A 72,089-nucleotide genomic window follows, 5' to 3' on the forward strand; every position below is an offset into this window, starting at 1 on the left:
AATTTACAAATCAATAAAAATAAATAGGGCTCAAGCCCTGAGAAAATAATAACTCATTGTAAGAAATCTTCCAGGAGAGAATTGTATAATAGTATAACGCTGCAGAGGATGACTGGGGCTCATTCCCTTATAGTGTTACTTCACTCCCTGGTTCCTGTGTGAGTCTTGATACTTGCCTCCAGTAGCTCGTGTCTCTAATTTCAACAAACATAAATTGCCACTTCTCATCTGTTGCCTTCCTCTAAGGGGCCATAACATCTTTCCTCTGCCCCCAGAAAATGATGATTTTCTCGCCTCCAGCACTGTTCTCTATGGACTCTCTTGGTTCTCACGCCTTACTAGTCTCCAGCTGTAGTTTTGCTCTCCTCCAACAGCTAATGCTAGTCACACATCAACTGTGTGCCACTGGTCTTTCCCTTAGTTAACGACTCTCTGCAATACAACTCTTCTCTTGCAACTGACCCTTTTTCCTAGAGTATCAATGCTTTAATTGTGCACTATAAGACAAATTCCCAAGAATGTTTTGCAACTCAAAACTAAATCACAACCACCCTCTTAAGCCTTTACTTGTTCCCCACACTTTATGTAGTAGGGGTCTTGAAATGAGTTAGGTACTACGGTAACCTCTCTTTATTTCACTACCAAAGTCAAACCTTACCTTCAAACCTATGGGTATTTAGACAGAGTCAATACAATTTGCCTCCTGGTTCCTCCAACTTCTGGCTGTTATGTCTCTATTTATGTCAACCCTTTCTGAAGTGACTTTAGTCTAGGGATGCCTCCCCACCCTGCTTTCTTCCCAGTTTTACCTCACCTCTCTGCCTTCTCCACAGGAAGCTGGGTGAGGTTTTCCAAACTCTTTGTGGCTTGTTGGGAAAAATCCAGAAAAAAGAGATGACACATTGCCATCTTCTCCAAGTATGGATACTTATGTATGAGACAGAGAAAGGAAGATTGATAGTATCCCCTATGTTTAGATCAGTGAAGTTCTGAAGATATAGTATAGAGAGGATGCCTCAATAAGGCATCTTACAAATCGTGATATTCCTGTGGACAAAAAAAGAATAATGTTTTTACGATAATCTAGTAAGGTACATTTGTAGCTGTTGAAAGAAAAAATCAAAAGGGTAGTGATAAACAGATCTATATGTACATGAAGGGGCATCTCTACTGGTGTTCCAAGCTTGATTCTGTTCAACATTTTTATCAACATTTTGAATGAAATTTTGCTTAACCTGCTTGTGGGTATCACCAACTGGGGAGTATTTTGAATGCCAAAATCAGGACTGAAAAAAAGAAATCTCAAAAGACTGGAATAATGGGCAGGATTAACAAGATGTTTAATAGAAATACAAGTAAAATCCTATACTTAAGTATTTTCAATCTTTTTTAATCATCTCTACAAATAAAGCATGAGAGAGGCAAGACCAGATTTTTACAACATTTTGTAATGATATAATGCTGGACCCAGGTCAAATCCTACATCTTACACTTTGTTGTTGTGTGACCATGAGCAAATCACAACCTCTGTGAAAAGAAGATAAATACCTATAGGATATATCTCAAAAGAGTAATCATTAGGACTATGTGAGAAAAGGAAAGCAAAATGCCTAGTAAATGTGCAATAAATGCCTAATGATAATGATGATATGAATATTAAGTTAATTCGCAAAATTTTGGTAGCACCTTTTAAAAATAGCTGTTGACATTAAATAATCTTTCAACTACAAGGAATACAGTTATTTTTCAAAATATTGAGATCTAGGAGAAGAAATAAAAGTATATGGGAACAGGATGAACTAGAAATCACCTTTTGCTACTAAAACTTTCCTGAAGATGTTTTCAGTGAGCCTCCAAAGGCAAAGAGGGTTACACCTAAATACTTTAATTCAATTTTATTTTTAGAAATAAGTTGTTTTGTCACTCTCTGCAATAGTTTTCACAACATTAAATAGTGATATGGACTAGACCTCTGATTTCATTTTTATTAAATGTGAATGTTAAATATAAAACAGTAATAGCAAAATGATGATTTGTCCAAGGGTTCTTTCAATCTGGAGTCAAAAAAACATGAATAAGGTGATGACAGTAACATTGGTGTTTCATGTGAAAGACAGGAGTTTGAGCTGACTTCAAACTCATTGAAAAAATATGAATTGATTAATTAACCTCACTCCAATCAGTAATCTTTCAGTTTATGTCTATTTTGAACTTACTTTATATTGCAAACCTATTTTATTTTGTAAATGTGAATCAATTTCTTCATACATGCAATGACAACAAATTGATATGATGTAGGTAAAGCATTTTGCTTTTGAACTTTAATTTCAACCCCACCTAGCTATTCTGTTCTTGACTTCCCATCATGCCTCAGGAACCTCTTCATTCTACAAGATCACTGCTGCAGGAATTCTTGTTATAAATTCTGGCTTCTGTTCAGGAAATTTCTGTTTGCCTCTGTCCTGTAGTCATATCAACCACTCTCACCAAGGACAAATTCAGAGTACTCATGACTAGTTTGAAGGTTCAGGTACCTCTCTAAGTAGGAAAATTCCTGTTGAAGTTTGTCCTCAATTACACTCCTGATGTCCTTCCAGTTTCACCGTGGTAAGCCCATATCATGAATCTACCTCAGAGGGAAGACAGAGAAAATAATTCACACAAAGCCATGTTGGGAAGAGCGGCAGGCATCAAACATATTTGGCTCCCATAATATAGCTTAATTCAGACCTTTATCCACAAAACTAAAAAAAAACCTGTGGATTTATTCAAATCCAAAGTGAAATATGTTTATGTTCTTAATATATAAGTAATATACAACACAGCTAACCTAGAATAATGGAATGGTAAGAAATTATCAGACCTGCAAGGGATCATAGCCATTAATTAGTCTAACTTTGTCACTTAAAATCAGATGCATTTTATTAGACTCCTGGTCAGGGTAACAAATATGTATATATTCACATATACATATATGTGAAACTTCAATCAGAAAGGCTACCACAAATCAAAACAGATTGATACCATCATGTTATACAGTTGCCATAACAGCCTCCAAGCAGCAGGTCAGGAAAATAACTTCCAGAGGTCCAGGTTGCCTTTCATACACAGTAGGGAACACCAGTCCCTATCATTACCCATCAGGTAATGAGATTAACATTCTGAAATTCTCCTTCAGAAGTTTGTATGATCACCATATTTCTCCCTGCAGGAATATGTAGTCATCAGTATCTCTCCAAAGGCCTCCTTTTGCTGAAGTTGTAAGGCAATATAAGGTATCTGTTCATGTCCTACTGGTAGCAACTCTGCCTCATCCTTTTGTTATCATCACAGGTAACCAGGTGTTTGTGTACACCTATCACTTCAATATCAGGAAAGTATGAAAAGGTTCACATTGAAGGCCATGTTACCATATGATTATAAAAGTCTCAGAAGTGGTAAATTGCTAGATGGCAGGACATTTGTTATCTATGCAATTTTCCAACAACTCCACTTCTGTTCATCTTAGTCCTCTATTTCTTCTTTATACAATTCTCCACTCTTGTGGTCTGGTCACTGATACAGCCCATGAACCATTAAAGGGTTGTGTGGACAGATATCAAGTGCTCTATTATCTTCCCAATAACACATCTACAATGCCTGAAAATTACATAGTGGGGGAAGGGGAATAATTACGGTAACAACAGATATAGTTACAGGTAATCAATTCTACTGCCTAATATAAAGCCTAAGCAAGGCATTTACAGTAGAACCTCATATAAGTGACAATACATGCACAAAACACCCACAAAATTGCATTATCAGTGGTGTATAAAGCAACATTACATATTTTAGATGACAAAAGTGTCATGTCAAAGAAGGCTATGTCAAGGTCATTGTCATAGCACATGCACAGCCCAAGTGTGTTCCTGGGGATATGTGGGCAAAGCCCAAGTACTACAAACAATAACAGACATTGAAATGGCTCATTAATGTTTTCAAAGCACCATATATACATTATCTCAGTTGATTTGAGAAAAACATGTACTAGGGAACATGCATTTATTATAGAAACATTTCCTCTCCTCTGTGGTCTATGTGTTTGCAGATGCTGATCATTTCAGTAGCCAAAGATCCATAACAGATTAATTAAATTTGCAATGTAAATTTATTGCTCCTGAAGCATTGATACCACCTGGGTGGCAACATTAAAATACATGTCATTTGAAATTTGTCACTCATCTGAGTACAAATCCCTCAGCATTTAAGATTCAGCAAAATCTCTCTGCTTATCTAATTGCAAGTCTAAATTCACTGCATTATTAAATTCTCCCCAAAGTGCCTTGGTTGGAAATATTATATAATCATAACTTACCTTAAAAAGAATAACCATTATGGTCCTCAGAAACTGATGAAAAACTTGCCACAGATAATTGGCAAAACATTTTCCCTATACAAAATTGATTCCGCATTTGCTCATGTATTTCTATTCATTGAGCTTTTCTCCCTCTCAGCTCTAATGAGAACTTGAGAAATAAATCGATAAAATGCTTCCTTTGTATACTTCTGCATATACATACTTTTTAAAAATCCTTCTTTCACAGTAGCAGACACAAAATCCAGTAGAAAAGGTCCTTGGGGGCTTTAAGATCATAAGTCAGGTCCACAACTGAAGACAACACTTTTTAAGGGGAACAATTCTCATATAAAATGAAAGAAACTTTGGCCTCCTCAGGTCAGATGAATGATTTTCTTTAAAAAGTGATAATGGATATAGGGCAGTTTCAACATGAATTGGGTTGGGGTGATGGGAGCAAAACTGCAGCCATTCCTCTAGCCCTCAGACAACTTTCTCAGTCAAGAGTTATCTCTCTTCTTATTTCCTTGTCTGTCTCCCTCTGATTTTTTCTATGATGAAGGCAAGTGTTAAATTTCCTTGTTTGAAAGCTCTGATAATTAATACTGAGCTGCCTTAGGCAAACAACAAGGCTCCTACAGATTTGCTAGGAAACACTAGAGTAGAAAACCAGGCTGCAATAGCTGTCCTGTTCTCCCTTTTGAGCAAAGGGTTGGAGCAGAGGGTTGACAAACAGCAGCATGGAGGAGAGCATCACTGTCAATACCGTTAGGTTGGAAAACATGTGGTTCATCCCCCATAGAATGTAGTCCTTGTCCCATTGGGAAAAATGGGAGGGGATATCCCTCCAGTGCAGAGGCTCACAAAACTGATAATGAAAATTTAGGACAAGAAGACTTTGTTCCTGAAAGGGGGAATCATGTCTCACCCCACTCCCATTCTCTGTCTGTCTCTACGGTCCCTGTCTGTCTGTCTCTGTCTGTCTCTGTCTCTCTCTCTGTCTTTCCCTCTCTCTCTCTCTCTCAATCTCTCCCTCTCTCTCTCTCTCTCTCAACCTCTCTCTCTCTCTTTGTCTCTCTCCCTGTCTTTCTCTGTCTGTCTGTCTCTCTGTCTGTCTGTCTGTCTCTGTCTGTCTGTCTCTGTCTCTCTGTCTCTGTCTCTCTCTGTCTCTCTGTCTCTCTGTCTCTCTCTCTCTCTCTTTCACACACACACACACACACACACACACACACACACACACACACACACAAATATACCAACCCAAACTGATTTATTTAATGATACTTCACTATTCTTATTCCATTTTAAATCCTTTTGCACTATGGGAATTATATCGGGTGTTTACATAACACACATCCTTTCTTGTTGTTGACGTTATACACACTCTTATGTGTCATACCCTTCCTTCAATATGAAAAAACATGTAAAGACATTTCTTTCCATAAAGGTGATATAATACTTTTGTTTTACATGATTAGCCTGTCCCCACCTTGCTAGGCAACCTGTGTTTATGTACACTGAACTCTATGTAGTTCATATTTACAACATTGTGTGATGAGTTTAATTACCCAGGGAGCCTGGGATTCCAACAAGAGAGGTTGAACCACGAGTAATAGAACGACCACATCATGTGAACTTGTCTCTTACTTCATGAAGAAAACCAAAGGCGTCTTGAGTGAGCTATTGCCATTAACTTCAACCCAATGTTACATTTTTTTTGGTCTCCTTGCTTGTTATTTCATTTTAGTATCAAAAGAAGAGATATCTTTTTCCTCTCTAAGACCACTTCCTTTGGCTGTACTTTTGATGCCTTCTCTGAGGACTATATTCCCATAGACCCCTTCCTTTTCTTGCATTCTACATTTTTTTCTTCTCTTAATAGAATGATTTTTTTTTAATTTCAGAACTCACCCTATCTTGAAAAATTGAACAGACACAATCATGACACCTTTTCTTTTGCCTCTGCTGCCACCTTTAGGGGCAATTCTATTTCCTCCTGTTTATGACCAAACTTCTCAAATGTTGAGTCAGAGTTTGGAAGTTTCTTTCTTTCTCTGTAGTCTTTTGAATTGCTCCCTTCCACCATGTCCCCGTTTCCACTTCCTCATCATCCTGTGTCTGAATCACTCACTAGGAAAGTCCCCATAGCTGACTGTCCTGAATCCATGATTTGTTATGTCTCCCTTTAACCCTGTAGATGGCCGACAGAGCTAGATTAATTTCATTTAAACACTACTGTTACTATTGTGCTCCACTGCTCCAATAGTTTCAGTTATTTTGAAAGGAAGCCTGCTTAATCAACCAATCATCAATGAAAATTGAAATGCTTACTATGTTCCAGACACTGTACTAAGTGTTGAAAATTGAGGCAGCTGGGTGGTACAGTCCTGGAGTCAGGAAGACTTGAGTTCAAATCCAGCCTCAGATAATTGCTAGGTGTGTGGCCCTGGGCAAATTAAATCTGTTTGCCTCAGTTTATCCATCTATAAAATGGGAATAAGAGTAGTATCTACATTCCAGAATTGTTGTCAGGCTCAAATGAAATAATAATTGTAAAGATCTTAGCATAAGGCCCGGCATATTTTAATCACTAAATAAATCTTAACTATTATCATAGAAATAAAAGTGAAAAATTCTCTTCTCTCAAGAAGTTTACAATTTAATTGAAGAAGTAACATGCACATAAATATAGGTAAACAAAAGATATATACAAACTGTGCCCTGAAATATGTGCTGTCTAGTAATGAACCATGAAATCAAGGATTTCATATCTAAAAGGAATCTCTTATCATCTACATTGGTAGGGGTAGTTTCCTTAACTGGGAATTCCCTATAGCAATTAAATACCAGGTGTCTCTTACCTTATTATTATTGTGATTTATAATTTCATTCCTTCTTTCTTCTATTTCTTTTCTCTTTCTCTTTTTTCTTCCTTCTCCACCCCTTCCCCTTCCTCTCTTCTTCCCTCCCTCTCCTTTTTGTTATTTCTCTTTTCTCTTTCCTCCTTTCTTCCTTCTTTCCTTCCTTCCTTCCTTCCTTCCTTCCTTCCTTCCTTCCTTCTCTTTCTTTCTGGAGTGCTTGAAAGAGGAAGGAAAGCAAGCTATATACAACTGAAGAGGAAAAGCAACAAAGGGCCTCTGCTCAAAAGTATCCCACCCAAACATTCCACCAAATGGAAATGCATGTGTGATAATAAACTACTCTTACAGGATACCACCAACTCGTCTACCAGTTCAGCCCATGGCATTCACATCTTAATGTTGACTACTGTAATCAAAATAACAGTGAAATCTTTTAGTGGAAAGTTGGTTCCTTAGTGGAATGAGAAAAAGCAGAGATAAGAAACAGCATAAGAACAAGCCTGCTTATGATGCAGCTTTCCTTAGTTAACTCAATTTCTTCTGCTTCAATTTTATTTTGATACTTAAGATACCACATTCTTGACTGCTAGACTCTGCCCCCCTAGAATAAGGAGATTTTCTGAGTTAGAAGTTGAACATTTTATAAAGTTTATAGATACTGCTCAAATACAAAAGGGAGAAAAACACGTAGACGTTATGAAGCACTTCAGGGAATTGCCCTTTTAGAAGGGTGGCTGGCCATCCTCTCAACCATGGCAAAAGTGCTTATAATTGATAGGTCTGGGAAGAAATAACTATTTTCTAAATGCATTTCTCTGTCCTGAAATATCTAAACATGATGCTTTGAAATTCATGGTTTGCAAAACCTTTTGAAATACAGGTTGAAAGTCCATTAGAACAATATAATTTATTACTTCCAGTCTGTGGTGAATGGTCTATCATTATGTTCATTTTAATGCTCCAATTCCATTTTATAAGACGATGATGTATCTTTCATAGTTCAACACATCATTTTTATGAAAATGAAATTTACTTCTTTCCTGTACAAATCTCTGAGCTCTGTGTTCCTTATCTGTAAAATGGGAATAATATTTCCATTTCCCACTCTATAGGAAAATTATGAAGGAAGTACTTTGGGAAATACATGCCATATAAAAAGGTCGTTGTTGTTATTGTTGTTGCTGCTATGGTTCTTATAAATTAATATTTATTCTTTGGTTTAAACATAAATTATTTCCCTTTATTATCTCTCTACCCAGGTAAAATTGTGAAGTTTTCTCTTTGCACTTCAATTTCCCATTTCTCAAACCTCCTCCTAGCTTTGTGTGCTTTCTTCTCTGTCTCTAAAGGCCTAATGCTGTCATGCCACCATCAACACTCTTTTGTCTAGGGTTCATCACTATAGCCCCTTACCCATTACCCATTACCCATTACTCTCCCCAACTGGTGCTGGTGTTTTGGAATCTTTTCCCTACCGCAGTAGATACCTTTCCTTCACCCACCCATTTCTTCAGGTCTTTACTAGTAATTTGGGGGAGAAATGAAGAATTAATGAATGATGGCTAAAGAATTAGTATTACTGATAAATTAATTTATTGCCCCTTCTATAAGCACAGATTAAATACAGTAGATCCAGTGATACACCAAGGTAGAGAGAGTTTTGAGGAGGCTGTGAATGTCTATGAAAATACCTTTCCTACTGAGACTATCTTGGCAAATTGATTTTCTGAAACTACAAGAAAAAATTAACTTCTTGTCTACTTCTCTTCTCCTTGCAAATGTGAGCTTGACTGAAGATATTCCCTAGCTGCAGTACCCTGAGCAGCCAGGGGCAAAGGAGTTTTTCTGTATACCTTCCAAAAAGATGGAGCAAAGTCTCTGCCAAAAATGCCTAAAGGAGCTGATGATCAGAACCAGGAGAAACCTGGGAAAAAAAGTCACTGTTAGGAGCTCCTTCAGCAACTTGCCCAAGGCCATGCTTCTTTATTAGGATTGAGTGCCTAGGGCTCCACACAGGTGCTGTGACTACCCAAGATGCCACCAGATTTTGTGGGAGTGACAGCATGTCTGGCTGTATCACACATGCTGGTTTTTGGCTATATAAAGCTTCTTGAGCTATCCTGGGACAAACTAACTTTTGAAAGATTAGAGCATCAAAATACATTTTACAATACCAAAGTTGTTGTGAACCCAAGAAAGAGGGGTTCTATTCTTCTGATTATCATTATACCCAGAGCCTACCAACATGCCTGGCGTATAGTAACCACATAAATATTTGCTGAAACAAAGGCAAATTATGAAGTTTATCTGGATACTTAAAATAAAATAATCTTTGCTTTGAATAATCTATTTTGTCAAAATATATTACTTGTGTTTAGCCTGAAATATCCAAAGTAATCCTTTAATTCTATTACCTTTTTAGAGTAGATTTTCTCTTTCCCTTTAGTACTCTAGTATTTGAATGTATCTTTTGTTTTTCCCGCCTTGATCATGTGTGTGCATGTGTGTGTGCATTGTTTGTTTCCTTGTTTGTGTTTGTCTTGTTTTGTTTTAAATGATATCGTTTACATTACTTTCCTTGGTTAGTTTCTCATTTGTATCATATGGGATCCTATAAAGCATAGAATCCTCCAAACTTCTACAAATGTATCCATTAACATTTGCATCCCTGAAAAGAGAGAAAGTGTGAGCTACATTGGCCCAAAGCCAATCTGATTGTAATAAACTTCCCTCTCTCTTTTTTTAATTCTATTTCTTTATTTTCTGATTTTAAAAGTATTTTGTGTTGAAAACTAAGGAGTCATTCATTGCCTAAGAATTAGCAAGCCATGTCCCCAATTCCCTGAGTCAATCTTTCTCGTATGATTACAGAATTTAGAGCTGGAAGAGACCACGGAAATTCTCTAGTTTCTAGTTCAACCTGTGCATTTTACACATAAGAAAGCTGAAAACCAGAGTAATGAAGTGACTTGCCACTGATCACATAGATTGTGAGTGGCAGTTGCAGGACTCTGAACTCCAACTCGGATGTTCTTTTAACTATACCACAAAGTGCCTTTCATAGGAAGAGGATATACTTCTTAAAAGGGCCCTCAAGTGAGAATAATACAAACACTCATTGTGAAATTAAAGACATTATTAGGAGAAAAAAGGTTCACCTCCAAAAAAACAAAGCAAAACAAACATGCAAACAAAAAACCCTCTACCAATAATTCCTAAAAGTCTACCAGTAACATTCATGCCTTCATATCGAGCATTGTTAAGAAAACTTCTATGAACGTCTACTAAATGGTATTTTGCTTTATTTAGAAATACTATAGAGTGAGAGAGAGTGATATTGTTGCTTAAACCATCTTTTAAACAAAAACCCAACAACATTAGCTCCTCCTTCTGTCAGAAAGAACTTCTAGGGGATTTGAAATTGCATTAATAATATGATTATAATCTCCACAGGTGGGAAAAAAGAAAAACATTCTTACATAATTTTGCATTTCCACATGATAGTTGATTAAACATATTTTTTTTTTGCTTTTTGGAGAGGGAGGGAGGTCTGTTAGGTTTTGAATAAATTCCTTTCATACCTCCATGAATCTGTGATCTCATCAATATGCAGCCATAACTACAGACTATAACCCATCTATGCTTGCTCAGCCTATGCCATTTCCCATATCCTGATTATATAGATTCAATGAGTGTCTAATATGCAATGAAAAAGTAGCCCTAACCTTTTAGATTTCAGCTGGCATTTTTCATCAAGTGTATGAGGATCATCAGCATGAACTGCAGGTTTTCCATTTACCTGGATACACGTAAGTTCTAGGGCATTAGTTTCTAAGGAAGTGGAGCTACTGTGCCATAGTGACCATTTTTGTATGTTAAGAAAACCTGAACCAAACTAATCCAAGAAGCATTCACTAAGTATCTTCTATATGCCAGGAACTGTACCAAGCAAAATAAATACAAAAAAAATCAAAAGGTACATTCTCTTAAAGAATTTCTATTCTACTGAAGGGATGCAACATATAATCAAATATGTGATGATCTGAGTAAAGAGACAGTGCTGACAACTAGGAAGTTTAGCAAAGGATCTCTCTTGGAGGCAGTAGATGAATTAAGCTTTGAAGGACAGAAAAGATTCTAAGAGATGCAAGAGACATTATTTCCAGGAGCCAAGATGGTAGAATGCACAATAAATCACTGTAACTTTCTCATATTCACCTCCAAACAACCATAAAATAGCACCCCAGCAGAACCAGCAAAAAGACACAAAAGAAAAATCTTTTGGTGTCAGAAACTTGGACTATTGTCAAGAAAGGTCCATCTCACTCAGGTAAAAGGGGCACATTCCTGGACTGGAAGCATCCTAGAAAGCCAGAAGCAAGCTGCACCTCAGCAGAGCAGCAGTAAATCTTGAGCCCCAATGTGGTGGAGCATGCAAACACCAATACCAGGATCCCCTCTAATGCCTTAGCATAGCCAGGGGAACTAGCAGACTCCAGATCTCAGAACCAGCATGTGTTTCAGCATAGCCTTGGACAAATAGGAATCCTTCAGCAGCCAGACCTCCATATGCTTCAGTGTAGCCCCAGGGAAATGCAGAAACACCTCACTAGGACTAAGCACACACCAGAAACCAGCACTAGGACTCCTGCTCAGTACCAAGTAAACTGACAGACCTCTTTGGCCTTCAGCAGTGACAGTCACCTGTCCCACCCTCTCAGCAAAATACCAGGCTTGAGGGTCCCCCAGGGGACTCAGGGCAAAATCAAAGCAGTACCAGGTAAACAGTCAGGGCCTGCAGGCACTAACAAAAGAAGCTTGAGACAGTGCCCCTTCCATCCCAGGTGCAGCGCTCAAATTTAAAAGAAAGGAAACACCCCCTCCCAAACATACACACACAAAAGATGAGCAATAAACAACCAAAAAGAATCTGACTAAAGAAAGTTGTTATGGTAACAGGGAAGATCAAGACACAGACTCAGAAGAGAACAACAATGCCAAAACACCTATGGGCAAAACCCCAAAGAAAATTGGGAAGTAGTCCCAAGCCCAGAACTCATGGAAGAACTCAAAAAGAAGCTTAAAAAACATATAAGAGAGGTAGAAGAAAAAATGGGAAAAGAAATGAAAGTGATGCAAGAGAATTCCGAAAAAAAGAGTCAACAACTTGGAAAGCTGTCTAAAAAGTAGAATTGGCCAAATGGAAAAGGAGATACAGAAATACACTGAATAAACAACTCCTTAAAGAGTATAATTGCCCAAATGGAAAAGAAAGTACAAAAGCTAATTGAGGGAAAACAACACCTCAAAAAATAGAATTGGACAAATGAAACCTAATGACTCCATGAGACATCAAGAATCAATCAAACAAATTCAAAAGAATGAAAAAATAGAAGAAAACGTAATGTACCTGATGGGAAAAACAACTTACCTGGAAAATAGATCTAGAAAAGTTAATAACAGAATCATTGGTCTACCTGAAAACCATAATCAAAGGGAAGTCCTGGACAGCATCTTTCAAGAAATTATCAAGGAAAATTACCTTGATTTCCTGGAACGAGAGGGCAAAACAGACATTTAAAGGATCCACTGATCACCTCATGAAAGAATTTCCAAAATAGAAAACCCAAGGAACATTTTATTTTTTTATAACTCTCTCATAAAACAGAAGTGGATAGCAGAATGGATTAAACACCATAATCCTACAATATGCTGTTTACAAGAAACACATTTGAAACAGGGGGATACACACAGGGCAAAGGTAAAAGGCTGGAGTAAAATATATTGTGCCTCAGCTAAAGTAAAAAAACCTGGTGTAGCAATCCTAATCTCAGACAAAGCAAAAGTAAAGATAGATTTAATTAAAAGAGATAAGGAAGGACATTATATCCTGCTAAAAAGCACCATAAACAATGAAGCAATATCATTGTTTAACATATATGAACCAAGTGGTAAGGCATACAAATTCTTAGAGGAGAGGTTAAGGGAGTTACAGGAAGAAATAGACAGCAAAACTATAATATGGGGAGACCTCAACCGCCCCCTTTCTGAACTTGATAAATCTAACCTCAAGATAAATAAGAAAGAAATTAAGAAGGTAAACAGAATTTTAGAAAAGGCAGATATGATAGACCTCTGGAGAAAACTGAATGGGGATAAAAAGGAATATACTTTCTTCTCAGTGGTACATGGCACATACTCAAAAATTGACCATGTACTAGGGCATAAAAACCTCACAATCCAGCGCAGAAAGGCAGAAGTAGTCACAGCACACTTTCAGATCATGATGCAATAAGAATTATTTGTAACAAAGAACCATGGAAAAATAAGCTAAAAATTAATTGGAAACTAAATAATCTAATTCTAAAGAATGAGTGGGTCAAAGAACAAATCAGAGAAACAATTAATAACTTCATTCAAGAGAATGACAATAATGAAATAACATACCAAAACTTATGGGATGCAGCAAAAGGAGTTCTTAGGGGAAGCTTTATATCCCTAAATGCTTACATGAATAAATTAGGGAAAAAGGAGATCAATGATCTGGGCATACAGCTAAAAAAGCTAGAAAAAGAGCAAATTCAAAATCTCCAATTAAATACCAAATTAGAAATACTGAAAATCAAAGGAGAGATTAATAAAATTGAAACCAAGAAAACTATTGAATTAATAAATAAAACAAAGAGCTGGTTTTTTTTTTGAAAAAAAAAAACAATAAAATTGATAAACCTTTGGCCAATTTGATTTAAAAAAAAAAAAGAAAGAAGAAAATCAAATTACCAGTATCAAAAATGAAAAGGGTGAGGTCACCTCTAATGAAGAGGAAATCAAAACAATAATTAGGAATTTTTTTGCCCAATTGTATGCTCATAAATTTGACAACCTTAGAGATATGGAGGAATATCTACAAAAACATAAACTGCCCAGGTTAACAGAAAAGGAAGTAAAATTTCTAAATAACCCCATCTCGGAAAAAGAAATTGAGCAGGCCATCAATGAACTCCCTAGGAAAAAATCTCCAGGGCAAGATGGTTTTACATGTGAATTCTATCAAACATTTAAAGAACAACTAATTCCAATACTTTGCAGACTATTTGGGAAAATAGGTGAAGAAGGAGTCCTACCAAATTCTTTTTATGACACAAATATGGTAATAATACCCAAACCAGGCAGAGTCAAAACAGAGAAAGAAAATTATAGACCAATTTCCCTAATGAATAGTGATGCAAAAATTTTAAATAAAATATTAGCAAAAAGATTGCAGCAACTTATCATGAGAACAATACACTATGACCAGGTAGGATTTATTCCAGGAATGCAAGGATGGCTCAATATTAGGAAAACTATTAGCATAATTGACCATATTGACAACAAAACTAACAGAAACCATATGGTCATCTCAATAGATGCAGAAAAAGCCTTTGACAAAATACAACACCCATTCCTATAAAAACACTAGAAAGCATAGGAATAAAAGGAACCCTCCTTAAAATTATAAATAGCATCTACCTAAAACCATCAACAAGCATTATTTTTAATGGGGATAAGCTAGATACATTCCCAATAAGATCAGGGGTGAAACAAGGATGTCCATTATCACCCCTACTATTCAATTTGGTACTAGAAACGTTAGCTGTAGCAATAAGAGAAGAAAAAGAATTGAAGGAATTAGAACAGGAAAAGAAGAAACTAAATTATCACTTTTTGCAGATGATATGATGATTTATTTAGAGAATCCTGGAGTATCAAGTAAAAAACTACTTGAAATAATAAACAACTCCCAAGGAAAATTTTAGCCAAATTTCAGAACTATCAGGTCAAGGAAAAAATACTGCAATTGGCCAGGAAAAAAAAAGAAATCAATTCAAATATCAGGGAGTCACAACCAGGATTACACAAGACTTGTCAGCCACAACATTAAAGGACTGGAAGTCATGGACCATGATATGCTGGAAGGCAAAAAAGCTAGGACTACAACCACGAATCACTTACCCAGCAAAATTAAGCATCAGGGGAAAAAATGGTCATTCAATGCAATAGAAAGTTTTCAAACATTCATAAGGAAAAGACCAGAACTAAGCCAAAAATTTGATCTCCCATATCAAGACGCAAGAGAAACCTATAGCAAGTAAAAACAAGGTGGGGGGGCAGAGAAAATATAAGGTGAATTTGAGGGAATGACGTAAAAAAATTAAGGGATGATAAAGAGGAGTACAATGGGTGCAGAAGGAAGGGAGAGGTAGAATGGAATAAATTATTTCAAATGAAGAGGGACAAAAGACCTATTACAATGGAAGGAAGATGGGAGGGTGGGTGACAAACATCTCTTGAAAATTCCTTTCATTCATCAATATTGGCTCAAAGAGGAAATCATAAACACAATCAGTTGAATATATGAATCCATCTTACCCAACAGGGAAGTTGGAGGGGAGGAGATCAAGGAAAGGGAGGGGTGGTGGCTGGCAGAAGGGAGGGGAAATCAAGATAGGTGGTAGACAGAAGCAAAACATTGGTGAAGTGGGGAAGAGTAAAAGGAGAGAGAGAGGACAAACATGAGGAAGAATAGGAAGGAGGGAAATACACTGGTAGTAATCATAAGTGTTAGTGGGAATGGGATGAACTCACCCATAAAATGGAAATGGATAACAGAGTGGATAAAAAACCAAAATTCCACAATGTTGTTTACAAGAAATATACTTAAAGCAGAGAGACCCAGACAGAGTAAAGGTAAGGAACTAGAGCAGAACATATTGTGTTTCAACTGAAGTAAAACAAAAAGCAGGGGCAGCAATCCTGATCTCAGACAAAGTCAAATGCATTGTTGGAGGAGTTGTGAACTATTTCAACCATTCTGTAGATCAATTTAGAGCTATGCCCCAAAACTGTGCATATCCTTTGATCCAGCAATACCACTACCAGGTCTGTGTCCCAAGAAGACCAAAAAAGGGGCAAAGGCAAAACTCTTTATAGCAGTCCTTTTTGTGGTGGCAAAATATTGGAAATTGAGGGGATATCCACCAATTGGGGAATAACTGAACAAATTGTAATTTATGAATGTAATGGAATATTACAATAAGAAATGACGAACAGAAAAAAACCTGGAAAAATTTTTACAAAGTGAAATGAGCAGAACTGGGAAAACATTGTACACAGTATCAGCAACATTTTGTGATGATTAAATATGAATAATTCATTTCATCTCACAACACAATGATCCAAGCTATGTACAAAGGACTCAGCAAGGAAAATGTTGTGTAAATCCAGATAGAGAACCGATGGACTCTGAATGCAGATCAAAGGATATTTTTTCACTTTATTCTTTGGTTTTTTTTTCTTTTCTATCTCTTTCTTCTTTCACAACTGTGACTAACATGGAGTTATTTTTACATGATATCACACATATAATCTATATCAAACTGCCTACCATTTTCAGAAGAGAGGAAGAGATGGAGCAAGGAAGAAAAATTTGGAACTCAAAATCTTATAAAAATGAATGCTAAAAATTTTCTTGATATGTAACTGGGGAAAAAATAAAATACTATTCTAAGATTAAAAAAATAATGAGATGCAAGAAAAAAATACAGAGCATATCAGACCATGGGAATAACATGTGAAAAAGCACAGAAGTGAGAAATGGAATTAGGCGAGTTTGGTTAATGGCTAATGAATAAAGAGGAAAATTATGTACAATGCATCTGGAAAGGAAAACTAGAGGCATATTGTGAATCTGAAGATCTGGTACTTTATCCTTGAGGCAGTAGAGAGCCATTGAAGGTACTTGAACAAAAGACAAAAGAATGCTTAGACTGGGTTTAAGGGCAAGACTCAACTTCTATTTAGGAAGATGATTTTGTTAGCTGTTAGGTGGTAAATGGGAAAATGGAGAGACTAGGAAAAAAATAATTAGGAAGCTGATATAAGAGTCCAGGAATGAACTAATGAGGGAGTGAACTAAAGGTGGTGGCCATGGATGTGAGAGTTGTTTTCTATAAGCACAGAGATTGAACCTCAGGGAAAATGTCTTCAATGATGCTGGTTATCACTTTCTCTTAGTCTTATGATCTTAGAGATTTCTGTAGAGTTTTGAAAAGTTAAGTAACTTGCCCAGATTCATACATCTAGTTCATATCAGAGGCAAGACAGATGTTGTGGAGATAAAATCAATAAGACATGACAACTAAATGGATCTATGGGGTAGAAGTGAGGAAAAAGAACCCCCCCCCCCAAGTTGTCAATGCTGGGAAGCTGGAAGGATACTAGAGCCTTAAAAGAAATAGAAAAAATTTGGAGAACAGATGGGCTTAAGGGAGAAGATGATGCTGCAAGATTGAGACATACTCTTAAGATTCTGTTAGACTTTAGGATGGTTAGCTGATCCTTCATTTCTTCACTATTCCCCTTCTATTCACCCTGGACCTTAGGTTTTCATACCTGTAACCCCTCTAACAGTTGTTAATATTTTCAATTTCGATAACTTCCTTCTCCACCCCACTTCAATCAAAGAAAAAAGAGCAGCAGTTACACATCTCTTAGAACTGCATATCTAATATTTAGAACTTAATCCCTCATGCTTGATATGCTCTCTTTCTTATCTCTATCTCTAACAATCTTTAGCTTATGAAAGCTTATGGTTCAGTGTCACCTACACAATCCTGTTATTACCCCTACCACCAAGGGGTTAGTGACTCCTTTCAAATTATTATATATTGTATTTATGTAATCCCTGTCCCAAAGTCCATAGTGAAGGAGTTATCCAATTGGGAATGAGACAATTCAGCTCAACCAAGAGTGTCCTAGATCTCATCCAACGGGAAACTCCCTGAAGTCTCTAGAGTAACAAACTGGGAATAGAGACATGATAAAGATTACCTGCCTTTCTCATATCTTTCCAGATTATTTTCTTTCAGCAACCTGAAGTGGGGTGACTTCTTCCATCTTCACTCTTAAAGCTAGAGGCTGCTAAAACTAGACTTCAAAAAGACTCTGGCTTTCCAACCTACTCACCCCCCAGGTGGAGCTAGTTAAGGCTAGAGCTCTCTCCCCTCTCACAAACTCTACTCCACCCCTCACACAAGGCTAGGCACTTATCTTCACTAATAAGGATAGTCCCATACTAATGGGCTTTGGGACATAGATTATATTTATTACCTGTGTAACTAGCTTCCAAGAGAATATATGCTTTTTAAAAACAGTTACTGTTTTTCTTATTTTATTTGTTTTCCTATATCTAATATCTAGCACAGTGCCAGGCACATAGCAGTCACTTAATAAATGTTTTTTGAATGAGTGAATGATCCAATGGTCTTATGTTAGTGTTTTATTAGCTATGGAAAACACTAAAATAACATCCCATAGAACTTTTGCCATCTCCAACCTATCAATCTTCAATCAATCAACAAACACTACTTCATGCTAGGAACTATGCTACATATTAGAGATACAAATATAAAATTCAAGTACAAATCTTTATTCCTGGGGCAGCTTCACCAATGAATTTCTCTATTCCTGATTCAAATATGCTAAGGATCAATTGAAAGCATCTTAAAAACCAATATGATTTCTGAATAAATATGTATATTTCATGGACCTATAACAATGGAAAATGGGTATTTTTCAAAACAATTAAAGTACAGATCTAGACCTTATAAATAAACACAACTATATTTTCATTGCTACTGAACAATCCTTTTATTCTTCTACCTTTGGTTTTTAGTAGTTTTATTTATGTTTTATTCTCATTCCTCACATCACAAATTCTAAATATTCTCTTGTTTATTTGCCTTTCTCTCTACTATTTGCCACCATAAGCTACATTTGTAGGAGATGAGCTAGTACTTTACATGACTGAGAAGATAGATATAATCTGCTATGATCCCTCCTCCACTCCTCAAAATTTCTCAGTATTATCATTCGCTCACTCCCCCTTCCTCCTGTAAAAGAAGAGATTATCCTACCATTCACTAAGGGAAGTTTCTGTACCTGAATTCTCAAATTCATCCCTTCCTAACCCTCTTATGAGTCTGATCCAGCAGTTACCTTACCTTATACTTTCATTCAATTGTGCCAAAAGTTCCTGCCTGTCTGCCTGAATATATATCTAGGTCTCCCCAATTGTAAAAACAACTACTATCCTATCTTTGTGCTCTCCTTCATTACCACACTTCTTGGGAAAATGAAATCTACATATAATGCATACAGTTTACCTTCTTTCCAGTTATCCGTTATCTCCTGACTTCCTTGTCATGTGCCTTCTTTGCCCAACACTATATAAACTAGTCTTTCAGTGTTCATCAATGACCTCCTGATTGCCAATACCAATAGTTTATATACAATGTTCACCACTTTTTTCTCTCTGTTGTTTCTGACCCAATTGACCAGTCCTTCCTGTTGGCTACTCTCTCTACTTTGTGAATAGCAACCTTCATTTCCTACCTCTCTAACTTCTCCCTATGTCTCTACTTCACTAGCTTCTTAGTCTCTTCTGAAACTCAAGTTCAATATGTCCCAGACCTTCTTTTGTCTCTATATAGTCTCTCCCTTTATAACTTCCATCCTTTCCTTGGCTTCAATTATTCTCACATCACAAGGACATCAGGAGACAGTAAGTAATGGGAAAATGGGTGAACTATGGGTACTAGATATATTTTTTCCCCTAAGAAGTCTGGTAGTGAAGGAGGGAACAAAGATAGTAGTTGTAGGCTTAGTAGAATAGGGATTCAAAATCTGTATCTTTGGTCCTGCTTTTTTTTTTGATACAAGACTCCCATTCCCAGCTGCCTTTATGATATCACCTAGATTCCACACAAGAGCATATATCAAGCTTATTATCTTTCTCCTTAAATCTTCTTCTTCTGACTTCACTGCTTCTATCTACAGCATTATGATTCATAGAAGTTCCCATGTTCCTAATTTTTTTCATCTTGAAGCTACCTACTCCCTTATTTCTCATATCTAATTAGTAATTAAGTCCTGTCACCTTCATGTCTACATTTTCTCTCATTCATCCTTTCCCATTTCTACTGCCACAACCTTAGTATAAATCATTTTTACCTTCTTGTTATCTACTTAGACTGTTATAATGCCCTAATAACAAGTCTTCTGTACTCTACTTTCTCTTCCGTATAGTCAACCTTTCATATGACTTCCTGAATCTTATCTAAAAGGGAGAGAGAGCTTTGGTCCCTTTTGTCTTTATGTTACAGTTATTTCAACCCATTCACCTCTGAATTGAATCCTCTCTGTTAACAAAGAAAAATAATTTATCATGAAAATCTGATACAGTGACCTTATCTGATAATGTATGCTATATTCTCTGGAGGTAATCCCCCTATATCTCTGACATGAATGGGGAATTATATTTATTTTGGTTTTGTTTTCTAGTTGCTCAATTAGATATTCAGATACTCAGAATTCATCTTCATTACAGTAAACTTTTCATTTTTAATGTCATTGTGTATATTTTCTCTTGTTTCAATGCAGTTCACTGTACATCAGTTCATACAACTCTTCCCATGTTACTCTGGTGTTCTTATATTCATTATTTCTCACTGCACAATAATCTGTAGTGTATATAGTTATGTGCCATAGGTTTTTTTTCAGGTATTACTCACTTTATTTCTGACTCTTTTATAACACAAAGAATGCTATTTTGAAATGTTGAAATATATTTTCCTTGGTGTAGGACTAGATTACTGGATGAGAAGCCTTCTTATGCGTAAAGTAGGTCACATCATTCTTTTGTTCAAAAATACTCAGTGATTCCCCATTGAAAGTTCTGTAAATTTTAGTTGTTGTTTTTTTTATTTGAAGTCTTCCACAATTTGTTGTTATCTTAACATTATGGTCTAATTTCATGTTCTTATCCTGCATAAAATCTAAATTCTAGCCCATCTGATATATTCTTTGTCCTAGGCGCATTCACTGAGGACAGAGTATATACTATAGTATACCACATAACATAGAATACTATATAGCACAGGTTTTCCTTCCTTTCTGCCTTTTCATGTTAAATTCCTTAACTTTCTTATTTTTTATTTAATATTTTTTTTATTTTAAACTTAAATATAAAATGAGAAAAAACAAAACAAAACAAAACATCACCATGTATGCAAAAGACCATAAGAGAGGACTCAATATACAACAATAAATTTCCATTTCAAGAAAACCTATATAATAAATAGTACACATCGTTTTCAAAGTGGTTCAGCTTTTCTTTGCTTCCCTGTTGGTTTTCTTTTGTTCTCTGCTGTGCATTTTTTACTCTTCTCCTCTTCCTGCTCCCTTCTCCACCCCACCCAAAAGGCTACAATTAAGCAATAAGCATGGATATATGCATGTGTATGTGTATGTATATGTATATACATAGTATATGTATTTATATAGTGTGTATTTGTGTGTACATATATATTGATATATAAAGAGATACACATATATACATCTATTAACATGCATATATACATATATACATGCATACACATATATGTAAGACAGTACTATGCTTATTTTCCATCTGTCATCAGTTTCTCTGAAGATGGACAGCATCTTCCTTCCTAGGTCCAAGTCTTTCCATGGTTTTTCTAAACCAATCAGCTCATCATTTCCTAAATCACAGCAATTTCCCAACCCAATCACCCCCTATCTGAGAGATTGCCTATGAAAGTGTTTTTCCCAATTTTCTCCATTCTTTCTGTCCTTCGCTACATAGGTTTCATGTATACAAGAAGATTTTAATTTAAAACAATCAAAATTATTCTTTTTACAATTCAACAATGCTCTCCCTTATAATATGGTTTAAGGGCTGATACTGCTGAATCTACTTCATCTACTTCCTTTTTTCCTTTTATTTTTTTTGAAGTTCCTGATCTTTTGTTTTTCCAAATGAGCTTTGTTATTATTTTTTCTAACTCAATAAAATAGTTTTAGTAACTTAATTGGGATGACATTGAATCAATAAGTAAAATTGTCATTTTAAAATTATTTTTGCTTCATCTACCCATGAACAATAAATATTTCTTGAATTATTTAGATCTGAGTTTATTTGTATAAAAAGTCTTTTATGTTTATGTCCATGTAGCTCCTGTGTCTGTTTTGGCAGGTATACGCTCAGATATTTTATATTGTCTAGATATTTTAAATGTTCTAAAGCAATATTGAATAATATTGCTGACAGTGTAGTTTCTCTATTTTTCACTTTTGATTACATAATTTTAACTTTAGCTTTGTCTGAGATGATTACTACCCCTTTTTCTTTTTTATATAATAAATTCTACTACTGCCCTTTATTTTATCTTTGTGCATATCTCTTATTTTTAAAATGCTTCCTGAAAGCAACATAAAGTTGAATTCAAAGTTTTAATCTGCTATCCATTTCCATTTTATGGGTAACTTGTCCCATTCACATTGTAAGCTACAGTTACTTGTGTATTTTCCTCCTTCCTATTTTCTCTCACTATCCTTCTCACTCTATTTACTCTATCCCTTCTCATTCCTCTGCTTTACTTTTACCCATTATCTTGTCCTCCTACTCCTTAACCTACCCACATCTCTAAAATCTCTCCCTTATCTCTCCCCTGACCCTATGACTTTGTCTCTCTGTCTGTCTGCCTCTATCTGTCTCTATCTCTCTGTCTCTGTCCCTCTCTCTCTCTCTCTCTCTCTGTCTCTGTCTCTCTCTGTATATATATATATATATATATATATATATATATACATATATATGTGTATATATACATATATATGTATATATATGCATATATATATGTATATATATATACATATATGTATATATATGTGTGTGTGTGTGTGTGTGTGTGTGTGTATAAAATCTCGCTCTTGTTCCAGCACTACCCACCCTCCCTGCTTCTAGTTTTTTTCTGTATCAATATTTCATTTTATGCTTCATTTGTATGAGATGATTACTCCTTTTTATTTCTCCCTTCATAGTTTTATTTTTTTAGAATCATCCCATCATACTCAGCTCAGCCCAAGCCTTTTTTTCAAACTACCAAAATAATGATGACATTCATAAGGGCACTGATTATATTTTCACATATACAAAGAAAACAATTTGACCTTATTGAGTCCCTTGTAGTCCAGCTTTAATGTTAACCTTATATTTCTCCTGGATATTATATGTTGAATTTTCCCTTAAGTTCTAGGTTTTTTGTCACAAAAACCTGAAAGCCTGTCATTTTGTTAAATGTCTGCTTTCTTTTTCATTCAGGATTATACTTAACATTGCTGGATAAGTTACCCTTGTTTGTAACCCTAGCTCTTTTGCTCTATGGAATATAGTATTCCAAGATGTATAGTCCTTCAACGTAGTAGGTGCTAGGTCTTGTGCAATTCTTATTGTAACTCCACGATATTTAAATAGTTTGTTTTTTCTTGTTGCTTGCAATATTTTATCCTTGACCTGGGAACTTTGAAACTTGACTATGATATTCCTATAAGTTTTAATCCTGGGACCACTTTCAGTTGGTGATTGATGATTTTTTTTTATTTCTGCTTTGCCTTCTTATTCTAGAACTTCAAGTCAATTTTCCTTGATAATGTCTTGTAATATTGTATCAAGATTCTTTTATTTTTCATATATTTCAGATAGTTTGACTATACTTATAATATTTCCCCTTGATCTGTTCTCCAGATCTGTTGTTTTTCTGATTGGATATTTCACTTTCTTTTCTATTTTTTTCAGTCTTTTGTTTGTGTCTTGTGATTTCTTGGCATCTAGAACATCATTAGCTTCCCCTTGCCCAATTCTGGTTTTCAAGGAGTTATTTTCTTCCTTTAGTCTTTGATTCTCTCTTTCAAGTTGGTTGATTTTTTTTTCATAATTTTCTTGATTTTCTTGGGTTGCTCTTTTTTATGCTTTCCTCAGTCTCTCATTTAATTTTTAAATTATTTATTTATTTATTTATTTTTAGTTTTCAGCATTAATTTTCACAAGTTTGAATTACAAAATTTGTCCCCATTTCTACACTCTCCCCCACTCCAAGATGCCATATATTCTGAGTGCCTCATTCCCCCGTCAACCCTCCCTTCTGTCACCACACTCCCCCCCATCCACCTTTCCCACACTTTCTTGGAGGGCAAGATAGATTCATATGTCCCATTACCTGTATATCTTATTCCCTAGTTGCATGTAAAAACTTTTTTTTGAACATCTGCTTTTAAAACTTTGAGTTCCAAATTCTCTCCCCTCTTCCCTCCCCACCCACCCTCCCTAAGAAGGCAAGCAACTCAACATAGGCCACATGAGTATCATTATGCAAACCATTCCACAATACTCATGTTGTGAAAGACTAACAATATTTTCCTCCCTCCTATCCTATCCTCCTTTATCCAATTTTCTCCCTTGACCCTGTCACATTTCAAAAGTGTTTGCTTTTGATTACCTCCTACCCTTATGTGCCCTCCCTTCTATTGTCCCCCCTTTTTTATCTCCTTCCTCCTTCTTTCCTGTGGGGTAAGATACCCAACTGAGTATGTATGTGATTCCCTCCTCAGGTTAAATCCAATGAGAACAAGATTCACTCATTCCCCCTCACCTGCCCCTTCTTCCCTCCCAAAAGAACTGCTTTCTCTTGCCACTTTTATGCAAGATAATTTACCCCTTTCTCTCTCTCCCTTTCTCCCTCTCTCAATATATTCCTCTCTCATCCCTTAATTTGATTTTATCTTTTTTAGATATCATCCCTTCATATTCAACTCACCCTGTGCCCTCTGTCTATATATCATTTGTGTGTGTGTGTGTGTGTGTGTGTGTGTGTGTGTGTGTGTGTGTGTATTCCCTTCAGCTACCCTAATATTGAGGTCTCATGAATTATACACATCATCTTTCCATGTAGGAATGTAAACAAAACAGTTCAACTTTAGTAAGTCCCTTCTGATTTCTCTTTCTTGTTTACCTTTTCATCCTTCTCTTGATTCTGGTATTTGAAAGTCAAATTTTCTATTCAGCTCTGGTCTTTTCACTGAGAAAGCTTGAAAGTCCTCTATTTTATGGAAAATCCATATTTTGCCTTGGAGCATGATACTCAGTTTTGCTGGGTAGGTGATTCTTGGCTTTAATCCTAGCTCCATTGACCTCTGGATTATCATATTTGAAGCCCTTTGATCCCTTAATGTAGAAGCTGCTGGATCTTGTGTTTTTCTGATTGTGTTTCCACAATACTCAAATTGTTTCTTTCTGGCTGCTTGCAGTATTTTCTCCTTGAACTGGGAGTTATGGAATTTGGCAACAATATTCCTAGGCATTTTCTTTTGGATATCATTTTCAGGAGGTGATCGGTGGATTCTTTCAATTTCTATTTTACTCTCTGGTTCTAGAATATCAGGGCAGTTCTCCTTGATAATTTCTCGAAAGATGGTATCTAGGCTCTTTTGTTGATCATGGCTTTCAGGTAGTCCAATAATTTTTAAATGATCTCTCCTGGATCTATTTTCCAGGTCAGTGGTTTTTCCAATGAGATATTTCACATTGTCTTCCATTTTTTCATTCCTTTGGTTCTGTTTTATAATATCTTTATTTCCCATAAAGTCACTAGCTTCTACTTGCTCCAATCTAATTTTTAAGGTAGTATTTTCTTCCGTGGTCTTTTGGACCTCCTTTCCATTTGGCTAATTCTGCCTTTCAAGGCATTCTTCCCCTCATTGGCTTTTTGGAGCTCTTTTGTTATTTGACTTACTCTATTTTTTAAGGTGTTATTTTCTTCAGTATTTTTTGGGTCTCCTTTAGCCTGTCCTTTACTTGTTTTCCATGGTTTTCTCACATCATTCTCATTTCTCTTCCTAATTTATCTTCTACTTCTATAATTTGCTTTTCCAAATCCTTTTTGAGCTCTTCCATGGCCTGAGACCAGTTCATGTTATTCTTGGAGGCTTTTGTTGTAAGCTCTTTGACTTTGTTGACTTCTTCTGGCTGTGTGTTTCGTTCTTCTTTGTCACCAAAGAAAGATTTCAAAGTTTGAGTCTGAATCTGAGTCCATTTTCACTTCCTGGCCGTGTTCACAGCCAACTACTTTATCCTTGAGTTTCTCCTCAGGGTATGACTGCTTGTGGAGAGTACTTTGTCCAAAGCTTGAGGGACTGCACTATTGTTTCCAGCACTATTTCTGCACAGCAAACTCTGCTACACCAATGTTCCTCCTCCTCCAAGAACCGCCAGCCCAGACTGGGATTCAGATCTTAAGCAGGCTCTGCACTCCTGCTCTGGTCCGCCATTGAATTCCTCCTACCAGGTGGGCCTGGGGCCTGAAGCAACTGCAGCTGTAATTCTGTCCTCAGAGCTGCACCACCTCTGCCGCCCCAGTGCAGTGGCCAAACTGCAAACTCCTTTCACTCTTTCCCCTGCAGCTTTTCCCACTAGCCTTCTCTGTTGTTTTTGGTGTTTGTGGGTTGAGGAGTCAGGTGACTGCCACAGCTCAATAACTCAGGGTGCTAGGGCCTGTTCCATTCAGTTCCTGGTCTGGTTGGTACAGGCGTGGCTTATGCTGGGCTCTGCTCCACTCCACTCCCAGCTCTGTGCAATAGACCTTACCCAGTGGCCATCCAGGCTGTCCTGGGATGGAGCCCTGATTCCCTCCGCTATTCTGTGTTTCTGCAGTTCTAGAATTTGCTCAGAGCCATTTTTATAGGTGTTTGGAGGGTCCTGGGGGAGAGCCCTAGGCAAGTCCTGGCTTTCCAGCCCCCATCTTGGCTCCACCCCTCTCTCTTATTTAATTTTTAAAATCCTTTTCAATTTCTTCCAAGAATTATTTTTGTGCTGGGGATCATTTAATGTTTCTCATTGAAAGAGGAGTAGCTTTTATAGCTCCATTATCTTCCTCTGAATATGGACTCAGATCTTCTCTATTGTCATAGTTACTGTCTATGATTGGGTTCTTTCTCCATTGCTTACTCATTTTTATTTATTTTGTTTTTAGTAGTTATTGGTGTAATCAAATTGTAGTCCCGGAGTGTGAGGAATGATGCCTGATCCTCAGGTCCCTCATAATATTATTTCTGAGGGCTGTCTTGGGACCCTAATGTAGCTTCACCTTTCTACTCCTAAGCCATAGCTAGCCGCTCCCCCATCCCCCGTCACACTGTCCTGTAAACGATCTCACTCCATGCATTCCCTCCAGTGGCTGCAAACTACAGCTGTCCTCTCTGGCCTGGAACTAAAACCAGGGACTTGGCTCTCCTGCAAGTGCCCACAGCTAACACGGTCCTAGCCCCTTGCTACTGCATTCACCAGGTGTGTGCTAGCTCCTTCTCCTCACAATGCAGGATGTATCTGGTCAGTACAGCTGTGCTTAGAGTTCCTCAACAGTGGAAGGTCTTTCAGTCTTCTACTCAGCCATCACTATCTGCAAAATGAAAGTTTCTATAGCTGAGGCTCCTTCTCAACCCAGCTGTACCCAGTTGTTTGTTGATTCCACAAAGCAGGCTTGGAGATTTTTGCACTTCACTCAGGCCAAACCTCTACCCCTGAAGTTGGGTCTTTCCTAACGTATTCTCAGATTGTCTTAGGAGAACAACTTCTTTACCCCAGGTTTATTACTACTGCTCTGAGGCTACGTTCTGTCTTTTTTTGTGGAGGAAATTTGGAAAGCTGAAATTTTTCTGACCTACTCTGCCATATTCCCAGAATCCTCTCCACTATCTTAAAAGTTGAATTCAAATGCCACATTTTTTCAAGAAGGCCCTAACCCCTAAGGTTGATAACAACTTTTCCCATTCTATGTCCAACATCATTTTGTTATATATTGGCCAAAGTATTTGTCATATGATGTTATGTAATTTACTTAATCCCTTTGTGACATAACAAACTGAATTGTAAATACTATGATGACAAGGACCAGGCTTCACGTATGCTTTAATCTCTCTCATCCTCTAGCACAATGTTGTACTCACAATAGCCACTTAATAAGTACTACACGAATGAAAACAAAGCTCATTGAGTTCTACTTTCCTAGGAAGAGGCCCAGACCTTCACTAATTCTGTGACCTAGTAGTTTAATTTCAAAATCTACAGTTCCAACAGAAAAGTTTGGAGAGGGAAGGCAACAATGTTGCTCATTTATTTAAGAGTTTTGATTACATTAAGTCAGTTGAAATGAGTCGGGGGGGAGAGAGAGAGAGAGAGATATCCAGCTGTTAGAATACAGGTTTCTACGTCTACTGTAAAATTTGAATGATAATGGGCATGTTCAGCCATATTCTCTATTCCTTTAGTCATATAAATAATGAATAGCTTTTCGAGGAACAGTAGAGAGGTTGCTGAACTTTTGTATGAAAGCTATTTTATAAATAACTCTGAAAACCCAACAACTCAACTTTGGGTGCCAAACGTATTTTGGAGGTCAACCAAAAGTGTAGCATTCTATTTTTCCTAAGACATCAGTATGATATGATAAAAAACTCACTAGTCAGAATCAGAAGAGCTCGGTTTAAGCTCTAACTCATTAACTAGAGTGAATGATATTTATATGGTATGCTATATATGTGTGTGTAGGTTCACACAGGTGCACAGGCATACACAATCCTCTATGTCCTGTCTCCCATAATTAGAATGTAACCTCCTTGAAAGTAGAAATGATTCTCTTTTATTTTTATCTCCAACATGTTTCACAATGCTTAGCAAATAGCAAGTATTAATAAATCTTTTTCATTCATTCATACGTTCATGCTACCTTAATAGATTGATAGATTTAGAGCAGTAAATATGGGTTCTAGCTACCTCATTTTTTGGACAGATGGGTCCCAGTCTTGGTTGTGTCATTTTCAAATTAGGTGACTTTCAGCAAGTCATTTATTGTCTTTGAATAGGTTTCCTCACCTGCATTTCCCACTCACAGGGCTTTTGTAAGAAAGAAATAAAATAATGAAAGGGAGTACATTTTGCAATCCACCAAACACTAAGTATAATGGAAACAATGCAAAAGACCAAGATTCAAGTTAAGGCTTTAACGCAATAGCTGTGTGGCTGCACTGCTACTAAATCTGTTTCCTTAGTTGTATGAAGTAGAATGCTACCTAATTTCAGGATTATCATGAGAAAGCATTTTGTAAATCTTAAAGAACCACACAAAGAAGAGAAGGCTTTATTTTCCAGCATGGAGATTTCATTCCTTAATTACGATTCCATCTATCTATGATTTCTTAAGTAAGATTTTAGGGTTACCTAAGGCACATAGTAGGTATGATTTGATCATATAACCGTTAACTGTCAGAAGTGGGATTTGAACCCAGGTATTCCTGTCACCAAGGCAAATACCTTCTATGCTACTCTGGATAAATGTGAACTGTTATTATTCTACACATGTAAGAAATCATTTTTATCATCACTAGTATTATTCTAAGGGATCTGTATGCTCTTACTGCATTGGAAGTATCATTACACAAATATATAAAGTCTTAAAATGTAAAAGTGAATGAGATATCAATGACTTCACATTTTCCATGAGGTTTTCGTATGTCTGCATTTATCAGAATCTGAAAGATAGAGCTCCCTTTGCTATAAAAGACTTTTTTAGAATTGTAGTTGTTTGGATATGCATAAACACACATACACATCCAACTCAGGCCTGGAGGAAGGTCACTAATTAATTGGATCTGCCAGCTCTCTGGCCAGCATTGTAGTAGGCTGATAGGGCTATGCAAGTTATCACACTCCATCTGAGGACATTTATTTAAGCAGAAAGTGTAATGTCTGTGGGGAATGGAGCAAGACATTTATTTAAAGGGTAGGAGTTTGCTCAAACATTGTTTATTGGCTGGATCCACTCACGGGCAGAGCGCACACACACATACGCATACAAACACATACGCCATATGGCCAAGTCAGTCATTTTAGATCTCTACTCTTTATGCGTGGCACATAATGCAATGAAAGACACATTCCATGCCAACATCTGAGCAGAAAAATGAACAATAGACTGGGACAGGTGACTGACATCTGGCTTGTGATTTCTTTATAGCTTTGCTATTTGGTTTCAAGACTAAGTACATATTGTCTGACATCTGTACACAGTGGGCAGAAACTACTGCACACTAGATAAAACAGATCAATGGACGCACCTGATGTAGCTACTGCTTCCTCCTCTAGGAATAATTAGGTGTTCTCAGCTCTCCAAAAACAAGTGGAGCATAGTGGAGGAGGAGCAAGAAAATTGATAGGTGGAAGCTTTGTTCTTGAAGATTGGTGGCCCTCTATGAACCACTGCCTTGGTTCCAAATGGATTTTTCAGCTAAATACAAGTCTCTTGCCTCACTTTGTGGCCTGAGATAAAGTAGAAGAATCATAAAATTGATCCTACAATTGGCTGCTAAAAGGATTGTAAAAGCAAATGAATTATAAGAAGTAAGAGACTTTTCAACCTAGGAACTGAAGGTTTATGATAGGATACTTTTTTCTCCAACCACTTTATTTTGCATGAAATTTTACCTTAAAAGCCATTTGGTCCTTTATGGCTACCTAAACCTTACTATGTGAATTGAGTAAATAATAACCTACAAATATGGGTCTGGGAAAGTAATGATGACGTTTTAGGTTCCATGTTCATTGTTGTCATAATATAGATTTGCTGAGTATGGCTCCCCGCCCTGCCATGCAATGGAGTACAGGATTTAAACAGGGTAATGATCCTGGGGGGGTAGGGGAAGAGGAGACTAATTAGAGACAGATTAGGCAAGTCAAAAATGGGTAATATTGGAGAAAAATCAGATGGTGTTATGCTTACCAACTCCTTTAGGGTCACTCCCTGGAGAATGGATTGCAACTAACCAGTTCAGTTCAGTGGGATTGCCAACAAGGGAGAGAAAAATTGGCAAAAACAAATCATTGAAAAGCATTCAAAATTTCTCAAATACCTTCTAACCAAATAGGAGTCCTCGACGAGGAAATAAGTAGCAACTCTTTGACTGACTGAAAGTCCCTAATTCACTGCCTCTAGCTAACAGAGCCTAAGGCTAGGACTCTGATGAATTAATTAATAGTAAAGTAGAAGGGAAGACCTGAAAATGGCTTAATGTGATAAATCCAGAGAGATTACTGGACTTAGCCAAGGTTATACAGGTAGAAGGCTTCAGAAGCAGAATTAAATATATATCCTTTAATCCAGAACTTTTCCTACCTCAAAAACAAAAATGAATGAGGCAACTAGGTGACACAGTGTATAGAGTACTAGACCTGTAGTCAGAAAATACAAAGTTCAATTGTGGCCTCAGGCAGTTACTAACTGAGTAACTTTAGGCATGTCACCTAAGCTCTATCTGCCTCAGTTTCTTCATTTATAAAATCCTACATCCCAAGGATTGTTGTGATGATCAAATGAGATAATATTTGCAAAGTACTTTTCCAACCATAAAGATCTATATAAATGCTAGCTATTAGTTTTATTAGTAGAAATTCATACATTGAGAGATATTCAAGTGAAACATGTTATATTATGGTGGTCATTGGGTATATTCCAAACTTCTCTACATTGTCTATGAATTAGGTTACCCCTGTGCTTACCATCATATGTTGCAGACAGACAGTCTATTCTCCACCCCCTGTGGAGACAGAGGAGGTAGGTGGGAATTTTTCATCTATCAGGTAAGATCATTCAGGGCAAACAAAATAATTCATACTCCAGAAGTGGTGAGTTGATATAATCTCATAGTTCTTCATTGGCTAAGGAATATTTATTATTATTTAAATCATTTTCTTTCTCACTACCAACCTTGTCAGTTCTTTACAATGATAGTATCTGATTCAAGTAACACTTATGGAGTGTCTACTATGTGAAAGGCCCTATTTTGGATAGTACAAAGGTAAATAGCACATTATCCCCTAGGAAGTTACAATGCAATAAAAGATGATAGTTATACAAAAGAGGCAGCATGCAAATTACAATGTGATAAATGCACAGGAGAGGTTTTAGGACTATTAGGAGACTACCCTAGAGAGAGATATTGGGCTTGAGGCATCAGGGTAGGTTTTAGGAAGAAATTTATACCAAAGTTGGGCCTTAAAATGTGTAAGAGCAAAAGTGGAGTTTTGATGGCAGAGTAGAGACAGCAGTCCAGTTGAACTCTCATAATAGTCCCCTCTAAACAACTTTAATGTTGCATGTCAGATTGAATTCTGAAGCAGCACAGTCAACAAAATGTCAGGGTAAGACACTTTTTCAGCACAAGGCAATATAGATCAGAGGGAGAGTTCTGTGAAATTAGGGTGGGTACCAGTGATGGGCTTGGAGGTAGCTACAACAGTACCAGCAACAGGTTCAGGAGCTCTCCATCTAGAGATGGTAAGGGCAAAGGACAACTGATCAGAAAGAAATTACAAGGGAACTCTGTGTTAACACTGGGTGTAGGACCAAGTTCTGTTTGGCAGCTCAATAAACCACAGGCAGTTCTGGGTTGCAGTTCCAGGGAGGAGAGAAGCAATTGTGGCTAAAGGAAAGCAGGAGCCCTGGTTGCAGTTTCAGGGAATAGATTACAAAATAAATAAATAATTAAGGAGATGAATAGTATTTTAGAAAAGTTAGAAATGAAAGACTTCTGGTGAAAATTGAATGGGAATAGAAAAGTTACACAAAAGAGGATATCTTCAGTAATTAGGAGAGCATGGAAAATTTTACCTCTGAAATCTATGGATAAGGTAAGAGTATGTGACCAAAGAAGATACAGAAAGCATCACAAGATGTATAAGAGATAACTTTGCTTGCATGAAATTAAAAATGTTTATGCATAAACAAAACCAATATAGTGAAAATCAGAAGAAAAGAAGGAGCCAGGGCAGGAGTGGGGGAGAATTAAAAGCGAGTTTCTCTGATATGGGACTCATTTCTCTAATATATAGGAAACTTTGTCAAATATTTAAAAATAAGAGCCATTGTCTAATAGATGAATGGTCAAAGGGTATGAATGGGCAGTTTCTTAAAGAAAAATCAAAGTAATCTATAGTCATAGTTTTTAAAATGGTCTAAATCACTATTGATTAGAGAAATTAAAATTACAGCACCTTTGAGGCACCACCTCACACCTATTAGATTGGCTAATGTTACAAAAAAAGAAGAAAACTACAAATATTTTATGTAGAAAAAAAGGACATTAACACATTGTTGGAGTTATGAACTTGTCTAACCATTCCAGAGAACAATTTGTAACAATGCTGAAAAGGCTACGAAATTATACATATCATTTGACCCAGAAACATGTCTATACTCCAAAGAAGTCAAAGAAAAATGAAAAGGGCCTATACATGCAAAAATATTTATGACACCTCTTTTTATGGCAAAGAATTGAAACTTGAGGATATGTTTACCAATTGGGGAATGGCTTTATGTTGTAGTATATTAATGCAATGTAGTATATTAATGCAATGCAATTGTGCTGTAAGAAATGATAAGAGAGACAGTTTCAGAAAAACATGGTAATACATATAAGAACTGATTCAAAGTGAAGTGAACAAAACCAGGAGATCATTGGACACACTAACATCAATATTGTAATGATCATCATGTGCAAGATTACTCTAGTCAATACAATGATCCAAGACAATTCCAAAAAACTTATGGCGAAACATGCTATCTACCTTCAGAAAAAGAACTGATGAACTCTGAGTGCAGACTGAAGCATGTTGGGTTTTTTTTTTTAAATATGACTAATACAGAATTTTTTGCATTATTTCACATGTATAATTGATACCATATTGCTTTTCTTCTCAATGAATGAGAGAAGAACTGGAGAGAATGAAAAAAATTTGGAACAAAAATGTTAAATAGAATTAAATAAATAAATAATACATTTTTAAATAAAATGAAATGTTGCTCATAATATACTTGGAATGCCTCTAGTGTAACTTTTTTTTAAATAGCTAGATCCTTCACACAATATTGTTAGCACATGAACAAGAAGCCCTTCACCATCCTGATCACCACCCTGATCACTGCCCTCAGAATTTTGAACAACTCACTAGTTTATTAATACCCTAATTAAAATGTGTTACCAAAAATGAACAGCATACTCTGGTTGTGATTTGAATAAGGAAGAGTGTAAAGGAACTATCTTTTGTCTTCTTTTTCTGGAAGCTATGCCTCTCTAAAAGCAGCCTAAGATAGCATAGTCATCTCATAACCAGTTTTCTGAGGGGGAAATTGTACAGATGCAGAAATATGCCAATTTGGACCTTGAGTGAAATATTTTACATCCCATCATAGAGTTTAGACTTAAAGTCTTTTCTAGCATTGGGCAATCTGCCAGAGCTTGTACATCCCTGGCAAATCACAGAGCCCAGAGTAAAGTCAACTCCTTTGTAAGGGATCTGGAGAAGACCTTAGTTCAATGACCACATGGTCATTGAAGGGCAGAATACAATCTGATAAACATAAAGAGAAATACCAAATATTATATAAGGTCTGTTGAAGGAAATATAATTACTGATTGGAGGGAGCCAGGGAAGCTTCATGAAAGTCTAAATGCGTTGACAGTAGATCTTGGTTCAAATACTACCTCTAGTCTTGACTATGTGGTACATCATTTTTCCTGTCTGAGTTCCATTTCTTCCTCTGTAATATGGGTACAGTAATACTGCACTACCTACCTTAGGAAAGTGTTATGGGAAAATTGTTTTGTAATAATTCTCTATGAGTGATTACAAATTAAGTGGTATTTGAGATGAATGTGTTAATATGGGAAAGATTTCCATTGGTGGAGATAGGGAAACAGCAAACCAAACATAAAGGTGGAGGTGTCCTTTATGCATGAAGTTCACCTGTTAACCAAGTTTGGATGGAGTGTACACAATATAGTGGATAATAGTGGGGCATAATGCAAGGAAGATGTAAAACCACCAAAGTATGGAAGACCATATGAGCCAGGATAAAGGAAAGGTTAATCATAGAAGGATTTTGATAACAGAAATGACATGACCTGAATGTATGGTTGACAGATGTAGAGAAAGAAAAGAAGGAAGAGGGAAAGAAGTTATTGTAATAGTCTATATAAATGGTGATAAGAGCCTTTACTAGGGCATTGGTAATAGGACTAGAAAGGATAGAGATGGATGCTAGAGATTACATAGAGGAAGAATAAATAACATTGTAATCTTTTTCTTTTAATTTTAGAGAAGGAAGAGAAGAGAAGACAAGGCAAAACAGGTGAAAAAAAGGCAAGGGAATGGAAGGCAAGGAAAATGAAGGGGAGGGAGGAGTCAAAGATAACTGAGGTTTTGAGATAGAGCTATTGCTGGATCAGTCAGAAGATATAGGTTTGAGGAAAGATACAGCATTTTCTTTGGGATACCTGTATTACCCATTTCACAAATTAGAAAATGTATATCATTTCTTTCTATTCTTAGTCAAAATTATATATTGCCAATCTAAACAGAGGTCTAAATCATGATCGTATCTTTCTAAAAATATCTCATTTAGCATATACAAATAGAAATAATGATTTCAGCACTATTGGACTGAAAATAATATCTCAAAATGTCTTCTTTAGAGGTGATAATGCTTCTTTCCCTCATCTGTCACCAAACAGGAAGGGGAAGAATTGACAACACTTCCTTCTCTCTTTGATCAATTTTAGGCAATATTTCTCCTATGCATTTAATATTACATATAGTGTCTCTAAAAATCAGTTTTTAATTGGCTATTAAATTGCCTTCAAGTTCGGAAAAGGTCCATAAATTTGCTAATGTTCTTGAAACCAGAAACATCTGCTTGAATCGTATGCAGCTCGTTAGTCCAGTTCATCAACTGAAAAATCTAAATACTATAATCGGTACCAGAACTAAAAGCATAATAAATGTTTCTGGAAGGAGTCATGGCAAAATATAAAATTAAATTGGAATAAATAAACCATAATATAGGAACTACTTTTTGTCCTTAAATTTTTATTTTTAAGTGTAGCTCTTATCTACAAAATTCATATTAGTGGAGTGTGTTGGGAATGAGTTCAAAGTTAACAATAAGGCCATGCTGGGAAAAGCAGAGTAAAGGAGGGCCAAATATGAAGTTGGTGAAATTAATCAATGGAGAAATAGGAGATAGACAGAAGCAGATAACAATTGGTGATGTTTACAAATACTAGTTGCGTGCTAAGACCTAATGTGCCAGTTTTTCTTTGCCATCCACCTCTTGTACTCTACTCCCCCTCTTCCCCATCCATGGTCCTTAACATAGCTGTTTACCATTCCTAGCAGGCACATTTTCCTCACTTCAGCCTATTTAAAATCCCTGGTTTCACTTAAGATTAACTTCAAATGCCACCTTTGATATGAAACTTTTCCTCATCCCCCCCCAGATGCTAGTACCATCCCTCCCAAATCATCATTATATTCTTTTTATATCTATGATGTTCAGTTGTATGTAAGTATAAATGAAATATGACCTCTTTCATTAGAATATATGTTCCTTGAGAGGAAGGATGATTTTGCTTTTTTGTCTTTGTATCCCCATTGGTTAGCAAAATTCCTGCCAAATAATAGGCCTCTAATAAATGTTTGTTGATTTACAGCAACATAATTTTGAATCCCATAGAATTTGAATTCCATGAATTTCCATCATAGAATTATAGAACTTTATAATTAAAAATCTGTTGGTTCAGGTGGTGTGAGGCCCAGAAAGGGCAATTAACTTATTTTATGAACTGTGAGGGAAAAATATATGTATGTGTGTAAATGTATATACATATATACATGTATACACACATGCATACACATGTGCAGGTATGGTGCATGTTCCCATAATTATGCTTATGCATACTTGTGCATTATCTATATTATGTGTATATGCATACACAAGTGTGTGCATATATGCATACACATATACATATGTGTATATATGTATGCATAATCAGCCTACAGCAGATAAGATATTCCAAAATTAGTTAGATTTCTCTTTGGATGATAGATATACAACCTGTCATCTTTGTACTCAAAAATCATTTCTTACTTAGTAAAACTTTTGGCAGAGGTCTTTAGGACATTTAAATGCCTAGAACACTCATGCATAATAGAATAATTCCACCATGAAATTCAGTTCAACAGACACTCATTTTGTAAATTGTGTAGGAGCTATGTTGTTGGATTCTAGGGAAACAAAGAATAGAAACAGTCCTTGCCCTCAAGGAGCTTATCCTCTGCTGGTAGGGTTCTTATCCACAGGTAAGAAACTAAAAGATAATTTTAAAAAGTGGAGAATATTGATAATTGAACAAATCAGAGCAACTATTGACATTTGAGTTGAGGCTTAAAGAATGCTAAGGATTCTGATTTCCTTTTGGAGGGACAAACAATGATGAATCCTAGGCAAGAGGAAGGCTGAAAAGTCATAGTATAAAATATATTGAGTTGAAGTCTATAACTCTACAAATTCTACCTGTTAATCCATATTCTGTTCTCTATAGCAAAAGAGAAAGTACAATACATGTATTTTTCTAATGCATGACATCATAAAAATTTCTACTGGACTAGAAGTTAGGAGACCAAGTTAATAATACTATCTGCCACACCTAATTTACCTTGGTTCAAATCCTGCCTCTGACTTTGTGTGACTCTATGACCTCTTTTTGACTCAGTTTCCTCAACTGTAATAATGATATTCATATAGCTTTTTAAAGTTTAGGAAGTTACAATTATATTATCTCACAGGATTGGCATGACCAATATGGAAGGATAAAGTTACTATTGTGTTTTAAAATGGTGAATATTAGTTTAAATGAAGTCCATTATCATAAAATAAGTAAGTATCTAAGGCAGGATCTGAAGTCAAATCTTCTTGATTTCAAAGAGTGTGGTAAATAAAATGTGAAGACTTCACAGGGAAGATATATATATGTACTAAGAAACATTTAAAAATAAAGAAATAGGAAAGTGGAAAAATTCTGAGGCCATGAGAATCTGATGGCTCAGCCTCTAGGAAAGTTTACCCTGAAACTTTTTTGTTCTTTCTTCTGGTTCTGGTTTAAAGATTTGCTCAGTAAGAATAGGGTCACTGTGACCTGCTTTCCTTTACTGTAAAAGTACTGTAAGAGAATGGAGAGCATCTCCCCCTCTCCTTATCCTATTCTACTTCTTTAGATTTATAGATGTCACCTCAGTTGTAATCATTAACAAAGGGAATGGGAATTGGAGTTTCTGTGCCTCAATTTCCCAGTGCTTTGTCTAGCTTTCATGCTCAGATTGTAAGCCCATCTCCCAGCCAGTGGTGAGAAGGGTCAGAGGTGGGTGGGAATTCTCTTGTGTTAGGTATAATTATTGGTGCTTTGCCTCTTGTACTCTGCCTCCTTTGCTGGTTCTGCTCTGTGCTAGCAGAGGGCACCGAATTCTCAAGAACTGAATAAAATTTATTTCTGTTCCCACCTTGAGATGGCTCCTTATTATAAATTTAATTGGTGAGGGTCTTTCATCCCACACAAAAGGAAGCATTTTATTTACTATATCACACTGTTACACTGGTCTTATGAGTAGATCAACTAGAAAATAGCTAAAATCATTCCTCGATTATATATTTTGTGGTACTATGTGATTGGCCTTTAGTCCATCCCTTCCTTTTTCTACCACTTAACTCAATATCCCTAGAGCCCTGATTCACTATTGAAAAAATAGAATTTATTATTACTGTCCAAAGAAATGATTTTCTTTGGTGTGTGTCTGCAAATATGTATGTGTGTTATTTTGTATGTGTACATGTATGAGCACTTTCCAGTTGTTGTAAAGTCAGGAGCACAACAGTACCAATATATACAGGAAGATGTCTTACCACTCATCACCTTACATAGACATCAGGCATCACTGGGGTATCTCTACAAGGAATCATTAGTACCCTCAAAAATAATACCCTTCAGGAAAGAGGATATTCCTATTGGAATCCCAGCAAAATGCCTTGGCAGATTTTATACCAAGACAGAATGGCTGTTTCTGGTAGTATTTCTTTCTCAAGGCATAATCCCTGAAGGTGAATGGATTGTATTTGTTATTGTGATACTCAATGAAAGTAGAAACAACAATGATTTTGTATTTATGGCAGCAGCAACCCCCTAATGCAGCCTAATGTGAGTTTCAAATATTACCAGGTCTTTTTTTCTTATCCTTCTATGATTTAATGCTGCTAGAAGCCATCTATCCTGAAAAAATAACTCTATTTCTGAACAAAATCTTTAGTGAGCCTTTCACACTCTGCCAAATGACTGACAGAAATGACAGGTAAGTGTCATTAAACCCAGGATTGAAGACAGGTTAGAAGAAACTGATCAGCCTACAAACACTTTTTCCACCCACAAAATTTCCACCAATCTGTTCTAGTATCATTGGAATGATTCATTTCATAGTACTGAACAGTCATCCTGCTGAAGAAACCAAAATTATGGGCTACATTCTCACGTAGTGGGAGTCATATACATGGGTCAAATCATTCATTAGGGAAATGAACACTGCCTTCTCTTCACCTCCTTCTTCTTGCAATCACACGTATATTTGTTATCCCATCATCTATCTCTGCTGACCCATTCCCTTAACATGAGGATGAGGAAAACAGCCAATACAGTAATGAGCAAAGTATCCCTATATTATGTACATCCCAAAGGAGACAGTAGGATCATGGGATTAGAATTGCAAAGAAACTCAATAATTATCTCCTCCAACTCTCTTATAGTAGAGAGACAGGATGGTAATGAGGAAAAGGATCTGGTAAAAAGGAAAAGGAGCAAATGAAGAGACCCTGAGGATGCACTAAATGAGAGAAAAAAAGAAAAGATAAAGGAACTAGGTGATACTGGGTTTGAATCCGACTTCTGTTACTTGCTACCTTGTGCCAGTTCACAAATAACTTTACCTCTCTGTGTCTCAATTTCTTCATTTGTGAAGTGTCTCTTGTGCGGGGTGGGAAGGGTTACTAGATGTCCTCTCAAGTCCTTTCTGATCTAAATTTATGTAACTGAGGCCTAAAGAGATTGTCTAAAATTTTAGATGTGTAAGTCTCTAGAGGTGTCAAACTCAGATCCCTGTAAGCCACATATTGACTTAGAAAAACACAAATTAACATTATGTTGTATTGAATTTCTTGTTGTTGTTGTCATTAAACATTTCTCAGGTAAATTTTCATCTGTTCTGGACCCCACTAGGGAGTATTGCAGGTCTATTTTAGCATTTTGCCCACCAGAATGACACCTTTGCATGACCAGTGGTGTCAAAGTCAAATAGAAATGGGGCCACTATGCATAAAAATCCCTGCTACCACATATTGACTTAGAAAACCACATATTAACATTAATCATGTCCTATTATATTTTCATTCATTTTGTTAAATATTTCCCAGTTGTATTTTAATCTGAATCACTCCACGCTTAGTGTTGCAAGCCAACGAACTAAGCAGCATGTTTAATACCTCTGTTCCAGCTAACTCAAAATTCAAGTTTGGAGATTGGATTGCATAGTGAAAAAATTTCTGCATCCTATGAAATGAAGGTATAGGTTCAAATATTGGCACTGCTTTTTGCTTACCTTCTGCTTACAGTTTACTTCTATACTACAGTTTTTTTTCATCTTTATAACAATTGTTACTAGATTCTAGACTATTTCACTTTCACAGGAATATTATCTTCATAGACTATAGATAGATATAGATACAGATACACAGAGATGTTATACATATAAATACACACATACACATCATGTTCAGGAGCTAAAAAGAGGAATAGACAAAGGCAAAGAAGGAAAGAAGAGCCAAGTTGTTGAGTATGAATGTTATAGTCATATTTGCTGTTTCTTTATACTATTTCATATGTCTTAACTAGACACACTTTAATTATCACCAAAACAAGATCACATTTTTGATAATGTGAAGGTGGAGCCAAAGAAAATGCTACTAAAACTAGTACACTTTACTTTGGAGTCAACTACTAGGCTTGGAGTAGCCAGGAGCACATAAACCTGTAAAAAGTAGAAATATAGGAAAGAAAAAATAATAGGGAGAGGGGAAAGGAATATTTCCATTTTACTTGAGTGTATAGACTTTGGATGGTAGGAAATGATAATGAATAATTTATTACAAATTGAATTTAGGGTAAGAGCAATTTGGAGCAAATGGACAGACCTTGAAGATGAACTAAATGAGAAGTATTTGAACTGGAGAATGAGAAAGGGTCAAGCTGAAAGAAGACTATTAGCGTAAAGAAAAGAATTAAGAAGGATGGACTTTAGGAAGAAAAAAAGTTAAAGGTTGTTGGCAAACAACATATGTAAGGAAAGGTAAACAAAACACATTAGTAAGTAAAATAAATTGGTGGAAGAAATAAAAAAGTAATGAGAAAAGGGGAAGTAAGGAAGGGCTATAAAGTTGTTCAGATAAAGCAAAGAAAATTGAGTGTGGATATAAAGTTGTTAAGAGGTAATAAAATGCTATGTAGTCTAAGAAGTAGATTTTTTAAAAGGCTGAGACTTTTCACTATTATGGAGAACAGGGGAAAATTTGTAAAGAATTGCATTGGATGTACTATTTGTTTCTAGCGTAGCTGAGGTGTTGAAGTGAGTTGAAATACACTTTTTCCATACTTTAGCTTACCAAGGATGAAATAATGATGACTGGGAGAAAAAGAGGAGATGGAGAGAGAGACAGAGGGGGAGAGATACAGACATAGATTGAGAGACAGGGAGAAAGGAGAAAGAGACAAAGAGAAAGGAGAAAAAGAGAAAGGGAATAAAGAGAGAGAAAGAGAGAGTGAGCCTTCAATGGGAAGAAATGGATATTGAGATTCAGGAAATGATGCTTGTCAGATGGATGGAAAGTGGGCAAATGTCACGTGGAGAAGTATGGGGGGAAACAAGAACTCTACATAGAGGTAGCCAGGTACTCAAAGCGAGAAATGGCTGCTAATCCCTTAAGAATGAGAAACCAAAACTGTAGATGATATTATATGAGATAGTTAGTGAATGTCTACAATACAAGTTCTGAAGCTTTTTATGTTATGGACCTCTTTTGGAAGACTGATGAAGTCTATGGACCACCTCCAGAAAAGTACTTTTGAATTCATGTGGTACAATACATAGAATTACAAAGGAAATAAATTATATTGAAATATAGTCGTCAAAATATTTGAAAATTATTTTGTAATAAAGAATAGATTATTTTAATTAATGTATTAAGTATTACAATATTTTTAAAATATAGATAAGTTAAAGTTAAGTTTTGTTTTTTAAAGACATCAGTGTAAAGTTCTGCTGTTGCTTAGCATGAAGAAATTATTAACTGTGGGATGCTCACACATTATGTTAGATACCTGTGATAGCAATTTAGATTTGAAGATCTTTCCCACCCATTAACAGGCCATGTAACCTGCTTACACCACAGGAAGCCTAAGTCACATGTGGTGGGAGGAGTTTCCTGACAGGAAAAGGAAGTTATGTCACAGGGAATGCAGAGAGAGAGAAAGCAGTTATAGCTGCTAATGGCTGTCCTTGTGATGGTTAAAACTGAACAGGCTGACCTAACTGTACTATGAGTTTGTTTTTGGGAAGACCCCAGCAGGGGGTCAGAGAGGTTTTGGGATGGCAAAGCTTTGTGTTGTGATATGGTGTTTTAAGTTCCCTGCTGTTATGATGAAGTATTCTAGCTGGCTATATGGGAGCTGAACATTTGATTATGGGATATGGTTCTCTGGTGTCAGAATAAATGTTATACTTCTTTTACTTTCTATATGGAGAGTCTCTCATACTTTGCAATTCAGGACTACATGGGCATATTCATGATTATTGCTGATATTGTTTATTGCCTTACTGACACAATACCCAATCAATTTAGTTTTTTTTTTTTGTTTTGATAGTTCCAAGTGCTAAAAATGCTGATTCATGAAGATATGTTGTAAAAATTAAATTAAAACTCCCATAACTTGTTTTACACGTATATAGGCTTTCCTCAGGAAAACCAGAATTATCCAAGGCCCTCTTAAAGATACTCCAAATGTCCTAAAGTTTCTGCTCCAAGTTAAATAAGTTGATATTTGTCTAGATCATCATATTCAATACATTTTATATGAGAAAGAAAAGGCATGCGAATCTATCATGGTTCAACTTTTAATGTCATAATGATAGAAATAGCATCTAGAAGAGTTCTGAAATGTTTTCAGGTGTTCCAAGATATTTTCATTAGAAATTGACAGAGAATTTGATCTCAACTCCATCTTGTCAAAGAACGTCCAAGATTTGAAACTGAAAGAATACCATCCTCAACTCTTTTCTTCCACAATAGCAGTTTAGCCAAATAAACTTGTAATTTTTCAGTAAAACCCATAGTGGTGACTCTGGGTCCTTAAAGTGAAACATTTATCATATTCACACGGTTAAGAATATCTTACAGATGGGGGCAGCTAGGTGGTACAGTGAGTAGAGCACTGGCCTTGGAGTCAGGAGGACCCAAGTTCAAATCCAGCCACAGACACTTGACATATACTTACTAGCTGTGTGACCTTGGGCAAGTCACATAACCCCAATTTCCTTGCCTTCCCCCCTCAAAAAAAGAGAACATCTTACAGTTAAGCCAAACAATGGATGAAAATTATTTCTTTTATCATATTCTAAGAGTAGGTTTTCTTTTTCTTTTCTTTAAGGAAAAAACGCTTCTGTCCTTAGCTGGAAAAAAGACTTCAAAATGTATCTTCTGGAAAGCCAGTGAAATTGAGTGTGGTAAAAAAAAAAAAGTACCTCATATCCTGCTCCATTTCTCTATAACATCTTTTTTTAAGATGTGAAGATTCAGAAGTCTGAGACTAATAAATGTGATGACTTTATAACTGTTGAAAAGACTTCATTCAAGGTTGTTGTGAGGGTCTTTGTTGCCATTAAAAGTACATGTAAAAAAGTAGTAAGTGACAATGATGCAAGGAGTTTGCTTTAATAATAAATAATATTAATTTTGTAGTTGAGTTATTTCAGTCATGTTCAACTCTTTGTGAACCCATTTGGACTTTTCTTGGCAGAGATACTGGAGCAGTTTACCATTTCTTTCTCCAGCTCATTTTACATATGAGAAAATCGAGGCAAATGGGGACTTGCCCAGGGTCACACAGCTAGTATGTATCTAAGGTTAGATGTGAATTCAGGTCTTCTTGACTATGAGCCCAGGGCTCAAAGTCAACTAGTTTTCTCTTTATCAGTAAAGTAGCAAAAACAGATATATTACACTAACTGTACTTTTCAAAAGAGACTCACTAATTATTGATTCTTTTTTGATGGCATCAGCATGCAGGTGGCACAAAAAATAAGGAGATATGTATATGGAAAAATGTCATTTCATACAGTCACATAGTCAGAATGAATGGTGAATCAATTCTTTCATGACCTGTTTCAAAATGTTAAAAGAAATATCAAATGTTCTAGAATATATTTCACAACATTTTTTGACAATTGAAATCCTTCCAGTATTTTTCCTCCTTGCCAATCCACAAACCAGCTCAACCATTTCAAGTCCATATGACTTTACTGTTGACTCTCCAATATTATAGCACTTCTTTTGTTTAGCAGTCCAGTAGGCAAATCTGGAGGCTGCTTCAGTAAATGTGTATGTATTTCCCATTCATGCGAAACTATGTTTAATAGGAATGTATATATAGAACCTATATCGGATTACATGCATGTTGGGGAGGGGGAGAAAATTTAAAACCTATGGAAGTGGATGTTGAAAACTAAAAATTAATAAATTAACTTATTTAAGAAAGAGACAGAGAGAGAGAGAGAGAGAGAGAGAGAGAGAGAAAGTGAGTGAGTGAGTGAGTGAGTGGGTGTGTGATAAACATTTCAAGTTTTGAAAGTGGCCTAGATTTTACTAATTGAGATTTCTTTGCCATAAATGAAACCACATCTTTAGAATGTGAGGCGGTTTTTCAATCATGTTCCTTTCATACTTCTATTCACAAGAATTTTTCTTCATACACACATGTACACATAGATACCAAACATTGTGACTTCTGTCCCAACACATTTCCTAATACAAGTGAAACCATATACAATATACCCTTCAATATACTTCCTTTTCTTTGGTATTTAATTTAAATTAGGTCTGTAAAAACAGATGTATAAAACTAAAATAAAATACTTGATTTAATGATTATTTATGAAACAATATCTTGTCTGGTTTTAAAGTGCTTTGTTTGATATATCTGCATAGAAATAAATAATTTATATGGAAAGTATATAATAATAAATTATGTTACAAATGAGTAAAATAAGACAGGTTTTTAAAATGAGTCCAAGGTTTAACACTTTTATTGGCTTTTAATGTAGCAGTAGACAGGCAGATTATAATAGTTGTTCACGAGTCCTTTCTTTCGTGGAATTCACCTATTGTTGGATATGGATTCCCATGGCTTTCTGTGCTATTCTAAAATAATATTTTTCTTTTCTGTTATTGTTTATGGTTTTTTCCTGAAGTTATTTTTAAAATGAATATATTTGTAGAATAATAATTCATGAACGCCACTTGTACAATATTATGTATGTACTCACCTTTATTTCATAAGATAGATAATGTACAAATAGGGAGTAGAAAGATAAAAAACAAACAGGAAGTTACTTTACATGATACTGTTCAACAGTTATATTAACCATCAGATCTATTTGAACTTACCAGGGCTAAACTCATAGCCCATATACCTGTTTTAGTGAGTGAAAATAAATGTATTTTTTTTCCATTCACGTTCATGGACCCCTTTGAAATCTTCCCACAAATCCTAAAAAAGGTACATGTAATTTCACCACTGCTGACATCTCAAAATATTACTTACAATCCTACTACTTAAAATTACTTTATTTCTTAGACGTACTACTACATTGCATATGATCACAATCTCCATGTCCATAGGTTCATGTATAACATATCTGCAACAACTATAATGTGATAAAAGCATATCTGTAATTTCTATTGGTGATAAAATCATAGATACTGTTAATACTGCTGTGATGCATTGCTTGTATTCATAACTGAAGGAAATGCTTAATTTTATTTAGCCATCAGTAAATGTATTTTTCCCATCCAAGATCATAGTTCTCCTGACATATTTCCACAGATCCCCCAAGAGGTTCACAGAATAAAAATTAGGAACCTCTGATCAAGATCTAAAAATATGATATGATTACAAATAGTCCAAATGACTTTGAGAACAGGTTGTTCTAGAATAATATTAATGGCTTTTTTTTAAAAGGGATTACTAAAATGGTTCAGTAGATTAGGAAAAAGTGACGCAGGTTGTGTTTACCTAGATTTTGGCAGAATATTTGATGAGGTATTTCATGTCATTTTTATGGAAAATGACGTGAGAGATATGTGGACTAAATAGTGATAAAATTAGATGGATTTGGAACTGGCTTAATGTTTTGACTTAAAGACTATTCATTAAGGGTCCGATGTCACCTTAGCAGGAATTTTCCAATGGATTGCCAAGGATCTGTATTTGTCCATGTGCTACTTAACATTTTTTCTGATGATTTGGATAGAGGCATAATTTAGAAGTCCATCAAATTGTAGAGAGCATAAAACTGGAAGAAATAGCTAATGTACAGAATGAGAGACTAAGGATGCAAAAAAAAAATCATCTTGTTATAATCTAATCGTGATCTGACATGAAATTCAAAAGAGAAATATAACATCTCACACAAGTTTAAAAAGATAAATTTCACAAGTTTGAAGTGGAGGCATATGGTTGGATATGTTTAAAAGCAATCTGGAGTTTTAAGTGGATTACCACTAAATATTGCTAGATCAATAAAAATAAAAACTGTGATACAGCAGCCCAAACAGAAATGCAATCTTGGGTTGCATTGAGAGGCACTGCTTTCAAGAATAAAGGGCTCATGGTCTCCCTGAACTCTAAGCTATTTAGAATACTACATCTGTGCAATCTTTAGTTTGGGGCACTCCAGTTTAAAAAAAAGACATTGATTGCTGTTGTTTTTCATCCTTCATCGTAAAAAATGACCAATCGTATCAAGACGGTAATGTCTTGACTTGCTCATGAATTGGATTTAAGTGACCCAGAGCTATGCAAGGTCATCAGCCTCACTGTCTCCTCCAGGATCATTGGAGTTCAGTGGCAATACAAAAGTCAAGATGACTGGTGATGACCCAGTGTGCAGTGGGTAACCTTGGTCTTTTAAACTAAGGTCTTTCTTAGGTCTCAGTTTGTCTGAGGCAATAATAAGTGAATAAGGGCTAGGTAAGAATTGCAACAAAAGATGGCCTAGTTTGCCATCACAAAAGAATCAATCTGGGAGAGGAAGAACTCTGGGTTTCTGGCCAGAATAGAAAACAATTGCTATTTACACTTGTGTGTGTGCATGTGTATATGTATGTACACTTATACACATACACACACGTAGAGATATATGTGGACACATACACACATATATGTGTACATGTGTATATAAGTGTATACTACTATATATATAGCTATACACATTATAAATATATATGACACATACGTGTACATGTATGCCTATAACTACATCAAGAAAACTAAAATAGAAAAATAAAAACTTTAAAACTTACATTTAATAATTACATACTTACTAGACTACGACATCTGGGAGGGCAGGCACAGGTGTTTGTTTTTTTTTAATCTCTTTTTCTCTCGAACACCTGGGTAAGGTGCCTTCAACATAGTAAGTTTATAAAAACTATTTATTAAATCAATGTTGAATATATGAACTACAAAACTGTTTCATATTCACAAGTATTATTTACCTTACTGGAGATAAAATGTTTTCTCTAACATCCAATAAAGCCTCCCATCAACAAGCACATTGCCATTATCCAAACACGATGATCACTTTGTCAGTTATATATATTGAGACATGACAGGGCATGTGTCATACTTGACTCTCACTACGCTTCAGGTATCTGTAGAAATAGAAGATTGAAAATGAATTTGTTTTTCTCACCATTGATGCTCCGGCTTCTTGTGAAGTGTCATTATAAACTAAAAACATTTAGTAGAATTGTAAATTGAAAACAGTGAAAGGAAGTGATATCAGGCAAATTCTAGCATATTATGATTTCGGTAATAATAAAGTATACCATTCTACACAATTGAAATTATTCCTGACATGATCTTGTTCCTACTTGTCATTACAGGGGTTTTTCCACACTCAAGCTGCTTCATTTCACTGATTTAATCCACATGTTTTCACTTGAGTTCCCTTATCATGGTATACTTTTCTTCCTCTGAGTCTTTGCTCATTTATTCACCTACACCATCCTTTCTTTTCCCTGCCCATAGTTCACAACCCCTGAATCCCATTGAACATTTCCCCATTATTTAAAGTCCTGGTCACATTCTACCATTTCCATGAAGTTTTCCCAGTTTCTCCCTCCAAGTAATTTACAAGATTGTGCCTCTCCCAGATACTCATCTCATTTAGTCTCCATTATCGCAAGGAAGAGCCTAGAAGCTTGGCATAGAAGATAGAGAACAAGAGAAGTCTTCCAAACCAGAAATACCTATGACCCATACTAACCATGTGATCCTAAGACTTAGAGCCCTCTTAGTGCACCTTGCATGTTAAGGCACTAACCTGAACTAGTAGAGAAAGTTTTCTCAAATGGGAGTTCATTATCTCAATTAAATCATAACTCCAATTCCTAATAATAACAAAAATAACAAAAGCTAGCATTTATATAGCATCTACCATAAGCCATACACTTCACTATTTGCAAATATCATCTCCTTTGGCCTTTACAATGACCCTGGGAGGTAGTAGGTCCTATTATCTCCATATTACAAATGAGGAAACTGAGGCAAACAGGGGTTAAGTGACTTGTCCATGGTTACACAGCTAGCATCTGACATCAGATTTGAAAGCAGATCTTTGTGACTCAGTCATCAATCCACTGTGCTACCTAGCTTCCTCAATACCTACATAACTATATATCTTTATCTATAACTATACATGTATATATTATTTATGCATATATATGCACACATAAACTATATAACTACATATTGTGATATTGATATTGTGATATTGTGATATTGATAATTCATTGAGGACAGAGAATGTTTCCTTTTCATTTTTATATCTAGCCCACACACAACATGGACCCTGGTCCATTGTAGGTGATTAACAAATGTTAGCTGAATTTGAATATGTGGTGGAGAGTATCCATATCAATGAAATTTCAGATGCACCAAAATATCAAAATATTCCCAAGGACTCTAATATTATATATAGTATTGGCTGTTGAGTCATTTTTCAATTGTGTCTGACTCCTCATGACTCCATTTGGGATTTTCTTAGCAAAGATACTGGAGTGGTTTGCCATTTCCTTCTCCAGATTATTTTACAGATAAGGAACTAAAGCAAAATGTGTTAAGTGACTTGCCCAGGGTTACACTGCTAAGGTAAGAAGAGAAGTCATCTGGACACCTGGCACTCTATTGACTGTACCACCTAGTGGCCTTCTGTATAGCAGGCTATAACAGCAACCACACTGGCACAACCAAGATACCTGCTAGCACAGGTTCTTTAATCTGCTTTTCTAAAGGAAAGCAACTTTAAAGGGGTCACCAATCTTACTTTAATCACTTAGTTCAAGAGAAAAGTCAGCACCCTGAACTTCAGAGAAAATACAAATAGAGAATACAAGCAGAAATTACAAGCAGAGAAAATAGCATAGATCAACAGATAGGGATTCTAACAATCTGAGAAATTAGCACAGATCAACAGACACATCTAACTGTCTAGCCGCAGAAATACATACGTATCTACCAGAGAGAGAAGCAGCAACATCTGGGTTTTCAAAGCTGGGGTTGGGGGCCTCCTTAATGGCTACCCAGAGTCTCATCTGGCCAAATCACATGAATACTCTTCCAGTGAGTAAGCCGCCAAACAAAACCTCACCTCAGAGTATATATACCCTTTTTAGAGCTGGAAGGCATCACAACCATTGTGAATCAGTGCCTAATTGGAAATTAGCAAAAGGTGTGAGCCTTCCTACAAACAAGCCTCCCCTAATCAAGCTGGTTCCACATGAGGTCTGTTAATGGGTGGGGAAAATCTATTCCATTAACATTACACAAGCACACAAAAATATGATCTTTTTAAAACAAATGACAGCTCCTGTTCCTGCTACATTGGCAAAATAAAAGCTGTGTTTTAAAGAAATTCAAAACATCATGTAATTTCTATTTTTTAAAAAACCTCAATCTATTAGGGCATGACTATAATCTCTGCAATAGAAGAGGAGAGTGCTGATGGATTGCTTGAGTTTAGGAGTTCTGAGCTATAAGAGAGCTTAATGCCAATTGGGCATATGCACTAAGTCCCTTACTAATATGATGAACCCAAGGATTAGAGGACCATCAGAGTGCCTAAGGGTAGGCAAACTGGCCCAGATCAGAAAAGCAGAGCAGGTTACAGCTTTTGAACTCATCATCACTGCAATTGGGCCCAGGAGTTACCCTTTCACCTCCAGGCCAGGAAAAATAGGAATATAGAATCTAAAAAAAATTAGTACTATTTTCATTTCTGAGTAGCCTTTTTACATGTTTCTAAATTGTATTGGCTAAAGCAATTTAGTCATCAGACACAAGGACAAACATATTTCATTTGGACCATGCCATTCAAGCCAAAAGACCAAGGTGACAGTACAATCACTCTCACTTTCAGTTTGTGTAGGATTAGGGCAATTGCCTTCTTTTCTCTGAGCCTCATCATGCTTATTTTTTTTAAAAAAATGTGATTTCTTCCTTCCTTAAATCAGAGAATTTTTGTAAAGGTCAGACTGACTAATAATGTGTGAAAGACATTTTAGTCAAATGCTCCACAATGTAAAATATTATAGGCAATATTTCCTGTTCATGTTTTCTATCTTTAAAAAAAAAAGGTAAGGTGATCAGAAAAGTCAGTGACTGCTAGAATTCAGACTAACTGGAAAATTTCCCTCAGGAAAACAAATACTTTGAAACGAGAGGGAAAAACAGAATATTCTCTCATAGGAAGATAAACAGCACTGGAGTGTAGGGAGTAAGAGGCACTTAGAAGGATTTGGCCAAAGTCAAGTCAATAAGTCAACAAGTATTTATTAAGTGCTCACTCTGTGTCAGGCACTATGCTAAGCACTGGGGATACAAATATGGGCAAAAAGAAAAGCAGTCCCTTCCATCAAGGCACTTGTATTATAATAGAAGAAAACAACACGTAAAATGGGGCCAGCATAGGGTAGGTGAGATACCCCTAAGGGTATGGTGGTGAAGCAAGGATAACAAGAGATGGCTCATCCAGCTCTTCCCCAAAATGAAGATTCTAGGAAGAACTCACTAATGAGAGAAGGAGATGTAGGGGAGAGGGTGAATAGAGTTGAGTCATGGTTGCAAAATACAAACAATGAGGTATGGCTGGTGTGGACTCTTCCTCAACATAAAGGATTCAGAAAGAAGTTGCCAATCTGAAAAGGAAACCCAGGGGCTGACTTGGAAGAGAGCTGAGTCATAATGGTGAAGTCCATAGAATGAGGGATGACTCACCAGAGACCATTCCCCAAATAAGGGTTCCAGGAAGCAATCACCACTGGGAGAAGGGGCTAGAGGGGTGAAAAAAGTGAACGGCACAATCAAGATTCAAACCTATCCCCTTTATACTCCAAATCCATAATTTTTTCCCTTTTACCACATATTACTCTCTTCAAAATCAGTTTGGAGTAATAGTATGCCAGAAGGATCAGTGATTTGATTTCATTTCCCCATAGAATATAAGAATTGGGAGTTTAGGGAGAGTTTCATTTGCATATCTTTATCACCAGTGCCTACCACATAATCATGATAGTGGCTGGACCTGAAATTTTATTGGTACATGGGCCATCTTATGAAGATGCTGCCTTTATTTTCTCTGAAATGTGGAGTCTTGCCTAGACTAGAGAATGGAGAGGTGAAATAATTTTGCCTAAGCTCACAAAGTACATATGTGTAAGCAGCAATAATTGAATTCAGATCTTCCTAGTTCAGAAGCTAACTCTTTACCCACTGGACTAGGCTGCCTGCATGAGAACATTAGGCAATTAAAAAGTGTTTGTTGAATTGAATAGAATTGCATTAACCTCAGAGAATGTAATGAATTCCTTCTGCCAAGCAGATATCAATATAGGAATAATGGGGTACCTAGATCCTAAAAAAATGGCTGAGGCCCATAGAGTGTTATTAACTAAGAAGACATTAACTTTGTGACTTTGATAACTTTTGGCTTTCTTAGTTTCCTCACCTATAAAATTTATAATAATAGCATCAATCTGTAATGTTTGTTGTGAGGTTAAAATGAAATATTTGTAAAATACTTTGCAAACATTAAGGTGCTATAGAAATGCCTGGCACTTTGCTATATAGAATTTGAAACCAGTCCTTCTTGACATTGAGTCCAGTCATCCATCAGCTATTGCAAAAATATCTTTATAATAATAATATGTAATAAAAATAAGGAACAATATAACAATAATGATGAAGATATTAATTTCTTACCCAGTGCTTTCAGATACATTATGCCTGGGAGTAAGAAAACATTGACTCACTGGAGCAAGGAAGATACTTTGGATAGCACATTCCATAAAAGAATATTACTTTGAGAGAAGAGGAGTTTCCATATCAAGCATCACCTTCTTAGTGCAGGCTGCTTTCCATCACAACACTTTCTCCCTGATTCCATGCTAAAATCCTAGGTTTGAAAACACTGCTGTAAAGCCCCTTGTCTACTTCCTCCTTAGCCCCTTGGTTGTGTTTACTTGTGAAATCTGGTTTGACAGGCCTGAACATCATGCTTATTGTTTCAATTCTGATTATGCTCCACCATCCTGCACCCACAGCTCTTTCCCACCCATCCAAAATGGCTCCTAAAAAGCCAATGAGTCAGCATCACCCCTGCTCTTGTGGGAAGGGATCTGCATGTTATCTTATGAGATTATAAATCATAGCACCAAAAAATGTTTGAGCTGAAAGAGGTCTGCAAAGTCAAAAAGTCCCATTATCTCATTTTACAGAGAAGGAAACTGAGTGTAAGACATATGTTATTTGATCTACTACCACAGAGATTCTTTGTTTTAATTTTTTTTAATTTAGTTTTCAGCATTGATTTTCACAGTAGTTTGAATTACAAATTTTCTCCCCATTTCTACCCTCCCCCCCACTCCAAGATGGCATATATTCTGGTTGCCCTGTTCACCAGTCAGCTCTCCCTTCTGTCACCCCCATCCCCTTTTCCCTTCCTTTCTTGTATAAATTTCTATGCCCCATTGCCTGTGTATCTTATTTTCTAGTTACATGCAAAAGCTTTTTGTTGTTATTGTTGTTTTTGAACATCTGTTTTTAAAACTTTGAGTTCCAAATTCTCTCCCCTCTTCCCTTCCCACCCACCCTCCCTAAGAAGTCAAGCAATTCAACATAGGCCACATGTGTATCATTATGTATAACCCTTCCACAATACTCACGTTGTGAAAGACTAACTATATTTTGCTCCTTCCTAACCTATCCCCCTTTATTGAGTTTTCTCCCTTGGCCCCGTCCCCTTTTGAAAGTGTTTGTTTTTGATTACCTCCACCCCCATCTGCCCTCCCTTCTATCATCCCCCCTTTTTTTATCTTCTTCCTCCTTTTTTCCTTACCACAGAGATTCTTAACCTTTTTGGCTATTTGACTGAATCAAAAGTAGAGCCCAAAATGATTATTTTCATTAAAAGTGGTAAAATTAACATTTTAGGTTTATCTAGAAGTCATGTGTATGGAATTGGGGGAAGACAGGGAGAGGAAATGTGTGATTTTGGTCCTAGAAGGAACTCATCAGTCAATGAGGAAATTACTTCCATCAATGTAGATTTGCGACTTGTATAACATAACATTTTAGAGAGCATAGAAATTAAGTGACTCACCCAAGGCCATACAACTAAAACATGTCGGAGAAGGTGCCTGAACCCAGGACTTCCTGACTCTGAGGCTGACTCTCTATCCACTTCCTCAGGCTAATCAATGACTGTATAATTTAAACAAATATCCATATTTTTTTTTGCAGGGATTTATCCATGGCCATGGAAATACAATATCAGTATTATCACCATCTGGACTGATTTAAATATAAAGGTTTTGTATTTCTTCATTGACATAGCACCTGTGCAATAAGATTAACTTACCTTTATATAGGGGTTACAAAACATCAGTATTATAAGTTGGTTCACTATTCTTGTACTAATTCAGAAACTGAGGCTGTGATTTTCACAGGGTCATACAGCTAATCAGAGCTTGTACTCAAATCCAGGCCTTCTAATGAAGAGATCACAATTCCTGTATAGACCATGCTATCTCTTCAGTAGTTTTCTCTTTGTATTAAATTAAAATAATAACAGAAACAATACTGTTTTAATCATTTGAGAACAATGCCTGAAGGTGTAATGGCCCTTAGATTTTCATAGATTCTTTTAAGATCAAAGCTATCAATCATTAGAGACAAAGACCTTTACATAGTAAGAGCTATTACATCAAGCAAAGTCAGATAAGGGTAAATCTGAATATACTTTGACTTAATATAGATTTTTTCAAGGCTTTGACTGAATGTGCAAATTTGTCTATCTCTCTATATTTAGCCAACCTCAAACCATAGCAAAATGCTTCACATTCCATTCAGCCATCCATAATCATGCCATCTTGCAATCTGCTCTGCATCATCACAGTCACTTTTTCCAACCTCTTGTTTTGGGACAATAATCAAACATTGCTTTTGGAAAAGGCATGTCAGTTCACTGCCAAAAGAATCAAGCCTCTATACCTATTTCTTTCTATACAAAAATCTCCTTCCTTGGCTACCAATCTTTTGTAAGTATTATCTCCCCTAAACTGTCACCATTGAAGTATTATTAATACACAATTGGCTTCTTCTGCAATCCTTTGTATTACATTTCATGCACTTAGAAACATTGTCGGACCAGCAGTCCATAGGCTTCACTTGATTATAAAAATGCTACCTCCCAGGAACCTCAATAAATGAACCTTTATTTAAATGTGTTGAGCCCTTATCTTCCCTGCTACACTTCTCTTATCCATTACAATAGTTTGATCCTTGAATAATACATTATTACTGCTCTTGAATCTAAAATCAAAGCTGTACCAACTTGGAAAAGTCTGCCAGGTGGATGGATTTGCCAGATATCAATGTGGCAAGTAGTTAAATGGCATAACAGAGCATTGTACTTAGAATCAGGAAGACCTTAGTTTGAATCCTCAGTCACTTATTAGATTTGTGACCCAAGGCAAAATCACTTAGCTTCTCATGGCCTTAGTTTCTTTCCCTGTAAAACGAGAGTAATAATACAATCTAACCAAGACAACTCTTGTGAAGGTCAAATGAGATCATATGTGTCAAGTTTTGCAAACTTTAAAATGCTATACTGTATAAATAGTATTTCAGTTTTCTTCAATCACTCCCTGTCTATTAGCACCCACAAGTATGTCTATACTGCCTCCATCCTAAAAAAAATCCATCTGTCTTTACTACCTCTTGTGCCATATCTCTTCTACTTTTGCAGCTAAATTCCTTGAGAAGGCTATTTACTATAAGCACCTCCACTTTCTTCTAATTTTCTTCTTAATTCTCTGAAATCTGGTTTCTAACATCATCATTCAACCAAAATTGTTCTTTCCAAAGTTGCTAACAACCTCTCAAGTGTGAAGTCTAATGACCAATTCTCAATTTGCATGCTTCTTGACCTCCCTGGAGCCTTTGACATTATCATCTGTTCTTCTTGATGCTTTCTTCTTTCTGGTTTTTCTCCTCCTAACTGTCTCTCTCTGCTTCTTCTAAGTCTCCTCTATTCATTCTGTATCTAGGCCAGGCTCGCTAATTGAATGTTCTAAAGAGCTCTATCCTGAGCCCTCTTATCTTCTCCGTCTATCCTATTTCATCTGGTAATCCCATCAATGATCTCTATGTTAATTTAGCTGTCAAAATGATCTTGGTAAAGCCCAGGACTATCCATATTATTCCCCTACTCAATAAACTCCAATGACTCCCTATCATCAAATACAAAATTCTCTGTTGGTGTCCAGGGTCCTTCATAATCCACCCCAGCCCCATCTTTCCAGTCTTTTTTACACTTTAAACTCTGCAACCACACAATCTGCAATCCAGTGACACTTTTTGGTTTCCAGCCATTTCAGTAATGTCCAACTCTTCATGACCTTATTTAGAATTTTTTTTTGGCAATGATACTGGAGTGATTTGCCATTTCCTTGTCTAGCTCATTTGTAGATGAGGAAACTGAGACAAACAGGGTTAAGTGACTTTGACTTGCCCAGGTGTAATAGGAGGGCAGAGTTTATAATCTCAAAGAGGATCATAAACATGTCTGAAAGGTTCGGAACCGCCGGATATAAGAAACTCTCAAAGTAGAAGGCAGAAGAATCAAAACATATATTTAGGCTCCACAGTAACCAACCCATGAACCAGCATCCCCATTTTGATATATTGATCAAAAGCTTCCAGGCCCAATAAGTATGCCTGGAAAGAGTAACCAGGAGGCTACAGAGAAGCATGATTGCGTAAAGCAAAATCATGCTTCCCCCTCTATGGTAAAAAGATTACCCACTGGCCTGAAGTCTTTGTTCAGCTTCCTCCCGTAGGTCAGCTCTGCTACTGGCAGCTCCTGCTTCAGCTGTGGCTGTGGCTGTAGCCGCCTCTGGCTCCAACGGGAGCTGCTTTTAACCATCCAGCTTCTGCGGGGGTGTAAGGTACGCCGGGGAAAGCACAGGTTCTTTCAATCTGCTTAAGCAAGGTGAAGGGGTTGACCGGGAAAGCACAGGTTCTTTCCATCAGCTTAAGCAAGGGAAGCAAGGTGAAGGGGCCGACAAGCTTACTCCAGTCCAACATACAAACAGCATTCAGTTCAGGGGAAAAAGCCAAACTAGTCAAGGGCACTTGTTGACTAAGTGCTAAGGAGCCCATTTTTGGTTGCCAATACACCAGGGTCACATAGCTAGAAGTATCTTATGCCAGCTTTGAATTCAGGGACGTGAGTCTTCTTGATACAAGGCCCAGTGCTCTACTGCACCACCTAACTCTTTCTTGTTCCTTAAACAAGAGCCTTTAAAAATTGACTCTAGGTATTTTCATTGGCTATTACCCATGCCTGGAATCTTCTCCCTCCTGATCCCAACCTCTGGCTCCTCTGGCTTTCCATGAACACTCAACTCAAATCCCACTTTCAGAAAGCCTTTCCCCACCCTCTCTTTCCCTTAATTCTAGTGCCTCTAGACCTCTAGTGTCCCCAATGATTGTTTCTAATTTAACCCATTTATAGCTTGGTTTTTTTTGCATGTTGTCTTTACCTTATACTATGAGCTACTTGAGAGAAGGGACTATCTTTGTAATCTGATGTTTAGAATAGTGCCTGATATATAATACGCACTTAATACATGTCTATTGACTAGCTGACATCTTTCTTTTGTCCCTACTACATTTCAGCTAAACTGGATTGCTTCCCATCCAGACCACTGAGCTTCATTAAATGCCCTACCAGTCAACTCTGAGGACCAAATGGGCCTTGTGAGCTTTTCTGTGGTTGAACCCTTCTTATATGTTGCCTCTCACTATTAGAATGTGAGATCCATAAGAATAGAGACTATCTTACTTTTTTTACCTGTATCCCTAGCTCTTAGCACATAGCAAAGGCTCAATAAATGTTTTTGTTTTCATTTATTCAGTCACGGGGAAGCAGACCAGTGTAGCTTATGAGTAATGACTATATGATCAGAGGATCTGGGTTCAAATTATTTTCTCTATGACACTTACCTCTATGACCTTAGGCAAATAGTTTCACCTCTCTAGGCCTTGGTTTCCTCATATATGAAATGAAAAGCCTCTGATTCCCCTTCTCATTCTAAACCTAAAGCCCCATGTATATTGGACACTTTGAATTTTCAAGCAAAATGTGAAACAATATGTAAAAAAAAATCAGGAACAAAATCTGTGTTTAAGGAAATCAAAAAGTGAGTTTCCTAAGCAATCTGCAATGGTCTGTTGCTCCCTAAGTAATATTTGTTTATGAAGACAGAGGTCCAATTAGGTATATTCATTCAAAAGATACTCATGGTACTCGTAATTCTTGAAAAGCACTGAAATGTGCATTGGGAAGTGAGGTGATGGAGATGCAAGGAAGCAAACGTGGTCTCTGTCATTATGGAAATCACAAAATAATTAGAATGCTAAGAAAACACAAAAGATCAGTGCACTTTGCCCAAACTAATCCCTTTGTCCTGAAGGAAGAAAGAGAACATATAGACAATAATAAGTCAGAATGATCCATGTCTATTGCCTTAATAATAAAAGAATTTGACAATTTCCTGCAGCATCTCTATTTAAGCCCTTCATAGTTAGTGAATTTAAATGGTGTTTCACCTATATTGGTGAATTTGATGAACATATACTTATAACTATTCAAAAAATGCAGTGGTAGGTGAACCTCTCAATGCTTACTGGCACCAACATGGGGTACAACTGGGTTTCTCAAACCCCCTCATCTGCTGCTTTACTTTCCAGAGACTAGAACTAGCTTTAGGTAGCCCACATAAAGATGATAAACATATGTATCCTTGTTTCTTTTTGAATGTATGAATCACATACTGTATACTATTTTTAAAAATTGTATATTGTAAAAAAATAATTAGTCAGATTTGAGTATCATGAAGTTGTTTCTGTTCATCGAAAACTAAAAGTGGACCTACTCAGAGATGCAAATAATAATATAAGATGACAATATGGGAGATAATTATAAGGCAGATTGTGACTAGGAGTAAAATGAATGTCACAAACAGGAAGTGTTAAGGGTAGAGAGAAGAAAAAGATAATTTTGAGGTGAATAGATAAGGAAGGAAAGGAAATATGGTGACAATGGAACATGAAGATAGCTTTAAAGGCTTTAAATAGAGTAAAAGGGAGAGAAATTCGTGTATCGGGTTAGAAGAATGGATGTGAGTAAGAGTAGCAGGCACAGATCTGTGATGTTCAGAAGACAGTGAGTAAACTAGTGTGTGGGAAGAAAATTTTATAGGGAAGTAGACAGAGAACAGGTCATAAACATAGATTGGAAGGAAATTGTTGAAAATATTCCATGTCAAGTATAGAGTTTGCTCTGTAAGCAGTGGGGAACCACTGAAAAGTTTTGAGCATGTCAGTAACATGATGTGAGATGTGCATTAGAGAAAAAAAAATTTGGCAGTGATATGTAGGACAGCTGGGTGAGAGGAAAGGCAGGAGACAGAGAAATAGCAGTTGTATAGACAAGGGGTAACAAGAGCATAACAAAATGGGGTAGTCATTAAAAGTGGAAAGTAAGGAACAAATAGTGAAAGTGTGGAAAAACTGAGTTCAGTGCTCTAAGTATTCAGTTTTATTTGAGAAACAGAATATATTTTGATGAAAAGACCAGAAGAACACATCGTATAAGGTCTGTTTTCAAACTTTTAAAATTAAGCCTCAGAGTGCCTATATACCATATTCCCAGAGTCCCTCACACCTTATTTCTTATAAGCTTTTTCTTGCAAACTTCAGACTCACAACTTTGAGATCAATGTTAGAACAACTTTATATTTCTCTCATTTTCTCCATAACAGTAGGCTCCTTGGACTGGACCTTAATGGCCTCCAGCAACAAGGCCTACATTCTGGGCATGCCTCCTGAGGAAGCTTGGTAAGATGAATTGCTACAGCAGGGCACCTAGGGTCACGGTTTATTATATGGTTTGCCTGAGCACGCGGCAATGTGCTGCCCCAGATAAACTCACCTCTCTCCATGGTTTCTCATACAGCTTTGCCCCTATTTTAGGAAAGGAAGTCTTTGCAGGGCTCACAGCCCCCTTTGGGCTCTTTGCATAAATGTATTCTCTTTTGGAAAGACAGGCATTTGTGATTCCAGCTCACATTCGTTCCCAAGGGAATGACTTAGGTGGCACATGTTTTTCTTCAGCCTGAGCATCACCTTTAGTAAACATTTTGTGGTTGTTCTGTGAGCTTTCCCACCTGCTACGTTGTTTTTCCCCAAATGCTTGCTAATGTTTAAGAATATATCACATTTAGTCTGTACGTACATGAGATGCCAAATCAGCTGGACAAAAAGCAAACAGTTTCTGTCAATCACTGAGACATTTGATATAGAAAACATCAATTTTGACTTGATTCAATAAATCTTTATTAAAGACTACCATGGGCTCTGCACACATACTGCTAATAGCAATGCACCAAGGAGCTAGTGCTACAAAGATATAAAATGACAAAAGTCTCTGCCCTCAAGGAATTTCCATACTAGCAGACAAACTGCATCATGTACAGAAATCAATGTGATACAAAGGGTGATACAAAAGAGAGAGAAAGAGGGCTGGGGGGAGAATGGTAGGAGGAGATATATATCTATCTAGATATCTATCTATATCTATCTATCTATCTATCTATCTATATATCTATATATATATATAGAGAGAGAGAGAGAGAAAGAGAGAGAGACAGAGACAGAGACAGAGACAGAGATCTCTTTCAGAGGACCATTTTGGGGTGATGGGGAGAGGAATATCAAGGAAGTCCTCATAAAGGAGGCAAAACCTGAACTAGAACTTGAAGGAAGAATAAGGTTTCACCAGGAGGAAGACATTTTCAATGAATGGAGAAAGAATGGCCCATGAAAACTGTATGCCAAGAATCAAAGTTCAGAGGATAGAATCTGTCGAGTTTTGGAAACTTCTCAGCAGTTATGATTAATTATAATAAATAAATATCATGATATTTTGCAATTATGTGTAATATAACATGACACTTTTTGGTTCATTTTCCTCCCACCCAGGACTTTGGCTCTGAAATCATCTTCATTTGTTTCTTTTCCATCTGAGTCTAAAGCTCCCTTTCAAGAAACCCAGGTTATCAAAGCTTGGGACATGGAAGGAGTTTAGCCCACATCTACTAGAGCAACTAATCAGGCACCTCTAGGTTGAGGCCATAAGGTTGGCCATCCTCTGCCAGTTCCTGTCCTTGACCTTTCTTTGTCCTTGAATTTTGCTGCAGGATCGCTGCTTGCCAGTCTCTTCAATAGGGGAACTAGGCTCCCAGGGCTTCAATTCCAACATCACCTCTGACTCCTGAAGAACAATTAATTTTGCCTCTAACCTAAGGGGTTCTTCTCAATGGCAGCAGGTGGGGGGAGGGAATGGTTTCAAAGTACAAACCTGAGCATGGTGCAGATCAGATAGTTTTATCCACATACAGGATGAAAACTGAGTGCTAAACGATGAAGAATCACAAAATGATTACCATCAGTTGAAAGGTTAGTATGCAAGCCTCCTTAGGACATTTCCAACAGGGCTTCTCTCTAGCTATTTTACATTTCCCTTCCACTGAATACAGCTAGACCAATGTAAAATAGGCTCTTTCTTCCCAATGATTTCTCTCTATTCCTCTTATCTGGTCTGTCGCTGTCTTTGTCACTATCACCACTGCAACTCTGTCAGTAACTGAGTAATGTGCTGCTTAGTTGTTTAGGAAGGGGGAAAGACACCAGCTGCCTTTCATGATTTTACAAGATCTTGTATCAAAGGAAATAAGTAATCAACAGGAGTTGGGTGGATTTCAGACAAAAGCTTGCCTATGGTGGGGCATACTTTCCCAGATCTTCCAACCTTCTAGAGCTCATAGAGTTGTCCTTCTGCCTCTAGATTCACACAAAGCAGAAGCTTGAGAGGCAGAGATTGAACCTTTAGTATATCCCCAGATTTCCTGCTCGTGGTCAGTTATAAATCCCCTTCTAGCAAATACAAAGCATTCAGAAATAGTCCACCCATTATTTGAAATGTGGCAGTCAGAAGGGTTACTTCATCATACACCTCCAAGTACTACACACAAAGCAAAGAATACAAAAAACCCTTCATAATCAGGAGTGTAAACAGTAAGAAAACTTACTCCCATGACATCTCACATTTCTCAAGCCATCCATATATTCATTCCCAATCTATAACATTACCCCACCAAACTGTGTATTCCCCCTTCTAATTCCCCTAATCTCTGATGAGTTCCATCTTCTCCAGGAATCCATATGCTCACTCCAGTCTTCAGGTTTTCCCCTCTTGTCTTTGCTTCAGACTGTCTGGGCTTTATTATCTTCCCTCAACTGCCTTTTGACTCTGAAAGTTCCCATAATACCCGTGGCCATCTCACTCTGAATCATCTTTCTGTCCCTCTGTCTCACTTCTCTCATTGGTGAGTTCTTTCTAAAATGTCCAATTTGTGAAAGGACCTAGAGAATTCATTCTTTATATCCTCTCTGAACCAAGATTTTCACATTGTGGACTTCGTTATAATGCTCCCCTTATCCCACAGTTTTCAGCTTTCTATCACAGGATGTCTTCTCCTACTCTCAAAGGTGGGGACTATCTTTCCTTTTGCATGGGTTTGTCTCCTTAGCATTTAGCATTGTGTTAAACACAAAGTTCTTAATAAATCCTTGTTGACTACAGCCCCATCCTGGGATTGAACTCCATGCCTACTACTCCAACTAGAAAAGCAAAACCTTCAGCACTGATCACATGACTATCAGCAAAGGGCAAGCTCTGTATTAGATCTCTACATCATGACACAGAGCCTTGTTTTTCATCCAGGAGAATGTGGGCTTTCTGAGAGCAAGGACTGCTTTATTTTTCTATTTCTATCCCCAACCCTTAGCCTAGTCTTTGCACATAATAAATGCTTAATAAATATTTCATTCCTTTATTTATTCATCCATTCATTTTCAGTTCCAGCCCCTCTTGAAATCTAGAGCTCCTTGCTACACCAAATGCCTCTGACACTTTCAGAATTCTGTTTTCCACCATCAGTTCTGTTCTATTCTTAAGGCACTGGCCCTTATAGAATTCAGATATATGGGGTTTCATATCCTATCAATACTATGTTCTTTCTGAACCCTATGTCCATCATCTCTTTGTCAGGAGGTGGGTGTATAATATGCTATATCATAGGTCCTCTGGAGATATGGTTTACAAGTGTTTTAATCAGACTCTGTGCTTTTCATTTTCTTAATAATGTTCCTATCCATTTATAAATTGTTCTCCTATTTCCACTCACTTCCCTTTGAGTCAGTTTATATTACTTAGGATTCTCTGAAATGACCTTATGTTCTTTCTTGTGGTGAAGAAATATCCTATTACATTCATATACAGTAATTTGTTCAGCTATTCCCAAATTATCTAAAACTAAATCTAAGGTACTCCCTTTATATTCTAGTGATTTTATTTTCTTTTTGAAGCAGTTATGGAATCATATTGGCAATAATTTTAATACTAGTCAGTGTTTTCTTTGGTTCAATACCTCTTGAAATGTTTTAAAGGTGGGATAAAACATCCCTTCCACCCTATTCCCCCATTTCCATCCCACTATAATCATCCATGACAAAAATTATTTTTTTTTCTTTATAAATAATTTACTTTTTTCTAATTACAAGTTCATTTTCTCAAAAATGCTGAGTTCCATCCCTTTCACTTTCCCCTCCCCACCTCCAAAAACAAGGCAAGCTGAAGGTTGTACATGTGCAGTCTTACAAAGTTTATTTCCATGTTAGTTATGTTGTAAAAGAAGACACAGACACCCCAAAAATAAACTTTAAAAAAGTATGCTTTAATCTATATTCAGACTGCATCATGTCTCTCTGGAGGTGGATAGCATTTTTCATCACATGTTGTTCGGAATTGTGTTGGGTCATATTTCTGAGAATAGCCAAGTCATTTGCAGTTGATCATCACATGATATTGCTGTTCTGCTTATTTCACTTTGTATCAGTTCAGGTAAGTCTTTCCAAATTTTCTCATCATTTCTTATAGCACAATAGTATCCCATCTGATTATATACCACAACTTGTTCAGCCATGCCTCAATTCATGGGCATCCCCTCAATTTCCAATTCTTTGTCACCATAAAAAGAGCTTCAATAAATATTTTTGTACTTAATAGCCCTATTCCTTTTTTTAATCTCTTCGTAGCACAGACCTAGCAGTAGTATTTCTGGGTCAAAGGGAATGCATGCTTTTATAGCCCTTTTATAGACCTTTGGAGATAGTTCCAAATTGCTCTCTGAGACAAAAAAATATTAAGAACACTAGAAACACCACAAGGGAAATGAAAAATGTCACTGCTACTGTCAGCAATACAGCCACAATGCCAAAGACATATCCCTGTTATATGTGAATGGACAGAGACAGTACAACACAGGAAAATACCAGTACAGATTTCCTAGAATGAAGATTGAATAATAAGTTTTATGACATAAGACTAAGCCATGATTAGCAACCCTCAAATGCCAAGCAAAGACTGTATTTTATACTATGGCCAATAGCTATTCATCAGAAAATTCACATAATTGAGCCTGTGCATTAGAAGACCACTTTCTCAACTATATGAAAAATTAATTGGAGATAAAGGGCCAAAGTCAGGAAGACTGGCAATGATCTTAGAAATCATCTATTCTAAACTCCTAAATTCACAGACAAGGAAGGAACCAGAGGACCAGAGAGTAATTTATGCAAAAGTAGATAACTTTTTCAAGTTGGAAGGATCAAGATATAAACTGAGGCCACCTAATTATAACCAGGTAGAATTTAGATAAAGATTTAAGGTTTACAAGCTATTATAAGACATTTCTTCTTCACAACAGCCCTGGGAGACATAGGAGTTGTAAGCCTCCTTTTGGTTGATAATGAAACTGAAGCTACAAGACACTATGTGATTTTCCCTATGATCATAAAAGTAGTAAGTGTCAGACACAGGATTTGAACTCAGACCTCTGATCACAAGTCTAGTATTTTAACCACTGCACCAGCCTATTTCTCCTAACTCTAAGCCCAGTGTTTGTTTGTTTATTAGTTTTTCCCACTATATCATATTTAAGTTGCAACTACCTATGAGTTTATGACTCTATAAGGTAAAGAAAGATTAAACTAAATGGTAGGTGCATGAGTCAAAAGGAGGGGATCAATGAGAGAGACACTGTGCAGGAAAGATCGGTAAGACATGGCAGTAACGTACAATCAATTTTATTCTTACCTTCCCCTCACCCAACCCTGCCCACCTCCATTCAATTGATCATAAAGTCAGTCATAGTTTGTTTTAAGAGTTGAAAGAGTCCTTAGAGATTGTCTAGTCCAAACCCTTCATTTTGTAGAGAAGTAGATGGAAAATGAGATCCTGAGAAACAAAGGAGTTCAGCTAAGATTTATACCATAAACTAGTAGCGATGCTGGAACTGGAGTTTTCTCCAATTCTCTCCCTACTATGAAGGGTTCTGGGACACTGTTATTACTTACCTTTTTGAAAAAAGTAGTAACTACTATGGTCACAAAATTAGTGCTTTGAGATATTCTGATTAATTCAGAAGCAGTGTTGATTGTGCTTCATCTCACATTTTTAATAAATAAATGTCCCAAATGCAGTCTATTGCTTTAATTAACACAGAAATGAGAAAAATGGAAGACTACACTTGCTATATGAACATGTGTGTGTGTGTGTGTGTGTGTGTGTTGCATATTGGAATGGATAAAACTGTTTCATGTTTTTCAAATGTGAATGAAACAACCAGACTGAATTTCCAGAATCTCAGTGACAATTCACACTCTGTTGAAGACATAATTGTGAGATATCACAAGTCAAATAAAGTCAACAAATGTTTGTTAAGCACCTAGTATGTGATAGATGGTGTTAAATATTGAGAATATACAAACAGGTGGGGGGTGCAGTAGCTGCTCTGATATTTGCATTTCATGTTCTTCCCCTTTCTGAATTATGGATCAATCCAGTTTTCAGGTAGAAACTGTGTTTTCTTCCTTTATATTAGTATAAAAATTTCTGAATGTTTGTGGCTTAGTCTTTTCTTTGCAGAATTGTTGTCTTGTTCGCTTGTTTCAGTTGTGTTTGAGTCTTCATGACCCTATCTGTGGTTTTCTTGGCAAAGATATTGGAATGGTTTGCATTTCTTTCTGCAGCTCATTTTACAGATAAGGAAACTGAGACAGAATTAAGTGACTTGCCCAGAGTCATACAGCTATTAAGTTTCTGAGGCTGGATTTGAACTCAGTTCTTCCTGACTCCAGGCCTTGTACTTTATCCACTGTGCCACCTATAATACAATCAAATCAGTGGCTAAACAAATAATATTCAAGCAACTGATTGAATTTGCATTGTTATTTATGGTCCACTTCACTGCTACTGTGCTTGTTTTTTTTTGGGGGGGGGGGAGGCGGGGGTTGAGCTTTTAAGAAGATTTATTTTTGTTCGCTTTGAAACCTGTGTGCCAGAAAATGGAATTGTCTGACCACAAAAATCTTTCATTCTCATTCCCATTACATGCAAATCACTCCTAGGAAATCCATGTGGTCCAGAAGTAGTACAACTATCCTGGGGGGAGACTATAGTCAAGTCAGCTTTGTTGGTGGTGGTTACTATTGTTGTTGTTCAAACATTAGGAAATTAAGGGGTTGATATTGTGCAGGAACCCGTTCCTAGTTTCATTCAGAATTCTTGTTCTATGACATTTAAATGGGTTTTATTGGGGTGGGGGTGAGGAGAGTGGACTGTCTCTTTAAAAGATGCCATTCCAGTTCAGAAGCTAGGTTAAAAATGCTACAAAAAAATAAATGCAGCAATGAACTTTAATGAGAAGAAATGAGCAATGTGTACAAATGTTTTAGGGGAGGATTAGCTCATAGAAGCTATCTGGCAGGAAAAAAGGAACTGGAGGAGAATAGTCAAAAATAGCCACTGGATAATATTGTTACTGTGTAATTGTTTTCAGTTTTGCTTTGCTACCAATTGAGAAAAAAATTTGGAAAGCTTCAGGGGTCTCTTAATAAATTTCAGGATTTCAAAAGATAGTCTCACACTTTAATGATGTAACTGAAAGGTTTATCAGAAAAAAAAAAAAAAAACAAGCAAATTTGGTAGATAGACTTGTGAGAAACGTGGTTTTGGCGATCACTGGACTTCCTAGGCAGGGCCAAAGTCCTGAAGAAGAACCCTGTGATAATCTCTAGGGAAGGCTGTACAGACCACAGGACTCCCAGAGGAAGACCAAGTGGTAGCCATCCCTTAATCTGTGGGGATCACAGGGCCTCCTAGGGGTCAGACCCTAAGGAAGACCCAAGTGATGGCCCCTTAGGATGGCAGTAAGATCACAAGGCTCCTGAGACAGGGCCGGAAGTCCCATGTGATGTCCCCTTAAGAAGGCCGTGCAGACCACAGGGTTCCCCAAGGGAATCCAGAGTGGTAGCCCTCTTAACACCGCAGTGGGGATCACAGGACACCCCAAGACAAGGTCCAGGAGTAAGCCTGGCGAGCTTCCGCTGCCTGTTGCTTCCCTTCACTTGACCTTAGGAAAATCCATGTGATTTGCCCATTCACACCCAAAGAATTCAGGACCAGAGTGGGCAGAGCAAGGCATTTTATTACGCTCCCCGGGAGAGCAGGTGTAGTGCTCACGGGAACACTCACACTGATACAGCTGCAGGAGCAGGGGTAACCATTCCCTCCACTCCTGCTAGAGTCATGGTTAGTTTACAATCTTTATTTTTTTACATAGTTTTCCTAGGTTATATAGTTTATATAAATAGGATAATAAGGATACAGAAGCAAAAGTGAAGTTAATTAGATTTTCCTTGTCTTAGTTTAGGATTAAACTATATTCTTTTACTTCCCCTACTTTCCCTCTTTAACATATGCAAATGATGCAAATCAGTAGGCCTGGATTCTTGACCAAGACCAGACCCTAGATAAGCTTGAACAGGTTCAAGTGGGTTTGGCCTCTCTAATTCCCCAGACTGCCTTCTCAAAAAGCATGCACATGTGTACAAGCCTCTGACCTCTCACCTGACCGACCTTGAGGCCTGGTCTCTGCTAAAGCTGGGGTGGGGGAGGGCAGGGAAGCACACCTTAGTTCTGTGGAAACAAAACTCCTCCTCCCATTTCTTACAGACTCAAATACAGGAAAACTTGTGAATGCCACTTCATGTTGAGCTTCTTTGTCTGGCTCCAAGATATAGCAATGTACATGAAATTATTCAGAGATCAGTGTTATCTGAACAGATCTATACCACCAGAGGGCTTACAACTTGACCACTGCTTGGTCTCCAGATGTTAGAGGCTGTTCAGTCTTATACTGAGGTAGACAAAAGGAACCAGAGGCACTTAACAACTTCAACAATCCTAAATATATTTGATATGGTGAAACATCAGGGTTGATAGAATCCCTTTTGGAGTCAGGGATTGTACTCATGGATATTAATCAGTTGTTATAGGCAGATCTACCACCTCACATTGTCCTTTGGATTAAAAGGCTGAATCAAATTGTTCTGTGTTAAGGGAAAACACAAGGGTTCTTCTGGTCAATTAGGAATGCAAAGATGGCCAAATAGTCCCATTTCTCTATTTGTCTAAGCAACCAGCACAAGCTACTTATGGTGGTGTGAAGGAAAACAATGACAGAAAACTTCTAGCCTGAGCATTATATGCAGAGATAGCTAAATGCATGTCTCAGAACATCAGAGAATTACTTAAAAGCTCTGACTCCAATGTTCAAGGTGAGTTAAAGAAAATGCTTCAACTCAAATCTGACAGAAAAACCAGAGTTACTTTGAGAAGACTTTGTTAACAGTTGAAAATCAATGAGAAAATAATTTTATTTAAGCAAAATATATATACACACATATGCATACATACATATGTGTATTTATCATGTCTTCTACATTATGAATCTTTAAGTTTTGTTATGTTTTATTTCTACCTTACAAATCTTTACAAAATATTCCTACTCCATGAGATATTTTCTTTTTTTTTCTTTTTTTTTCCTTTTTTTGAGATGTTTTCTTAACAAAGAAAAACAATAAAGTCAAACAAACAGTATTGATGGTCTTACCTGAAAGTGCATGCAACATTCTACGGCTATAGCCCCTTTCCCCACCTCTGTGCTTTTTTAAATTGTTTATTTTCAAATGAGCAGAAATTCAATTTTGTACTCCATTGAAAAAAAGAGAAAATAAAATCAAATTCCTTGTATTCAATACGTGTAATCATAGGGTGACCCTGTTACTTAACCCTGTTTGCCTCAGTTTTTCATCTGGAAAATTAGCTGAAGAAGAAAATGGCAAACCACTCCAATATCTCTGCCAAGAAAACCCCAAATGGGGTCATGAAGAGTCAGATACATCTGAAACCACTCAATAGCAGCAGCAAAAACAACAACAACAAAGTGTTGTAAACCAAGCACTTCACCAACTATACGTGTGTGTGTGTGTGTGTGTGTGTGTGTGAGAGAGAGAGAGAGAGAGAGAGTGAGAGAGAGAGAGAGAGAGAGAGAGAGAGGGAGAGAAGGAGGGAGGAAGGGAGAGGGACAGGGACAGGAAGAGGGAGACTGAGAGAGAGAGAGAGAGAGAGAGAGAGAGAGAGAAATAGAGAGAATAAAAGAGAGACATTCTGTACCACAAATCTGTCACTTCTCTGTTAGAAATTAGATATCGTGTTTCATCATCAGTCCTTCTCAAATCACATGTGGTCATTGTACTGATCATAATTCTTAGTTTTCAAGGCTATTTGTTTTATAGTGTTATTATTGCATAAATCATTCTGGTTTTATTCAATTCATTCTTCATCAATTAATAAGAGTCTTCAAAATTATTCGCTTCTTTAATGTTGATATTATTGTCCAAATTGTTATTGTGATTCTACTTAATTCCCTGTTTCAGTTTGTGAGTCTTTCTGTGTCTCTTTCAAGTCTTCCTTTTCACCGTATCCATCACAACCATCACACTCATATACCACAAATAACCCAATCCTTAACTGATAGGCATCCCTTTACTTTCCAGTTTTTGTCACTGTAATATTTCTTTTTAAATGCTTAATCTTGAATTTAAATATTTGTAGCAACAACCTGCTAGCAGCTGCTGTAGTGGTATAAGACCTGCCAACAACCAGTACACAGAAAGCTGCCAACACTGGTTCTTTGATCTGCTTTACTAAGGAAAGTAACTTTAAGGGGTTAACTATCTCAGTTTAATCAAACATACAAATATCATTCATAGTTCAGGGGGTAAAGATCAGGCCCCTGAACTTCAAGGCAAATGCAAACAGAAATTACAAACATCAACAGACAGACATTGTCTGATTCAAAACACAATTCATAGTTACCAGAGAAATACCAATATCTGTGTTGCAAAGCTGAGGGGCAGTTTCCTGCTTGTCCAGAGTGTCAACACTCCTTCCATGCCCCGAAAGTCAAATGCCAAGCTCCCCTCAACTATATCCTGTTCAGAGCCCTGAGGGCTCTGACCTCACCCAGGCTGGGTGGGTGAAAGTTGCCCATCCTTAGTATTACATCATATACAACTAAATGACTCTCTGATTGTCTTAATTCTGAGAAACACTTGAAGGCAAAATCCCAGAATCTGCCCCATTCAAACAAAGGGCAGAATCCTTGAAGGGACTTAAGAGAACAGCAAAAAAATCCTACTTTAATTACTATTACAATATTTGATAGATGAGTGTGCTTAGCTGTTTAAATAAAGATTTCTCCTTTTATAAGAACAGCATAGCTGATTAGAAAAGTATCCTATTCTGATTCTGCTGTTTAGACCTTGAGGATTAAACTGAACTATCACTGTACAGTTCAGCCAATCAGCTCATCATTACTGCGAGCCAAATAAGCAGGAGTGAGTAAACAACCTCAAGAGAACGAGCATTGTAAATTCAATCTCTAGATGTGTTGGCAAGCATCTTTTCTTTTGTTATGTGCAATGATGCTGCTTCATAAATTTCATACCTTTTTGCTTTTCTTTTTTGGATATGCTGACTATAGCCAGCACAAAATGTGCATCTTAGAGTATGTGCTCCATGAGGATGGAGAATGTAGCTTTTCTTTATCTGATTCACAGATGCAATTATTTAAGGTGTTATTAATGCTATTAATATGATAATAATAATATATATATAATATTAATTATTAATAATACTGTTGATGCTGTTATTACTCTACATACTCCTCTTCTTCCTCTTAATGATACTAATAATTGCTAGCATTATATGTTGCTTTTACACATGTAATTTCATTTGTTCTTCACAAAACTCTGTGAGAAAGGTGCTATGATTTTTCCCATTCCATAAATAATGAAACTGAGGTGGAGTTGCATTCCCCAGACAACACAGCTAATAGATATCTGAAACAGTATTTTAATCCAGACTTCCTGGTTGCAAGGGCTGTACTCTCTCCATTATATCTCCTAGCTGCCTATGGTCGTAAAGGGATATAAAGCCAGGAAAATATGATTAATATTGTTGCATGTTTCAAAGGCCGTGTTGATTTGGGACTCATTGAATTGGGTCCAATTGTTTGTGTTTTATGGTGGCTCATGAAGTGTGCTGCAATGGCAGTAGAGTGTATAAGAGAAACTTGATCACTGGATTTGAATCAGGCAGGATTGTAATAGTCATTCCATCTGGTTTAATGTGGCTTATCTACACACTTCAAAGTATTATAGGGACCAAGATATGATTGTCTAGCTGCAAATATGTTGTTTAAGTAACCACACAGTATAAAGTTATATTAAAAATCATTCTGCTTTGTGAGATGGGAATTGATCTCGCAGACCTTGATGTAGTTCATAGCTTTCCCTGATTAATGGCAAATGTCTGGGTATTCAAAAACATCTATAACATAGAAGGCAACATGGAGGCAATAATATCTTCATAATTTTCTATTCTATGGATAGCTCCTATGTCTATACCAAGTTAATGATAATATGATGTGAAAAAGTCATTTTAATTCAAATAAAATTGAAAGAGTATTTATATCTAAAACTGTATTTTTATCTTTCACTTATCCAGTCTTTCACAAATTAATCAA

The sequence above is a fragment of the Trichosurus vulpecula genome, chromosome 9, assembly GCF_011100635.1.
Source record: "Trichosurus vulpecula isolate mTriVul1 chromosome 9, mTriVul1.pri, whole genome shotgun sequence".
In the NCBI taxonomy this organism is placed as follows: Eukaryota; Metazoa; Chordata; class Mammalia; order Diprotodontia; family Phalangeridae; genus Trichosurus; species Trichosurus vulpecula.